Source organism: Heterocephalus glaber, unplaced genomic scaffold, assembly GCF_053883595.1.
Source record: "Heterocephalus glaber isolate CG9 unplaced genomic scaffold, H.glaber_assembly_v1.0 deba00001428, whole genome shotgun sequence".
Taxonomy (NCBI): domain Eukaryota; kingdom Metazoa; phylum Chordata; class Mammalia; order Rodentia; family Bathyergidae; genus Heterocephalus; species Heterocephalus glaber.
The window spans coordinates 5,124,630-5,189,223 of record NW_028258293.1 but is presented as its reverse complement, the minus strand read 5'-3'; the positions used below and the strand labels follow the sequence as shown (position 1 = coordinate 5,189,223).

Genomic DNA, 64,594 nt, shown 5'->3' with positions numbered 1-64,594 from the left:
TCGTGGTTTCTTTGAGCTGTATCTGCTGGGGAAGTGGAGAGAACACCATCCAAGCTTAGAGGCGCGCCTTGCGACAGTGGGCGCTTTGCCTGCACCTCGTCTAAGTGGGATTTGGGGCCTCTGTCAAGGTCCTAGTATGTGCCAAGCATGGACGGGGTAGATGATGTCCTTATATTCCTCGTCCTTTTGTGGTAAGAAAAAAATCATACAAATATGCTGTGATATGCATTTTATAAGTAAAGAAAAATGTTTGTGGGATCATGGGGGCGCTTTTAGGAATTGGGACGGGAATAAAGATAGCAAGGGAGAGGTGACAGATGAAGTTGGATGCTTTATCCATGCTGAGAAAATTGCATATGCTTTTAGACAAATAGGGATTTTGTCAGCTCATGATGCCAAATATGGTAGAAATATGGAGAAGTGAATATGGACAGTTGTTATAGACAGCTCAGCTAAATAGAAATATTGTAGGCAGTCAGACAGGGCTGGGCCCTTGAACACATGATGCTGTGGCTGGAGGTGCCCCCTGCGCGTCTGAAGATTAAAGTCACATTGGCCAGATTTGCATGCTTCCCCAAGGGATGAACAGAAGCTGGAAGGGCGGGGGATTCAGCTCAGTGGTTCCAGCGCCTGCCTCGCAAGGGAAAGGTCCTGAGTTTGATCCCCAGTACCAAAAAAAAAAAAGCTGGAGATCTTTGGCACCACCCTTTCGGCTTTCCCATATAGATAGACCATTATCTCATCAACCAAGGTTAATGACATCATCCATATGCCCTCCTTACTATTGGGACAAGACTACCTAAGTGACTGTACTTGTAATTTTATTGGTTCATTATAGTTTTTACCCACATTGTACCCACCCCCCGGTACCTGGGATCGAATTCAGGACCTTGCACTTGCCAGGCAGGCAAGGCACCGCTGAGCTAAATCCCTGGGGACTTTACTCTATAAAACATCCTTTGAGGGGCTGGGGATTTAGCTCAGTGGTGCCGCCGCCTGCCTCGCAAGCACAAGGACCTGAGTTTGATTCCCGGTACCAAAAAACAAAAAACAAAAACACGTCCTTTGAGAAGTGGGCCCATTGGCAACCCATTCAAGGCCCCTCCTGTCTCTCAGGAGCTACTTTTGTTCCATATTCCTATTCCCCAATAATCTTTCCTACTCTTAACCGCCACTGCAATGGCTAAAATGGCACACAGACCTTGTTACTGACCAAAGAGTGATACAGAATCTTTGATGAAATCTAGATCTGCCAAATTTGGCCTAGGACAATTAGCTACTGTAGAAACAATAGCAACCAGAGATGATTCAGAAGGCAGAAGCTTTCATGAAGTAAGGCACTCTAGTTGAGGGTGTAGCTCAGTGGTAGAGCGCTTGCCTAGCGTGTGCTCAGCCTTGGGTTCAATCCTCAGCACCAGAGAAGGAAAAAGGACATGCCTAAGAAATACTTAACGGAGCATTTTATTAAAATTTGTGTAACACAATGGAAATGGAAGGAAACTGGAGCAATCCAACAGTAACAAAACTGATGAAAGAAAACTGACAGTCGTTTTTCATTTTATGCATTGCTCAGCATGGACCAACCTGGTTAAAACCTTTCATCTGAACATCTATCTATAGGGTCATCGTCAACATCAAAAGGACCTGGGCTGCTTTGAGGCTTCACCCGGAGAGGAGCTTGTAGCAGGGTTTGTTGGTGCATGCCTTGATCTCAGCACACTGAGGCTGAGGCAGGAGGATTGTAAACTTGAACCCATTCGGGGCAACTTGAGACCCTGTCTCAAAATTTAAAATAAATTGCCAGGGATTTAGCTCAGGGCAAAAGCCCTGGGAGTTTGATTCCCAGTACTGAAAATAAAAAAGTTTGTGAAGCACATACACCTAAGTGAGGTGCAGCAGAAAAACACAGGTTGTAGCATAAACAGGCTTGGATTTGAGTCAGTGCTTTTATTTGATAAATTTCCCTAAAGAAGCTGTTTGATCTTGTCAAGCTTCCCTCCTCTGTAAAAATTGGAAAATAATCTGCCTCAGCCATGTTACCTCATTAATCCTCAATGCTTCCAGCTCCGGAACTGATAGTGGGGGTAAACTGAGTCACATTAAATCCCAAAACTTGCCTACTTTAACCTCTTGGATCTATAATGTCCAACTTCCTTTCCTCAAGATATTTTAGTAGACAACCTATACCTACGCCCTGTCTTTGATGTTTCCTGCTCACCGTGACCAACAATGGCATCGCCTGCATCGACACTGGAGCCCGCAGGCCGAGGCAGGCACCTGGTGCTGGCATTGGTCTCATTGGTGCCTTCTCAACATCAGGGTGGGCAGAACTATACATAAATGTACAAATGAGCTCACAAGAGCGTCTCTCCCCTTTTGTTTGTTTTTGGACATAGGGTCTCACCATGTAGTTCAGATCACCATGTAGTTGAACTTACTTCGCAGCCCAGGCTGGGCTCGAACTCATGGTGAGTGAGTTTGCCTCAGCCTCCAGAAGTCTGGCATCACACCACTGTGCCGGGCAACTCTCCCTTAGGTTTTAGAGAATTGACTTAGTAATATGTTTTCTCACTGCTCATTAACCTTCACTCCCATGATCTATTCAGGATAATTTTTGCTAGCTCTGTAGCCTTTGGTAAGAGTGACTTTTACTTTAAAATCCACTCTGAAAGGCTGAGGCAGGAGGACAAGGTGGGACAAGCCTGGGGGACTTAGTGGGACCCTGTCTTAAAATTTTTAAAAACATTTTGAAAAAGATCCAAGGGTGCAGTTGAGTGCAAAGGCACTGGGTTCAGTCCCAAGTACTTTGAGAAGAGAGGAAGGAAGGGCCATATCGACCCGACTTTGTTAAAATAAAAATGAGAAGGCTGCTGCTGTCAGTCCTGTGGTGACACATTACCCAGCTTTGAGAAGCGCTTCCCTGGACAAGCTGAAGCTCAGCTGCAGCAGCGGGAGCTCTTGGCTTGCGCTGGGAATGATCCAAGCAGAAGCTTGGAGGTGACGATGGGACAGGATTTCCTATGTGCTGTGGAGAGCTGTCCAGGCGGGCTCGGCGGGGTGAGGGGTGATTCTATATTCTGTGGCAGAAACTGCAAACATGAATGAAGTCTGAAATCCACGCTGTGTCCAGAATTAAGAGGAACTGGTTTTGGTAGAGATTTTCTTTGTAGGATTAGGGATTCTCTTCATTCATGAAACTCTGTGCTTTCTCATTTGTAGAATGAGGACTCAAGGACTGAGAACACAGCAACGGGCAGCTGGCCTGGTTTAGAATCATGCAGGGGGGCAGGGGCTGTCTGCTTTTGACACAAAGTCTCACTATGCAGCCCAGGCTGGCCTAGAACCCACAGCCCTCCTGCCTCAGCCTCCCTAGTACCAGGATTGGATCACAGGTGTGTGCCGCCATGCCGGGCTCATGCAAGTTTTAACCATTTGGTTTTAAAGAAAGATCTAATCTATGGTATTCTCTTCAATTTCACAATCTGTTTTCTGTGATATGGTCCAGACTTAGGATAAAACTTCTAAAATTTCAACACAGTGTTTAAATATTTATAGATGAGTATCAAAATAGCATTTTCTAGGCCGGGGATTTAGCTCAGTGGTTCTGCCGCCTGCCTCGCAAGTGCAAGGTCCCGAGTTCAATCCCTGGTACAAAAAAAAAAAAAGCATTTCCTAATGGTCATTTCCAACATTTCTTCTAATATTCTTTACAACTTTAAGTTGACTACATATTACTAAGTAAATTCACTGATATACCTAGCTCTAATTTAAGGCAAAATAGATTGCTTTCTAAAAACTTTAATAATTCAAAACACTGAGTACAATAGTGTACATGATACCATATGTGTAGCACAGTTTACCACACATTTTATGCATCTACTGTTCTATTTTTTTAGATGAATGAAATCAAAAGTTTCCAGTAACTTGAAATGTTAGGGAAAACAACTTTTAATTATGATTTTCTTACCAAGTTACGATTTAATATTTATCATATGTGTAAATATACAAACATGATAGCAGTTTTTAAAACTTGTAAATAGTTGTCCTTACAAAATTACACACCGTAAAGAAACCCCTCCCACATTTTATACAAACTACATGATTTTGATATACAAAGATTCTGTTTTAATTACACTGACAATGTACAACCAAGACTATTTACACTGCAAAAAAGTATATCAACCATGATTTATCATCCTGCTGTGGCAGCCACTCTAGGAGGTAGCTTTCATGAAATGAAATGAACAGAGACCACATTTCCCAACTTGTGTTCTAAAAATAATTTACAGAAGATAAAAATTCATTCTATGCACAGTATGTACAGTTTAATTATGAAACTGCAATCTAGCATCAATGCTTTAGCACATCCAGGGTAACCGACGTGGCAGTGGGTTTGCCGGGACCTAGCACACTGCTTGAAGACACACTGAGGAATTACAACTTTAAGACTCCACGTACTTGCAGCCAAAGCCCGTAAGTGAGAATCAAGTAAAACTCTTCATTTTAAAGGCATAGGACTAAACTTTTTCCCTTCTATCCATCCCATGACATATCTGTCTAACCAGAGCTCAGCATCTGATATTGGGGATGCTTTGTTTTTTGTGTGTGTGTTTTGAGACAGTGTCTCGCTACGTAGCCCAGGCTGGCCTTGACCTCAGAGCGATCCTCCTGCCTCAGCCTCCTGAATAATGGGATTACAGGTGTGCACCACCACGCGCAGCAGCATCTGCGTATTAAACAGGCTTTTTTGGAAATTAAAGGAAGGGGGAAATGTGTGGAAGATTCCATGTAACAGCCCAGGTCCAGGAGAGCCAGCTCACTAAGAAATAAATGCTTTGGAACATAATCACTCCTAGTTTCTTCCAACTGCATACACAAAATTACTTACCTCAGTTGACGTTCTGTGTAATTCAAACTCTAAACAGATGCCATACCAACAAAACCGGACAAGACCCAGACAGCCACTGGCACTAGGAAGTATTCATGAATGGGAACAGTGCCCCGCCACCAGACCTGTCCAGCACTATTAAAAAGCCCCACTTTAGGGGCCGAGGATTTAGCTCAGTTGTTCCGGCGCCTGCCTTCCAAGTACAAGGTCCTGAGTTCGATGCCTGGTACCAAAAAAAGGTGGGGGGGACCCCACTTTCAGTTTCTTCAAATCTGCGAGCTCACATCCATCACAAGCTGCTTTTTCCTCACAGGAAATTACGGTGATCCAAGTAGAGTGACCAAAAACAAATGTTCTGCCGTTACAGAATAAAACCTAACAGCTGTTAATATTGTTTTAAAAACATCCTCGGGTCTAAATCTGATTGATCCCAAGATGTAAATGGACCACAGTGAGAAGCCCCTGCTGGATCGGCTGTCCTGAGACTGATGGAGACACTTCACGAAGAATTAGCAAGACTTTTCTTCAGTTACATAAAATCATATTGTAAAGTAGTTTTTAGGCTGGGTGCGGCGACACACGCTGTCATCCCAGAGGCTGAGGCAGGGGGATATTAGGACATCAAGGCCAGTGTGGGCTGCGTCGAGAGTTCACGGCCAGCCCAGACTACACAGCGCGACCCTGACTCACCCACCACACCCCAAAACCATAGCTTTCAAAAATGTTAACAGCTGCTCTTCACCGTGTGCTGCATTCCGAAATGCTGTCCATGTGGTCCGCAGCGATCGGGAAAACGCACTGTCACGTCGCGCCTGCCGTGGAAAGTCCTTTTTGGGTTTCGTTTGTTTCCAACGGCCCCACCTCGCTTGGCCGCTGCATTTTCGCCAGCTGGCAGTCGGGCAGCTGCTCTTGCAAGTGTCTGCTTGGAGAAGCGGCACTGCCACAGCCCTCCCTCCTTCTGCGTGACCTGCTGGGCCCTGACCGGCCTGGGCCGTCACTCCCTGGCCCGGGGGAGGTGGTAGGCGTCGCGCACCAGCGGGAAGCCCCGGCTCTGGTAGAAGCAGGCGCGCCCGCAGGCCTGCACCTGCTCCGAGCTGTCGGAGACGAAGGAGTCCTCCTCGTCCGCGCAGTCCGAGTGCACCGACTGCGAGCCGCACTCGAACCAGTGGCCGTCGGGCCTGCGGCACGGGGCCGCGGCCAGCACCGGGCAGCTGTGCGCTTTGGCCAGGGCTCCGCAGGCCGGCGGCCGGGCCAGCAGGAAGGACTCGCAGCAGTCGCACACGGCCAGCCGGGGCTGCAGGTGGGAGCAGGCGCCGCAGTCGGGGTACAGGGCCCGGGCCCCGCGCCCGCCCTGGCCGCCTGTGGCCCCGCGCCCGCCCTGGCCACCCCTCGCCACTCGTCCCCGCAGCAGGGCCCAGTCCTCCCGGAAGCGGGGGTTGAAGAAGATGTGCAGGACCGGGTTGAGGCAGGCCGGCAGCGGGAAGAAGATGAGGGTGACGGACTTGGTGATCTCGGGGCTGACGGAGATGGCGGTGAGCAGCGGCGCGAAGGAGAAGAAGGCCACGGGGCAGAAGAGCACGCAGTTGGTGAAGATGAGCCAGGCCACGTGCCTGACGGCGCCCGCCCGCGCGCCCGCGGCCAGGGCCCCCTTCTCCAGCGAGCAGTAGAGGCGGGTGTAGACCACCGCCATGAGCAGGAAGGCCAGCGAGTTGAGCAGCACCAGCGTCACGGTGAGGCCCAGCGCGGGCGCCTCCCCGCTGGGGAACGGCAAGCACAGCGGCGAGGCCGAGAAGTCCGCGCCGCGGGCCAGGGGCACGCAGCCCGCCACGGCCGCACCCAGGAAGGCCCCGCCCGCCGCCACGCGGAAGCGGCCCCGCCTGCCGCCCTTCCGGGTCCCCCGCAGCGCGTCCGCGGAGCAGCTCCTCTCCACGGCCGCCACGGTCAGCAGAAAGACGGCGCTTTCCGAGGAGAAGACGCCCAGGAAGCCGGCCACACGGCAGCCGCTGCCCGTCTCCCACCACACGCCGAAGTCCGAGAAGCGGCCCCAGGACACGGCGTCCAGCAGCGTGAGCACGCCGGTGTAGACGCCCATGAGCAGGTTGGACACGGCCAGCAGGCCCAGCAGCAGCTTGGACGGCGGCAGGGACGCGCCCGACGCAAAGGTCGCCGCGACGACCAGCAGGTTGGCGAGCAGGGCCACCAGGAAGATGAACCACACGGTGAGGCGGATCATCCAGCTGCCCAGCAGGAACTCGCAGGGCTTGAACGCGCCTGGGGCGAGCGAGAGGGACAGGTGAGGAGCACTGACAAAGCCGCACCTCCACGGTGACACCCACGGGAACGACCTCTGCGCCCGCCCAGGCCGTTCTCACCGCACCCACAAGGCGGCCCCCATCCCCCAGCACAGCCTGGACGCTCCCCGCCGGCAGCACCCCGCTGACCTGCGCCGCACGCTCCTGCTCTGCTTTGCTTTTTGGATTTTGGAGACAGGATCTTGCCCTGTAGCCCAGACTGGCCTTGAGCTCACAGCGAGCTTCCTGACTCAGCTTCCTGGCCGCCGGAAGACACAGGCCTGCGCCACCAGGGCCGGCTGACCCCCCAGGGCTCTGGGTTCCACCCTGATGCCAGGCTCATCCTGCGGCAGCCTGCTCACAGGGAACCTACTGCAGCCCACCGTTTAACCCCCACGGTTCATCTTCACTCAATTGAGCCCGCGTCTCCGGCACAGAGGGCGGGACGCGACGCCCACAGCACACTGTAGTCAGCTCGGCGACTTTCCCGGACTACCAGGCCAGGGAAGGGAATCAGAAAGCAAGGGAGAGGCTGCGCTGGAAACAACAAAGTGTCAAAAGTCACTGAAAGTCACTATGGGCCACTGGCATCCATGAGTCTGCGGGTTAAAAGGCCGCGCAGCCGGGCGTGTGATGGTGCCCGCCTGTCATCCCAGCACTGGGGAGGCCGAGGCAGGAGGATCACTGTGCGTTCGAGGCCGGCCTGGGCTACACAGCGAGACCTTGTCTCAAAAAACCAAGAAACAAAGCAAAAACAAAAAGGGAGCCTTCAGAAGGAGCCTCTCCCTCGCTGGGGAGCATAGACTGGGACCCAGGGTCTGGCCCACAGTCCCGCACGGTCACGCAAAGCCCCGCCCCTTGGCCCACAGAAAGCCCCGCCCGCGGTACCTGTGGCCGGCACGCAGTGGATGATGACCTGGCCGTGCTCCCGCTCAGTGCTGCCCGTGAGGTTCCCCGCATCGGCATCTGCACAGACAGGAGCCCAGGAGCCGCGTCAGCCAGACCACGGGAGACAGCCAGCTCCCTCCCGCCCAGGGCCCAGAGTGCAGCTCGGCAGCCCCGCGCGAGAGGCCAGGGGGCACCAGAAGGCCACCCAGCGTACCGCACCGCGCAGCGGCACTTGCCTGGCTCCTTGCTCCCGCCGTGGGCCTGCAGGTCGCCGGCCGCGTGGAGACTCGCGTAGGACTCGCAGCCCCAGAACGCGCAACACTGGTAGGCATAGGGCACCGACAGGGACCTGCGGAGAAGCGGAGGCGGCTGAAGGACGGGCAGGCAGGCGGGGCCTGCTTTGTACAAAGAAGCGCTGCACTCTTGGAAGCCTGGTGCCCAGGCTCTTCCAGCTTCGACCTCCCAGGTAGGTACGAGCTCGGGAAAGCTCCGAAGAGGAGCACAAAGACACTACAGTAACTCCCTTCCCTTCTTAAAATCTGGATGCCACCCCAGCCCTGTCCAAAATTTCCTGACAACACCGCAATTTAAAGGAAAAGCTGTCAGGCTCAGTTTGTCACCAGGAACTGGCAGCTTCATTTAGCATGGATCTCCTAGGTTCCCGGTGACTGCCATTAAAGGAAGTGGTTTTGTTCATATCAACTCATTTGTTCTTTTCCTGTAACAGTATTCTCAAGGTTTCCTCCACCACAGTTAGTGAAGTCTATAATCTCAAATCTCTAGGAAGTATTACAACTTTACAGCACTGTATCTTTTTTTTTTTTTTTTTTCCAAACAGGGTCTTGCTCTGCAGTTCAGGCTGTCCTTGAGTTCACTATGCAGCCCAGGCTGGCCTCAAACTCGTGACGATCCTCCTGCCTCAGCCTCCCACGTGCTGGGATTACAGGCATGCACCACCACACCTGGGTTAGCACTGCATCAGTTTTCTGTAGGTTCACATGTATGTGGCTTCAGGCGTCTTGTTGCTATTGACAAGTTCACTATTTAATAAATTTCTGATGATCAGTTATATGATTTCTTTGACAGCATCAAGAACTTCAGTTCACATTCTCAACAACTGCCGAGCATTGCTCATGTTCTATTTTTCACCAAATTTGCAAGAACAGAAGGAGAAAATATTCTTAAATTATAACCTACCAGAAAAATCTGGCACTAGGCAAAAAAAACACCCCAGGACACACTGTAATTTTAGAGGCTACCATAATTTTAACAAACAAACAAAAAAAGTCAAATAAGCAGAAACACACCTGAGATTCACAAAGTCTTTTGCGGCCAAGGCTCCCTTCAGTTCGAAGTTGCCCACCAGTTTCAGCTGGTTGAGCCCATTCAGGCCTTCCGTGGGGAAGGAAGTCAATGCGTTGAAACTCACATCTCTGAAATGCGAAGGAGACATCAGGTTAACTCCCAAGACAAACCATAAAGACATCTGTACACACAGTGACCTGCATGAGATCCCCAAGACGAAGGTCAGGGTGGGAACACGACAGATAGAGTCTTGCGAGCTGTGAAGCTGTTACCACAGCAATCGCTTTAGCATTTATGCAGGACATTGACTTGTGTGTGTGGAGCCCGAATGGCAGCGCCATTTACTGAGTCTGTACACTTACAGATTGGTGATTGCCCCAAGCTTGGCAAAAGCACTGCTGTGGACTTCGTGGATCCGGTTTCTACTCAGATCCCTGCAATTATAAGAGTAGCATGTTATCTTCCTACACAAACGCTCAACATACAGTCGGCCACAGAGGCTGCGACTCAGAGCCTGAGGCAGGAATGCAGTATCCCGCTAACGAGCGTCTCTGACTCCCCCACTGCTGCACTTGTTCAGCGCCCACCTCTCCCTTACAACAGTCTCTTTCTCAGAATCTGCTCCCCAGCAGCACTTGGAGCTGGTGTCTCCTTGGGAACAGTTGTGAATTTTCTCCACTTTATCTTTTTGGTACCCATTCAAAAATACAAGTGATACGATGTGACCTTGGTCCTCTGAGCCAGAAAGGACAAGAGCAGCTCAGGAAAAAGCAGAAAATAAAAACAGGTCTCCTGCTATTTGCCTTCTCAAGGGTTAGTGATAAGCCCCAGGGAGAGAAACAATCAATAAGCAAACAAGTGAATTCCGGGAGCCCAGATACCATCCTCCCCCAGGCAGGCAGGGAAAGGAGAGCCCGGCCGGCTGCGGCCCACGTGCGGTCGGGTGGGGCCCAGCACGTGACCGGAAGTCCTCAGCAACTGCAAGACACAGCCCGAAGGGAACGGAAAGGCTGGGCTGACCCTGCTGTAACTCCTCTCCTGGGTGATGGGGCCTGACACACTTGGCAGCAAATCACAGAAAAGACCAGGTTCTGGTTGTGACCCGTGACGTAGAAGGGAGGGTGGGGAGAAGCCGCCCGTTCCGGGGAAGCCTAACCTAAACGCCTCTCCGTAGTGCTAACCCTAACCACAACCCTAAAGCCTTAACCGTAACCCTGACCACAGCTCCTAACCATCACCATCACTAACCCTAACCCCGAACCAAGAAAGCCCGGGAGCTCCCTGCCAGCTCAGCATTTGCTGCACCGTGCCCGCTCCACTTCTCCTCTCCCCCTTCCTCTCCACCCAGAGCTCTGCGCCAGGCGGGTGCCCCACAGGGAGCCGCACCCCCCGCTGTAGGTTTTCCACAGGGAATCCACTGGAAAAGCAGGTCCAACGTACGGAATTTTCCTCGACTGCAAGTTTCACGCCTTTCTTCTACTGAAGAAGCCCATTCACGCAGCATCCCGTGCTTTCTGCACTAGAGCAGCTGCCTATGAAGGCAGCGAGGGATGCGTCCTGTGGGTCCCCTCTGTCCCCCAGACTCCCTGGGGTGCCTGGCGCATGCACGCCCTCGGAAATGGACCCCAGCACTGGTCAGCAGCCTCCACTGCCCACACTGTCACCAGGACGAGAGCAGGGCAGCCCCAGCCAGGCCCGCTCTGCTGGATGCGGCCGAACTGCTGGCCACTAAAGGCCTCGGAAGCACTGGAGCCCCTAGCCGGGCACAGCGACCCTCCGCTCACTGCCGGAGCGTCAGTGCCTGGCCTTGGGGAGGGCACCGAGAGCAGGTTCTGTGTGAGAACCACGTGGCGAGGATGGAGCCGCAGTGTCTGCATGGCACGCACACCCTGAGGACAGCTGCTGAGCTGAGCATCACCGGGATGTGCATCTGCAGTCTGACGCGGGTTTTGTTCTTAATAATCCCAGGCAACTTACAGAATCTGCAGGGACACCAGGCCTTGGAAGGTACCTTCTTTTATCTGGGAGATTTGATTGCGCTGCAGTGAGCTGAAAAAGAAGAGAGGGGAAGGGAGAGTGAGGGGATGGAGAGAGGGGGAATCACTGTCCTCTGTGTCAAGTTTTTCCTAGGTGTGAAAACCCGCTTGCAGAAAGCATCTCCACTTCCTCCTCTGTCCGGAAGCAGCTCCCCAGGTCACCCGGGCAGTGACTCCACGACCTAAGTTCCTCACGGAGCCTCCGTGGTGGGAGGGAAGAAGAGGACAGGCAGAGAAGGGGCCCGAGACCGCACGACCCTAACTAGCACGCCGGATGCTGAGGCAGGAGGATCCCCACGGGTTCCAGGCCAGCCTGGAATACATAGTGAGACCCTGTCTCAAAACGTTTTTAGAAGGGGAGAATTCATGCAGCGCTGTCATCTCCCAGGTGACTGCTCCCAGCGCTGCCCCGCGGAGGGACACGGGACAGCAGTGCCCATGTCTGGTCCCTCAACAGCCAGGACCGCTTTTCTGCTCTGCTTTACTCTGCAGCCTCCCGACGGCAGCTACAGAAGGCCCGACAGACGGACGGACGGAGGCCCAGATAGACGCCGGCTGCGTGGGCGCACCCGCAGGATTGACCCTTTGCTTACAGGAAGCCTCATTTATAAGAACGCCCCCTTTCTTAACTCGAAAGCCACCTATCAAAACAGAAAACGCCAGTGCACTAACACACCTCAGCAAGAAGAGTGGGCCAAAGACCAACTTACATTTCCTCCAGGGCGCGGCAACCATTAAAATTGGGAAGGTCTTTTATATTGTTGTAAGACAAGTCCCTGAAAACGTCGAAAATTAACATATTAATGTCACGTTACCAGAAAACTATTTCATTTTATTTTATCTTATTTTATTTTCTCGAGACAGGGTTTGCCAATCAGGTCAGGCTGGCCTCGAACTCACTATGTAGCCCAGGCTGGCCTCGAACTCAAGATGATCCTCCCGCCTCAGCCTCTCCGGGGCTGGAATGACGGGTATGTGCCACCACAGCTGGCTTACTTACATCTTTTAAAACATGCATGTAAAATAAGATACCACAATAATTAATACTTGAGCTCACTGGAGTTTGCCCTCCAAAGTGGTTCCCCTGCTTAGGTCTGAGACTTGCTACACCACTTAATGACTTCCTTAGTTAATCAGTCACTCCTGCAACTGCTATCTCCTTCCACTGGATAATGATTAACACCTTAGTCCCCTAACTGTTTTGGTAACACTTTTCATTATTTACTTCAAACACCTAGGCCAGCTTAAAGGTCTTTAAACAGCAACATTCTATCTTTAGTTCATGCCTGGTTCAAGAATGCTTTAGGCTGGGCCTGGTGGTGCACACCTGTCATTCCAGCACTCAGGAGGCCGAGGCAGGAGGATCACCATGAGTTCAAGGCCAGCCTGGGCTACACAGCGAGACCCTGTCTCAAAACACAGAATCGAGGGCCGGGGGGATTTAGTTCAGTGGTGTCAGTGCCTGCCTGGCAAGCACAAGGTCCTGAGTTCGATCCCCGGTACCAAAAAGAAAAAAAAAGGAAAGAAAAAGCAAGCAAGTTAGCTTTAGGCTCTGCTTTGGTTATGGAAGAGGAGGGAGTCCAGGCAGAGAACCTGGTCAGGATGACCCTGTTGGCTGAAGTCATGGGACGTATAACAAACTGGACGCACACCCGACTGGGGAGGGCTGAAATGCCTGCTCACTCACAGAGGGAGCACCCACAGGGACAAGGAAGCCCGCGTGGGCCCCGGGCCTCGTGTGCGCAGGGAGAGGCCGGCGGCCACTTACAGCGTCCTCAGCGCCCGCTGCTCCTGGCACAGGCTGTGCGGGATGCTGCTGATCTTCGTGCCGGTCAGCGTCCTGCAGGAGGGACGCGCTCAGCGGGGCGGAGGAAGGGTCGCCCTGCCCCGGCTGCCTGTCCTGCGTGCCCGCGCTCATGCTGCTCGGCCTCGCACTGGGGAGCGGGACACTCGGGACGAAGCGGGGCGGTGCCCTCCGTGCTCACCGCCCACCGGCTGCCCAGGCCTCCGCAGCTTCGCCTCTCCCCCCGGCACAGGCACAGGTGAAACCCTGAGCACTCCCAGGGCGCCCCGAGCTCCGAACCCTACACCCTGGCTGCCAGCCTGAGGCAGCCGCCTAGGCCCTTCCCGGGAGGGAGCCAGACGTCACCGCTGTGATCCGCGCACAGCACGTTCACAGCTACACCTCGGAAACGGCCTCCGCGTCCACCAACAAGCATAAGGGACACGCGGTGATTACCCGGCTCCGCCGCCCTGCAGAGGGGACGCGGGTCCGGCCTTCTGCTCCCAGCGACCTCCCCTCCTTCTACACAGGCCGCAGCGCACTGCCCAACCCAAGCCCACACTGGCTCCGAGGGACGAGGCCCAGTGTCCCCGCCCGCACCGCCCCACACTCACAGGCTCTCCAGGCGCACGGTGCCCTTCAGGTTGGGGAAGCTCCGCACCATGGTGGCGCCGCGGATGACTCTGGGAAATTGCAGAGGCAGAGTCATTGCTAGAAACAATGTTTCCTTTGCTCTTTTTATTCTGTGTTATTTTGTTTTTCCTTTGTTTGCTTGTTTTTACTTTTTTTTTGAGACAAAGTCTCACTATGTAGCCCAGGCTGGCCTCGACCTCCTGGTGATCCTCCTGCCTCAGCCTCCCGAGTGCTTCGATCACAGGTCACACCACCATCCCAGCTGCCGTTTCATCTTTTAAACAGGTTGAAGCTACAGCAGCTTCAACCAGAGGGCTAACAACCACAGCTCGCTTCGGCTCTGAACCCACAGGAGAGCGAGACGTGCGTGAGAGCCAGCCAGGAGCTCACAGACCGCAAGACACGTTTCAGTCGGCCCGGCCGGGTAGGGTGTGGCGGGAAAGGGCTTCCGCTCCCAGAAGCTGACCCTAAATTCCTGTTTCCACCAAGGACTGCGTAGGCGTCTGAGCGCTTTTCGGCCTGCCGAGTACTCACAAGGAGTGCAGATCCGACAGATTCCGGAATGCTGCGGTCCCCACGAAAGACAGAGGGTTGTCGTACAAATGTCTGCAAACATGGGGCAGGTCAGGGCCGCTGGCGCGCCCACCCGTCCGCCCGTGGGCCGGTCCCTCCCTCCGCCCAGTGCCGGGACTCACACAGTCCGCAGCAGGGGGTTCCCACTGAACGCGCCGTCGGGGATGAAGGAGATAGAGTTGCCGTGGAAGCCGCTGCGGAGACAGGGCAGGGAGGGGATGAGGCGCGGGGTCACCGTGCCCAGCCCCACGGGCCCTGCGCTTGCACCCACGGACCCCGCAGCTCAGCCCGGGCACGGAGGCCTGGACTCCGCGGGGCTGGAGTAGCCCGAGCTCCTCTGCCCTCTCGGGCTGCCCCTGTCTCCGGGCCACGTGTGTCACACAGCCAGCGCTCAGCCACCACAGCCCCGCCCCCGCCTCCTCCACAGCCCGGGCTGGCCCCGACTGCTGGCATGCGTCCTGCCTCAGCCTCCTGGTGCGCGCTCCGCCCTCGGCACTCTCTACCTGGGAGTAGTCTGTCTGTGCTCCAGGGCCCAGGAGGCAGAGGCTGGCATCTGATCTACAGCCGCCCTGAGATCCAGCCAGCCTGTGGGGCCGGCCGTGTGTGCAGGAGCCCATGCGGGCACCGGGCCAGGCCCCAGCCTGGCCACCACCAGGATACTCAAGGCCAAAGAGGTCTGAGGGGCACTACTCACAGCTCTTTGAGGCTAGGAAGGGCTTTAATGGCCTCGGGAAATTCCTCCAAGTTATTATAGTTCAGGTCCCTGGAAGAGATGGGGAGGAGAGGTGAAAACACAGAACAGTGGTGGGAACTGCCAGGCAGGTCGCTGTAGAAGCAGGGAAGAGTGCACGTCTCCCACAGTCACTTTCTCATCAGCACACTGTCACGGAAAACCCGAAGGCTTTCACAGAACCACACCTTCCTGAGGCTGCCGAATAGAAACAAAAGCATGCTTCTTCTTCTTTTTTTTTTTTGGTACCGGGATTGAACTCGGGACCTTGCACTTGCAAGACAGGTGCCAGAACCACTGAGCTAAATCCCCAGCCCTATGCTTCTTTTGTTACACACATTTCAAGGCAGAGCACCCTGAGACTCGCATTGCTGAAAGAGGAAGCAAATCATCTAAATAGTATTTCATAGGAAGACTACATAGCAAGCCCTGTCTCCGAAAACCAGAAGGGGAGAGAAAAGAAACCAGAGGAGGACAAATGTGCAGGCGGGTGGTGGTGGTGGGGGGTCCTCTAAACTCCAGTTCTGTAAGTGTTGTAATGTCAATTTCTCTTCATATAAACAGCCAGAGCCAGTTAACATCAAAAGCCCGGTTCCTTTGCTGGCTATTTTGTTTCTCTTTCCTACACAGAAGAAAAACCAGCAAATAAAAATTAAGGCCAGGAGAAGAGATTTAACAGTGATACAGCTGAATAGCGGGCCTGGCCTGGCCTCCCAAGCTTTCACTGCTTTTCTGTAGGAAATACTATGTATCTCTGAACAAGGCACTAAATGCAACTAATACAAAGTAACCACAGAAATAAACATCTGGAGACTTTCCCCTGCAGCTGCAGTCAGGGATCTAAGCACTTAGCATGGAAACAAAATACAAAATGTGAAGCTGCCACATGTTAGCAGGGGACCGCACAGGTAGCATTCAGGCAGCAAACTCATTCAAACAAACAAGGCATCCAGAAGGCCCCGTGCCTGTTATCCTGGCACTCCGGATGCTGAGGCAGGAGGATCACCGGAGGTCAGGGCCAGCCTGGGCTACACAGTGAGACCCTGTCTCAACAACAGGACCACCCAGAATTCCACTGCAAGGCTTCAGGACGGCCACCCATCTAACAAAGTGAGTCTCTAGGAAGGTTGACGCCTGTGCTGGCCGCCCAGCTTGTGATCAGTATTCGGGGTGGGGAGCATCCACGAGCATCACAGGGACAGGACAAGCAATTTCCGGGAGGTCTGAGTCTGCACCAGCAGCTGGTTATCGGACGCTGCGCGCGTGAGTAAGGAGCCTCGCCCCGAGGACAGCAGCTTCCCTCCAGAGGCAGGGTCACGGGCGGCTGCCCAGGATGTGGACTGCACAACACTCACAAGGTCTCCAGGTTGTCCAGGCCGTGGAAACAGTGCCGACTCAGGTTTCTGATCCTGTTGTTGTGCAGATGCCTGCGGGAAGAGAAGCAGCAAAGTGGCTTTCACCCCTCACAGCCACCATTGCCACTGCTGTCAACGTCGCTGTGGGGCCAGGCAGGGTGGGAAGTGATGCACACCAGCCTCCGGTTTGTTTGATACCAGGGATCGAACTCAGGACCTTGTGCTTTTGAGGCAGGTGCAGTGCCACTGAGCTAAGTCCTGGCCCCTTTGGTTTGTTTGTTTGTTTGTTTGTTTGTTTTCTTGGTACCAGAGATCGAACTTGGGTCCTTGCACTTGCAAGGCAGGTGGCAGAACCACTGAGCTAAATCCCCGCCCCCCCTTGGTTTCTTTTTTGAGACAGGATCTCACCATGTAGCCCAGGCTGGCCTCCCTCTGCCTCAGCCTCCTGAGTGCTGGGATGACAGGCAGGTGCCACCATGCCCGGCTGAAGATCGCTCAGATCCACACAACAGTTAATTTGCTTGGAATTTATAGGAAGCAAAACACTGAAAAAAGCAGGCGTGGTGGCTCACAACTGTGATCTCAGCACTCGGGAGGCTGAGGCAGGAGAATCGCCATGCTGCACAGCGGGACCCTGTCTCCAAGGCCCCAGGAGGATGCAGCAAGGGGGCGGCACTTACAGCACGACCAGGCTGGACAGGTTGGTGAAGGCGAAGTCGGGGATGCCAGAGATCCTGTTCAGCGCCAGGGTGAGCGCCTGCAGTGTGGGCAGGTTGCTGAGCGGCCGCACCGGCACCTCCGCCAGGCTGTTGTCGTCCAGCCACAAGTGCCGCAGCTGCACCAGGCCCTCGAAGCTGTCCTCAGGCACCGCCGCGATGTGGTTGGCATCCAGTCGCCTGCGGGGAGAGTGCGCTCAGGACGGCCCCGGGCTTGGACCAAGAGGGGCGGGAGAACCAGGAGGCTGAGGCGGGAGGATCCCCAGAGCTGGGGCCAGCCTGGGCTCTGCATCGAGCCCCCTCCCTAGAACGACAGCACCAGCACCAGGGGCACCTTGTGCAGGTTCCCTTGGAGCCAATGAACCCCTGGAAGTCGGACGTGGCCCCAGAACAGCCCGGGCCACTCTGGCTCTCGGTTGCCCTGGGGAACCGGGTGTGAAGTCACTACTCCTGTTCAAGGCCACCACACCCGGGGATGACCCCGGAAGACTGAGGACCAAAAGCACTGGCAGGAATTCCAGAGATCAATGGCCTAGAGCAGTTTCAGCTCCCAATTCTTAGCCTGCTCCATCCTATTCCCCTCCAGCCAAGCTGCAGGCTCCTACCCCAACTGCCTGGCCCCAACCACAATGTCCACCTGGGCGATTAGCAGCGATTAACAGTCCCTGTCCTGGGGCCTGAAAGGAGGCACTTTCTGATGGGGCCTCGATAACTGCAGGAAGGCCAAAAGGGAGAGCTTGGCTAACTGAGCTGCCTCAGCAATCCATCTAGAGATATTTTTTGTTTAATTTTGTTTTGTTTTTAAGACAACATCTCAGGATGTAGCCCAGGCTATCCTTGAACTCACCACAATCCTCCTGCCTCAGCTTCTTGAGTGCTGGGACGACAGCCTTCTGCTGGCATGACGTTCTTAGACTTGTATTCTTTAGGTGTCTGGAATTTACCTCCAAAAGAGGTCGTCCTCATCTGTGTAACAGCTGGCAGAGTGCCAGCAACAGCCCTAATGAACTCACAGGACAAGCCACTCAGGAGGCTGAGGCAGGAGGATTGCCAGGCTGAACTACATAGTGAGACCCTGTCCCCAAAAATAAAACAAAATGCTATTAAGAGGGAAAGTTGTCCACACTTTCGTACCCTAAATCGTGTACAATCTTTGTACACTGTTTTCACACTCTTCGGGATTTTGCGGGCCCACCGTGGGATGGCCAGGGCATCCTGGGGTGGGGAGAGCCCCTTCCAGATCCAGGACAGAGCTGCACGAGGGCGCAGGGAGCGGACAGCCGGGCCGCCCCAGGAGGAAGCCCCTCTGCCTGGGTCGGCCACACCCAGCCTCGGCAGCGGGCGAGGAGAGGACAGACTTTCTGGGCTCCCTCGGGTCATCCACGACTGAGGCCGCGCACAGGGAGACAGATGACTGCTAGCTTTGTCTTTTGTTTTTTGAGACACTTGTCTTTTGTCTCGACATGTAGCCCAGACTGGCCTGGAACTCTTAGCAATCCTCCTGCTCCAGCCTCCCGGGTAGGGTGCTGGGATGACAGGCATGCGCCACCACGCCCGGCTAACAACTATTACTTTCAAGCGCAGCTTTACTGTGAAGAGCTTGGCAGCGCAGTAACTGCATGCCCTTCTTAGTCTTGAGAATGTGCTCCCACTCCTGTTCTCCCAAGCTGAGCTCACCTCTGAGACGCACATTATTCTTAACTTCTTATCTTAAATAAAATTACAATAACAAAACAATACCACATGCTGATAATTACTGCTGAAAGTCTGTTATCCAGCGGGCATGGTGGGTGGCTCAAGCCTGGCACCCCAGCACTGGGGAGGCTGAGGCAGGAGGACCACCATGAGGTTCCAGACCAGGGTGCCTGGACACATACTGAGTTCAAGGTCTGGACTCCTTAGCAAGACCCTGTCTCCGAAAACCAAAAATAAATCAAAAGAGAAAGGCTGTGGTCTCCATATACAATAAACACTGTGTAATCAAAAGGTCTCTTTTTCTCTCTTCCTCTAACTTACAATAAGGGAAACAGCACACTTATAACCATACCTTTGAAAAGAGTCTACGTGAAACTACCTAACCCTACCTCATTAGCTGTGGTGACCAACGGCTCCTTACATTCCAGAATGTACCATCTGTGTAAACTGAGCTACCTTCTCTTTCTTAAATTTTATTTTTTTTCTGGGATTTTGTATATTAAACCCACCTACCATGTTCCCTTGGAGCTACCTCCCTAGTTCTTTTAAAAAATATTTTAATTAAAAAAATTTTAATTTTGAGGCAGGGTCTTATTGCTAAGTTGCCCAGGCTGGGCTTGAACTAGTGATTGTCCTGCCTCAGCCTCCAGAGTGCTGGGATTACATGTGGGTGCCCACCAGCCCTCAGCTTCTACCCTAAACTTCTAGTTGGACCAGAAATTCAGGGGCCCGATATCCTGGCTACTCCTTGTTTATGACAGCTGTGATGTAAAGTTTAACTTTTACAATATGTATTTTACGAGAACACATTTTAATTTTCACATTCACTTCCTATTTAACGACTGGAATTTCTCAAAAGAACTCCAGCATAACTGGAACCATGAAACAGGTTTGTCCAGTTTGGAAGCTGCACCATCCTTCCTAGCTGTGGGTTGGGAGGGTTGTTTAAAATCCCCCAAGGTCATGGGCTCCGCAGGCAAGCGAGGGCACTCGGGGCTTGTGCGGAAAGCCAGGTCTTTGTACGTAAAAAATCAAGAAAGACCAGCAGGCCATTTAAGAAGCTTTCGAAATCAGTGGCTGCACATGGTAACAGCCAAGAGTTAAAACCTTGTGCGTGCCACATACAATCAAACTTTCTTCAAAAAAGAAAACTTGAGGGGCCCAGCCTAGAGGCACCTGCCTGCCATTGTGACACTCGGGAGGCCAAGACAGGAGGACCCCTGTGAGTTCCAGGTCAGCTGGGGCTACATAGTGAGTTCAAGGCCGGCCTGAACTACACAGTGAGACCCTGTCTCGGGGGGCGGGGGAAGGGGCAGCACACCATGTCCGATGAGGGGCTACAATCACTCTTCACACTGTCGTTACCAGGCACGAGGTACCACAGGTTCTTTACAACTTAACCCTGGGCCGCCCCCGCATGGTCCCTGGACACCTGCAGGCAGCTCCCTCCCAGCACCTCCTCTCCCCACAGGCGCCCTCCACATGCCTCCCTCGTGGCCAGGGCGGGGCTACTCCGGCTACTCACAGGGACTGCAGGGCACTCAGGCCCCGGATGGCCTCACTGGGCACCGTCCGCAGCTGGTTGTTTTGCAGGGTGCTGCAAGGCAATGTTTGCTCAGTAAGTAATGAGCAAGCTTGGCTTTGTTTTTCTCAGAAGACTTTGCAGCCCTTTATTTTCCCCAAAGTATTTCTGATGCCAAAAAGAAAAGGTGGGAGTAGCAGTGGAAAGCACCCAAGATACGAGCTGCAAAGAAGCCGGCTGCACTGGCTGCAAAAGCAGAGAGGAAACTTCAGCTGCAGCCCCAGGCCGCCGCCTCACATGCCTGCTTCGGGGCTTGGGGGTTTTAGGCACCCTGGTTCATGCCCTCACCCAGCGAACTGCTTTTTGTTTTATGTGTTGTTTTTTTTGAAACAAGGTCTCACTACGTGTTTCAGGCCAGTCCTGAACTCATTATGTAGCCTAGGGTGACTCTGAACTCACGGTGATCCTCCCGCCTCAGCCTCCCACATGGTGGGATGACAGGCGTGGCCCCAGCCCGGCTCTCCTTCACAGTGCTGACCCATTCTCACTGGGACACAGCGGAGCCAGCGACCTGGCCACATATCCGGAAGACAGCAGCAGTGGTTTGGTGCAGGACTGGGGTGGGACAGAGCCCTCCCCACACGGGGTCAGGCCTCTCAGGACAGCGGGTCAAACACTGCATTTCTGCCCCAAGCCTTCGCCTTCCTGCTGACAAAACACCTGCCGACTCAGAGCAGAGCAGTCTGCGTCTGTCTCGGAGACCTTGCCCTGCCCGCCAGGTGCTGGCAAAAGCGCTGTGGGAGGGGAGGTTGGGCCAGCTGCTCCTCCCGTGACCGACTCTGACCCGCTGGACTGGGGAGTAGGAATTCCTTTCCTGGCTCCTCCTTGGCCATAAAAGCCCAGGGTCTCTGCCCCTGCCGCCTGGGGCTCCCGGAAGCCGCCAGGCCTACACCTCACCTGCAGCTGTCACCCGAGGTCACAGGCATCCCTTTCACAGCTTGAACTTTTGTCATCCGGGCCCAAATCAGCCGGGCCTCCCCCACCGCCCAGGCACTCCTTAAATCTTTTAATCCCAAACTGAAAGAAACCGGGCTCACCCGGCTCGGAGCACATCGGGTGCAGAAGGGGATACAGGCCCAGCTGCGCGACACGAAAATTGCATTACTTACAGGACTTTGAGCTCTTTCAGCCCGGACAAGGCCTTCGGGTCGATAAAAGAAAGTTCGTTGCCAGCCAATTGTCTGGGGAGGAGCAGAGAGAACAGAAGTTCAGTCCTTGCATTCCGCACCGGCCATCCCGTCAGTCGCCCCTTGCTGCGACATCTCCCAGGGACATCGGCCAAGCGACACAGGCTCTCTGCAGCCCACCTCATCCTGGCGCAGGCCCAGCTGTATCTGTTCCGCAGGGACCTGAGCCAGTTGCCTGCCACCTCCACAAAGCAAGGAGCGCGAGCTCCCCTGCACAAACTCAGGGTCCTTGGGAGAAGAACTGTAAATGAAGGCCCCTCTATACACTCTGTCTTTTGGGACAGCGTCTCACTATGTAGCCCAGGCTGGCCTCGAACTCGAAGTGATGCTCCTGCCTCAGCCTCCCGAGTGCTGGGATGCCAGGTGTGTGCCAGGAGGCCCTGCATTTATGTTTATAGAGGAAGTGCCTTCCTAAGGACGTCGTGAAATGGCAGGTTTAAGTGCAGGAAGAGTGGAGGAAGGAAACGATGTGAATTCTTGGGGTCTATCGGGGGTGGGGGGAAGTCGGGGTGTGCAGCTCACACAGAGCCCCAGCTGCCTTCCAGACTCCAGCCACAGAGAAACAGGGAGAAGAGATAAACAGAGACATGAGGGGGAAGCAGGAAGTGGGGCCCTGGCAGCCCAGTGTGTGCACAGCAAGCAGCTGGGGTCCAGGCCAAACCCAGGGCTCCCCGGGCCTCGGTTCCCCCAGAGGGGCTTCCAACCTTGAGTCCAGAACTGCAGCTTTTAAAAACTGCTCTCTCCCTTCAGGTGTTGGGACCATGGGGTTCTGAAGCCCTTCTCTAAAATTCCCTCCCTAAAAGGGCTGTGCCGGCCTGTGATCCCAGCACTCAGGAGGCTGAGGCAGGAGGATCCACAGCTGAAGCCCAGCCTGAGCACCCCAGGGACTCAGGGAGACCACATGGCAAATAGATGTTTGAAGGCCCTGGGTTCCATCCTCAGTACCAAAATCAATAAACCAATAAAAAATAAAATTCTGTATTTAAACTTTGCACTGGAGAGGCTGAAGCAGGAGGATCACCAGGAGTTCAAGGCCAGCCTGAGCTACATAGTGAGAGCGTCTCAGAAAAACCCCAAAAGCAAAACAAATGAAAGGATGCAAAGAGGCCCTGCGTCCCCGCACGGGATGCCCCGCCCCATTGGGTCCCCGCTGCTGCACAGCGGCAGCGCCTGTGCCACCCGCCAGGCTCTGCGGCTGCTCCCTCTCCCAAGCACGGCACCTCGGTTCCTCATTCGCCTCTCCCTGCCCTCCATCTCTGGCCCCCTCCGGTTTGCGGAAGATCATCCTCCTACTTCCATCGTCTACCTTTTATTTTGCTCTTTCATTTATTTATACATTTGGTTTCTCATATAAAAGATGTGATATTTAAGTTCGTGTATTTGATTTCTTTCCCTTAATGTTACGAACTCGAGGTGCATCCAGTTTATCCTTCTTTATGGCAGTGTAATACTCCACAGTGTACAAACACCACACTGTCTTTAACCGCTCATCTGCTGACGGACATAGAGGCCGCTTCCCAGATTCCGCTATGATGAGCTGTGCTGCTGTCAACACGGGTGTGCACGGGTCACCCGTCACCGTGACACATGTCTTTAACTCCTTCAGGAAGACACCTAGGAGTGGGATTTCCGGTTCCGGTTGCCTGAGGGGTCTCCACGCAGATCTCCCCGGGCTGCGCACTCTCACCCTCCGCGTTGTGGGAGTGGGAGGAGCCCTCCCTTCGTCCCTGGGCCGCTGCTTTCCTCCCCCGGGAAGCGCGCACCTCGAGGGCCGCGGCTCCGTGCTGGGGCCCCGTGCAGGTCCCTCGTCTCCTGCGAGTCCTGCCCATGCCTGGGTCCTAATGAGCTTCCTCCCCGGAGTCGCTGCCCCGTCCGGCGGGACCGGGTCTCCTCCAGGGCCCCCCCGCCCCCCAGCAGTCTCTGCAGAAGACCCCAGACCCAGCCGGCTCCACCCGGCCCCAGCTGGCTCCACCGCACGGCCTCTCTCGGAGGTGACTTCTCCCCCGCGAGTCACAGCCGTCAGCGCCCTTGGACGCCCGGAACCTTGCAGTCAGGCGCTGCTCAAGATACCCACTAGCAGAGCGGCGACGGCCTCTTCTTCTTTTAGAGACAAGGCCTCGCCGTGCAGTCCAGGCTGGCCTGGAACTTGCAAGGATCCTCCCGCCTCAGCCTCCCCACACCCCACTGTTTATTTATTTGTTTATTTATTTCGACCTGGAACCCAGGCCTCCTGCCCACCAGGCAAGACCTCTGTCCCCATTAAAACTGGGAGTGAACATTAATACATGGTCATCAAATGATGCTCGTGATAGAGAAAATACCGAAGGCAGAAATGAAATGCAGCGAGCACCTAATTCTTCGCCCACACGGGACAGTCGGCACACTGCTTTTTCCGAATGCTCTTTGAAGAGCGACATCAACACTGGCTGGCGTTTGCACAGCGCTGGGGGTGGCTGTGCTGCGCGCTGTCTTCCAGGGGGAGGATTATTCCCCTCACTTCACTGACCAAAAACAGAGAGAAGGAGCAGAGCAAAGCCGAGTAATTCGACCCTGCTCACAAACTGCAAAGTGGCGAACAATCTCCGCAGCTAGGCGGTGTGGGAAGGGGATTAACTCCTGCTCTGGCTCCTTCAACCCGAGCCACCCTCCAGCCCCGGCAGGCAGGGCGGGGACACACCGAGGGTCGGCCGTGTCTGGCCCAGGGGAAGGGCAGGGGGAGAGGACAGCATGTGGGCCTCAGGACGCATCTGCAGCAGGAGTGGGACCTCACTACGGAGCCCAGGCTGGCCTCAAACTTCTGAGGATCCTCCTGCCTCAGCCTCCTGAGTGTGGGATTACAGGCTACACCACCTCGCCCTGAGGTCACCTCATCCCTCCGGGTGGATGGAGCCAGCAACTGGCATCTACAGGCCTCTATTATCTTGCTCAAACCTCATGTTATTTTTTGGACAGGTTCCTAAAATAGAACACTCCCTCTCTGATTCCTTTATAAGCCAAAAGTGAGTATTTTGATCACGGACCTGAAAAAGCAGGCAGGAAGCACAGCACGATGGAGGTCAAAACAAGCAGAAGAAATATCCCACCCTGCAAGCTGTTTAACTAAAGTCCAGCGGCTTCCAGGTGCTATGAGGGGACCCCGGGCACTGCATCACCTGGGAGTGAGAGGGGCCTCGAGGCCTTGGCTCGAAGCTGCAGCCCTGATTACGCTGCCTCAGAAACAGCCCCCAAAGCGCGGTTCCTTCTGCTTGAAGCCCAACACGAGGGGCTGCGGGCTGCGGGCTGGGCTGGGCCAGGCTGGCTCTGCAACTCCAGAGCAAACTTACAGCTCCTCCAGGAACGGGGAGTTCTTGAATGCGTCTTCCGGCAGCTGGGTGATGTTGTTCATGCTGATGTCCCTGCAGAACACAGGGGAAGAACATCCTTACCTAAGCAGCAGCAGACTTCACGCTTTGCTTCTCCTTCTGGGTTTTCAGAGATAGAGTCTCTCGAGATGGAGCCCAGCCTGGCCTGGAACTCGCTGCAATCCTCCTGCCTCAGCCTCCCGAGGGCTTGGATCACAGGTGTACAGTACCAGGCTGGAGTCTTAATCACTGAGTCTAGCAGAAAAGCCACGGAGGCCTGCAGGTGGGGCTGCAGGTGTCACCGGGGGGACAGCAGTGTGGGAGTGGCCTGTGGTCACCCCGACGCCATGCGGACAGCGCGCTCACAGGACACAGCAGTGGCATCCCATCCCCGTCCCTCAGATCCTATTCCCGGGCCTGGGCCCTCAGTGGCCCCCAGACACGGCTGGGGAGCTCCCAGGCCCGACTTTCCCCGACAGCGAGGGGTGGTCCCTGGCCCCCCAGCACTTGGGAAGCAGAGGCGGGAGGATCCCGTGCATTTGAGGCCAGCTGGGGCTCCATAGTGACCCTGTCTCTCTCACACACACACACACACACACACACACACACACACACGGAAAAGGCTGCGGGTACTAATGCTGAGGCATCCACAGAGTATAGTTACTAAAGGAAGTTTTGGGAAGACAGGAAACTCTGGAGACCTTGGGCCGACTGCGGAGGTTGGAAGCTGGGGTCTTTTCCAGGCGCATTTGTTTCCTGACAGTTAAACCCGAAACCAGAGGACAGCGCACCTGTGACATCTCCACCCGGCAGGGCCCGGGGCAGAGGTACAGCCTGGGGAGAGGACACTGGGTGGCTGCAGCTCCCTCTCCACTTTCCAGTCCAGGGCTCTGGTGGGTGGGTGGGGCAGGCCCGCAGTCCCTGCACTGGGAGGCTGAACCAGGAGGATCACAAGTTCAGAGCCCAGCCTGGGCCATTTAATGACTCAGCGAGCCCCGGACTCAGAAAGAAGGGGTGGGCTGGGTGGAGGCCTGGGGTCGGTCCCTGAATAAAAAGTAAATAAAGTCCACAGTGCACAACTGTCTCACGGAAACGGCAAGTCTGCCTGCGGTTAAACCCTCAGCTTTTTTCCCCATAAATTCCCTAGCGCTGAGGTCGCTGCAGGCGGGGACAGCATCACGTTCGTGTTCCAACAGGACACCTTTAAACCTCTGCAGGCGCCTGAGCAGCCCAACCTGTCTGTCCACAGCCGGCCGGGCGCACCCTGTGCCGGCCTCCCTCCACAGCCATTGCATTCCTGCTGCGCTGGGGCGGAACTGGGAGAAGCAGGATTCCCTCTGTGGTGTTTGGGTCTTGTTTGTTTGTCTTAGTGAGACTGGATCTCACTATGTAGCCCAGGCTGGCCTTGAACTCCTGGCGATCCTCCTGCCTCAGCCACCCGAGTGCTGGGATGACAAGTGTGCACCACCATGCTTGGCTTCATCATGCATTTAAAGAGCTGTTTCCAAAGCACCCATGGTCAGAGAATGTGTAAGGCACCACTTCAGGGTCAAACACAGGCTGATGGTCACTGTCACACAGGAGGCTGAGGCAGGAGCATCGCCGAGTTTGAGGCCTGGGCTACAGAATGAGTTCAAGGCCAGCATGAACTACACCGCGAGACCCAGACTCAAAAACAACCCACGTTAAGACAGATAAGAGCAAATCGCCTTGGAGAGGACTTAGCGAGCCCTCATGAACTCACTGTGTGCACAAGGCCCGGCTGAGTCACCATCCTGACCACGCGCACGGCCAGCCAGTGCCAGGCCGCCCCACACCAATGGACACACGCAAAATGCTAACTTTCCTGCCATCAGAAATGAAGAACACTTACTTCATCTCTGGATCATTTTCATGGGCTAAAACCTCTATTTTGACAGCTTTTAGCATTTTTCCATGAAAGACTTTCCAAGCTGAATGGGCACTGTTCTGCAGAGAACCCCAGCCGAAAGACATTCGGTCTGCAATCCCAGCTCCGAGGAGCCTGAGGCAGGAACATGGCAGGGGTGAGGCCGACCTGGGATACACAGTGAGGCCTTGTATCAAAACAAAAATAAAGGCGCAAAAGGACTGGGGGGTGGCTGAGTGTACAGCGTCGGGGGTTCGACCCTCAGAACCAAGAAAGGAAGGGAGGGAGGGGAGGAAAATGTGATGAAGATGGAAAGAAAATATTTGCAAAACACAGGCCAGATCCTGGAGTGGACAGAAAGCTGCTTCACACTCCTCACTAAGCACATGCACGAAATGCCGAACAACCACAGGGCAGGTGGCTGAGAACACCAGGGCAGGGCAGAGTGTGGCGACCCAAACCACACAGCCACAGAGCAAGCACTTTGGAGAACAAGTGGGCAGCTTCCTATCAGGTGAAACGCACACTAAGGAGCAGAGCACATGACCCAGCAGCCAAAGTCTAAATAATCTATTTAAATGAGAAACAATTGAATGTCTTCCCACTGGTGCCTTCAGGAAGACGTTCCGGTATATCTATCTCATGGAGTACCATGCAGCCATGAAAAAGGCAGCCAGGCTACTGCAGAAATGTCATGTAGCCATGAACAGAACAGACAGGCTACTGATAATGTGAAAGTGCATGGACAAAGTCCAAATACCTCACGAGGAGTCAAGGAAGCTAGATGCAAAGGTGCAGCTCCCGAGAGCGTTAAGGCAGGGCCGGGGCCGTCTAACGAGACAGAAGTGGGATGGAATCACACACAACTGCAGGGGTTTTTTAAAGCTTGGATTCCATATTAAAAGTACAAACTTCAGGTGTAATTCAAGCCTTACTACCTGCGGCATCTTTTTAAAACACCAGTGTCCATGATAACACAAGCTCCTCCCGCCCCTGGGTCCCCTCTGAGAGCCCTGCCTGAACCAAACACAGAAACAAGATGTCCTCGGCCCTAGGGCAAGCTACACTGCTTTCTGCTTTGTTTTGGTTTTTTTTGTTTGTTTGAGACAGGATCTAGTTATGTCACCCAGGCTGGCCTCGAATTGTGGCGATCCTCCTGCCTCAGCCTCCTGAGTGCTGGGATGACAGGCAAGTGCCACCACGCTCTTTAAACAGACTCACCCTCAAGCGCATGATCCCTCCAGTGAGAAACTATAAAATGTTCTAACCTGGCAGCAGTGTTTATTAAACGGCAGAGAGAAATGAAGCTTCGGGCACTGACTGCTCCCCCTTCTGTGGGCGACCCAGCACCCAGCACCCGCGGCCGTGGCAAAGCAGGGTAACCCGGTGCTTCATCCCCTGCCCCCCGAGCTGTGCCTGCCTCGGAGGGAGAGAGGGAGCCGACATCCCCAAGGCCCGGGGTCCATGGCTCAGTGCCTGGAAGACGCGGCTGCAGCCCCGGTCCCTGAACACCTGAGCCACGTGGTGCCCAACTTCGGCTCCCAACCAACTACAGGCTTCGAATCCTCCTCATGAACAGGGGCGGCTTTCCCCTCCAACTGTACTAGGAAAGGCAGAACTGTCGCCCTGTGGCCAGTGTGGCACAGGCAGGGACCGGCTGATCTGGGCGGGGGAGCTGAGACAGGGTCTCACCGTGTAGCCCAGGCTGGCCTCGAACTTTCCTGGATCCTCCCGCCTCAGCCTCCCGAGCCCTGGGGTGACAGCGCCAGCCACAGCACCTGACGGCCCTGTCTTTGTCTTTGTCGCAGGTCTGCACTGCTGTCCATGAAACAGACTGAGAAGTGGGACTCCTGACTCCTCCACCACTCGGCGGCGGAATCCCAGCTGTCCTCCCAGCTCTGCCCGCGGGCCCAGCGGAGGTGAAACTCTCCAGGACTTCGTACTTCAGCGACGCAGCTCTCTCCATGGAGCAGCAGCGGGGTGAGAGAAAGCCTGGGTCCCGAGGTTACTTAAAAGATGTTCTAGCAGGACGTGGTGGCCCACGCCTGTCACCCCAGCACTCAGGAGGCTGAGGGAGGATGGCCACAAATTCGAGGCCAGCCTGGAGCATGTCGTCTGTTCAAGGCCAGCCCGAACTATTGAGCGAGACCCTGCCTCAAAAATCCAAAAGAATGAAAAAGTAAAATGAATAAGATAAAAAATTTAAAAAATAAAGGGCTATGAAATGTCCTCTCCCCTCCGAGGGACGGGTGCAGTGCACTGGGACAGCACAGTGCTCCGCCTGCAGCTCCGGGGAGAGGGACGACGCCCCTCGCAGTGGACCGGGGAAGGTACAGGTGGGGGGCAGCCTCGAGGGTGCCTGGGTTCTCCGCTTCCGGCTCTCGAGTCCACTCCGGGTCTCAGGAGTTCGAGGCCAGCCTGGGTACCCAGCAAGGCCCCGCTCAGACACCAAACCAAAGCAAACCCAACCCAGAGAAGCATCTGCTCCCCGCAATTTGCTTAGACGGGCGGGCAGCTGGGACCACAGCTGGCCGGGGGCCAAGGGCGATCCCGGGCCTGGTGCTCCCGGCTGGTGCGCGCTCAGCGGCAGTATTAGCAGCACGCCCTGACCCGGCGGGGGGCGCACGCCTGTCACCCCAGCTCGCCGGAGGCTGAGGCGAGAGGATCTCTGAGAGTTCAAGGCCAGCCTGCGCTACACGGCCAGACCCCGTCTCAGAAAACAAAGAGCACCCCATCCCTCAGACAGCAAGCAAGGCCAAGGGCAGATGCCCTCCCCGTGCCCCCAAAACCGAACAGCGACCTCGGCCCAGACCCTGGCTTAGAGTCTGGCAGAGCGCGAGTCTCTCGTAAACACAAGCTGCCCGATGTAAAAATAGCTTGAGAGGAACGATGCAAAATGGGCTTTCAGGAAAACTAATTTTCCTTCCTCAAAATTTCAAAAATACAGGCTTTGTCCTATAAATAGCAACTCCCAGAACCGCGGACCGAAAACAGTGGCCAGGGTTGCAGCGGGGCCCGGAGCGGCCCAGGCCGTCCTCAACCCCGCCCCCTTCCCCGCCCCCGCTGCGGCTCCTCCGACTCCGCGGCGCCCGGCCTGCGGTGACGTCACCGACCCAGGGATGGGGCAGAACCCGGGCCGGCCGCCCGCCCAGGGCTCGCTGTGACCCGGGGCCGCTCAGAATCGCGCGCCGAGTCGGGGAGACGGCACCCCGAAAACACCCCGCCCAGCGGAGCGCAGCTCTCCGGGCCACTGCAGCCTCACCCTGAACTCCGGAGCTGTTACCGGGAAAATACTGCGCCGCGCCGGGAGGCTGAGGCAGGAGGGTCGCCACGGGTGTGGCAGCCTGGGCCGGCCCTCCCGGTCCCCACTGGCCATCCTGCCCTCCAGCCTCCCGGGCTGCTGGACCCCCAGCGACCCCTCTGCTTCCCTCCTGAGATCGCCTGCTCGCTCGCAGCACCCACGGCCCTGCTGCCGGCAGAGGGACCGGCACCCTGAGGTGCTGCGCAGAAAAGCAGTCCGGGGCCCAGGTCCTGAGACAGACGCCTTCGGGTGCTGATGCGACCAGGCCACTCCAACCCACGCAAACGGGGCCACCGCCCCGCCTGTCAGAGCGCCTCCTTTTTTGGTTTTCATTGGCTTTTTGAGACAAGGTCTCGATATGTGATCCAGGCTGGCCTGGAACTCACAGAGATCCTCCTGCCTCAGCCTCCTGAGTGCTGGGCTACCAGGCCTGCCTCTCATTTGTCTTAACCTTGGCTTTTCTCAACCTAAGTACAATCAGGTTCTGTGGACTCAAAGCCTGCAGGGCCCCCATTGTGAACCGAAGGCCAATTTTACCGCAAAGTCCAGCACAGGAGCCCGGGTGGGCACCACAGAGCTGGCGGGTGGGAGGAGTGGCTGTAGTCCCCAGGAACAGCGAGGTAGTGACAGGCCTGCCACCTGTCACCCCAGCACTCAGGAGGCTGAGGCAGGAGGATCGCCTGAACGACATAATGAGACCCTGTCTCAAAAGGAAGAAAAATGAAAAGCTTCCAGATCACTCACTTACCCAGGAGATCTGTCCTGTAAGGCTGGGAGCTACCTTGGTTTGATTGGAAGTGAAGGATGTGTTTCGTATATTTGTTCCTGTCTTCTCCACCATGTACAGGCCTGATGGAAAATGTGGTGCTCAAATCTTTAAAATTAATACAGTGAAAGATGCATTGCCACGAATGCCCCTCAGGACAGGGTCACTGGCTTCAAACTCATCCCATGGTCTCGCCACTTTCTGCGCCAGCTACAGAGCCCCCTTTCCACAGTGTCTTTCTGAGGTGCCATCGTAAATACGGTGATGGCCGCTGCCAGGTGCCCCCCACAGAAAGCCAGGCTGGTGAGAACCCCACGCCAGCCCTCAGCTGCCCCGGCCTCCAGCCACGACCCTGTGACTCCTGGCTCCTCCCCGGGGTGAATGAGTACGCAGTGCCTGGGGACGCCCGTCAAGGCAGCCAGGACGGCTGGGCGAGAGCCACGCGGGCAGGCAGCGTCCAGAGCTGCGCCCAAGGAGAGGGAAGGAGACCTGGAGAGCAGGCGGGGACAGAGGTGCGAAATCAGGTTTTGGGGAACAGCAGGGTGGCCGCAGAGCAGGGCCAAGTCTTAGGGGCGCTGGGGACACTGGCAGCTGGCCACGTGCCTGCTGGGCTTGGTGGCTTCATCCGGGCCCCTGTATGCCGGTTCTGCGCTGTCCCCGATACTGAGGCAGCTCCACATTGCTACAGCCACCATGCTGAGGCCTGCTCTGCGTCTTGGTCATTTCTTCCTTACAGAGAGCCGACACACACCACTGCTGAGCCAGGGTGGTTCTGTTTTGTTTTTAAATAAATTGCTATTTTGAAAAGAAATCATAATCCTCCGAGCATGATGGGCAAACCTGTGACACGCTACGTCCTGGTGTGGTCAGAAGTTTAAAGCTGCCTACAAGCGATCACCGAGAGCAATCTAGCACCATAAAAGGCACTTTGTGCAAGGTGCTCATCAGGGGGAGCCGGGTGTGGGGGCTCACACCTTTGTGATCCCAGCACTCGGGGAGGCTGAGGCAGGACGATCCAAGTAAGTGTGAGGCCAGCCTGGGCTACAGGGCGAGACCCTGTCTCAAAAACCAAAACATAATAAAGTAGCGGAGCACCCTTGCTGAGACCCTAGGAAACAGTATTTTAATACGCACACTCCCCTGCCACTGCCCTGTCCGCAGTTTCATCCCTCGGATGGGCACCTCCCAGCCGACAGTGAAGTCCGTGCAAATAATCCCCACCCACCTCGAGCTTTGTCTGCTAGAGGTGTCTCCCTAGAGGTCTTTGCAGTTTGTGAGAGCTTTATGCGCACCTTGCGTGGGGGAAGGATTCTGGTTTGGACTTCTCCTGCCTCGGAGAATGTGTATTTTTACTGGCATACCTTTGCATTGCACAATAATTATAAGCATCTAGGGGAACCCGTACATACATGGGGCATTTTAATCATTATTATTGTTATTTGAGACAAGATCTTGCTATGTAGTCCCAGCATTCGGGAGGCTGAGGCAGGAGGATCCCTGTGAGTTCCAGGCCAGGCTGGACTACACAGTGATATCTTGTCTCCAGACAGACACCTGTACTTCACTTAAGACAACAGAGAAGACTTAGAAATGTTCAAATGACTTTAAGGCCAGCCTGTCTCAAACAAACAAAAACAAAGACACACGCAACACAAAGCCAGTTACTTGGCGAGTGTAATGCGCTATGAGGGCTTTAAGAAAATTAAAACACGGAAAGGCCGCAGCAGGTGACAGCCGCGCGCCGGGCAGGGCCGAGGTGCCACAGCGGAGCCAGGCCCGGGGCAGGGAGCGGCTGTCCCACCCCGCCAGCTGCGCCAGGCAGAGCGGCCCAATAATTGGCTTCTTTCACCTCTGTTAGTCACAGACAAAAGTGTCCTTCAGGCCCCAATGGACAAATGCTCTGCGGCCGCCGGTCGGGCCGCCCCTTCCCGAGCCCCTAATTAAGCCCAGCACAAAGGGCCCCGGCGGGCGTCCTCAATGCCGCATTACACGCCTGTTTTCTTGTATTTAAAGGGAAAAAATGGCAGGATTTTCTGCCTCGCATTAAACAGAACACACAATTTCCATCTATTTGCAACTGAAATACTGTTAAAATTTTCCAGCGTGCGTATTATCGGGGGACAGAGCGGCTGCGTCCGGGCTGGGAGCGGAGGTGCGGATGAATGCAGGTCAGGCGCAAGGAGGTGAAGCGACGGCAGCATGGAACCTGGGTTCCGGCCGGGAAACGCGGGTGCGAGGCGGCCCGGGCCTGCAGGGCCCCAGCCCCACAGCCGCCACACCCGCCCAGCGTGGTGGTCAGGGCCGGGCTCTGGCACGGGCGGCTTGGCTTTGAATCCCGGTCACAATCAACCAGCTAGGCCCCGGTGTGGTGGCGCACACCTGCCATGCCAGCACTCTGGAGGCTGAGGCACAAGGAGCGCTGTGAGTTCGAGGCCAACCCGGACTACACAGCAAGATCCTGTCTCAACACAACAAACAGAAAGAATCTGGGTCATGAACAAATGTGCAGCAAACTCGCTGCACTGCACAATGCTCTTCTGAGAGACTTGCTCGCCAAACGCGGCACCCTTGATTGAACGCAGCAGTCTGGGAGCCTTGACTCAGTGCAGTCAGGACTAAATTGAAACTTGTTATTGAATTAAAAGAAATCATCTCGCGCTTTTGTTGTTGTTTAGCTGAGAAGAACATCATGGAAACAACATGATCTGGCCACATATTTGTTCCTTGTCTGAATTGAATTCCTTTGTCAAAAACGCTGATCTCATGAGACTGAATCAAAGCTACAAATGTGTGACTGCATCTGCAAGCGTCAGACGGACCCACGGCACCTCCTCCTCTTGCAGGGGACTCACAGCAATGAGTCCCTCAGAGGGACGCAACTGTCCTGCCAGCGCTCGGGAGGCTGAGGCAGGAGGATGGCTGTGAGTTCCAGCCCACCCTGGCGACAAAGTGAGACCTTGTCCCCAAACTCCAGTGATACTAACAGTGTGCAAGACGAGAAATGGGTCCTGCAACCACAGTGCTAGAGCTGTACAAAGCAATATCCAACAGGCGCTGCACACGGTCCAGGGACTACCTGTGAGAACGCCTTGGCAGACGAGTACTTCCAGCACTTCCCTCCTGGCAGGAAGTGCACGCTTTTGCCTGCACAAGCGTCCACTTGGAAGATCACACACCAGAGCCTCCCAGAATCCCGCTGTTGTGAAACTTAAAAAATGCTCCCAGAAAAAGTGTGCCCCATCTCCCTCCCTTGAGCCTGGGCTGTAAATTCGATGACAACTGCATTTTAAAAATGAAGCAAAATAAAACAAACAGCTCTGCCAGCCCTGCTAGGAAGCGCCCGTTTTGCCCCCAGATCGGCTCTTCTGTCCCCTGAAGGTGTCCAGGGCAGCGCAGAGCGGCCGGGATCCCCAGGCCTGCCTGGCCCAAGCACGCGTGTGCTTTGTGTGCAGCCCAGGCAGGCCTTGAACTCTTGGCGATCCTCCTGCCTCAGCCTCACGAGTGCTGGGACTCCAGGCGTGCAGCACCACGCCCGGCTGAACTATCTTTTAAGACTTAAACCAAAGTCGGCTTCGCCTTTCACTTAAAACCAAGGCTGGGCTGGGTTTTAAAATCACACCGCCAGAGAACTGTGGAGTCACCGCTGCCAGCTGTGCCTGGCCTGGGACCGGGGCAGCCGAGGTCTGAGCTGGGCACAGAGTGGGCTCCCTGGAAGCGACACTCTCCGCCTCCCCGAAGCCCGGTGCCTCTGCAGAGGTGACACGCGGCTGACGTGCTGTGGGAGGCCCAGCCGCTCCCGTGCAGGCCGGAAGCCCCTCACACGCTCTCCCTGCAGCAGACTCGGTGACGCACGCCTGTCACCTGACACCCGGGAGGCTGAGGCAGGAGGGTCGCCGAGGAGACCCTGTCTCAGAAACCCAGCAAGAAAAACCTGGTGACCCTTAGGGAGCAAACGGATGCTACGCCTCATGGCTGAAGTCCAACACTTAACCTGTGGTTGTGGCAACCCCGAGCCTCAGTTTACCCACCCTGCGTGGGGGTGGGGCCGAGACCAAGGCCTCTCAGGACCCACAGCAGACCTAGTGGGCTCACTGCCATGGCTCTGTCTGCCTCTGAGACGGGGTTTGGCTACACAGCCCAGGCTGGCCTCAAACTGGCAGCGATCCTCCTGCCTCAGCCTCCTGAGTGCTGAGATTCTAGGCCTGCAGCACCAGGCCCGGCTTGGTTACTGTTTCGATCGTTTGAAATAATTCAGAAGTCACCAAAACAATCCAGTGGGTTCCTGAGTGCCCTTCACTGGCTCCTCCCACCCGTCCTGCCTCCCGCAGCTGAGCTGAGAAGGCCAGGCCTGCTCAAGGGCGCTCACAGCAGTCACCAGTGTGATTTGTCCCCACCAGGACGACCACCGTGAGGAATGACTGCCCTTTGGCAAGGGAATTCCCTCCTGCTGAACAACAGCAACAAGGAGCCAGGCAGGGGACACACGCCTGCAGGCCCCGCACGGGAGGCTGAGGCAGGACAATCCCTTGGAGGAAGGCCAGCCTGGGCTACAGAGCCGGCCTTGTCTCAAGACACCATAAAGAAGTAAAACAAATCAAGCCAGGGTCACCTCAGCTGGCGGTGCCAAGGCCAAACTCGGAGCCCTGGAGCGAACCCAGGGAGGCGGCGGGCTTCGACCGGCCACCCAGGCCTCGCCCAGGCCTCGAACTCGCTGCCTCAGAAACCTCGGAGACGGTGGTTTCTGATGAGGCGCCACCGCGAGCAGCGCCACGGACCCCGCCGAGCGCCTGGTCAGGCCATTCATCCACAGCCAGGGAGACACCAATGCGTGACCGGGAAACACCGCAGAGGTCTTCTTGAAAGTGACGGTGGAGCACGCGCCAGTGTATCCGAGCCACTCGGCTGTCTAAACAGGCCGGGCATGGCCGATCTGCTTTAGGCCGCTTTCACAGCAGCTCAGAGGCAAAACCTAGGACAGCATCTACAGTTTCTGAAACAGTTTTGCAGTGCTCAACACAAAGGCCAGGACTGGGGTGCAGCCTGGAGGTAGCGCACATGTTGAGTGTGCAAGAGGCCCTGGGTTCGAGCCAGGGCATCCGAAAAAGAAATCAGAAAGCCAGAGAACTTCGTGGGAAGATGACAGATTTTAAAGGAGAGATTTTAAGATGGATGTGGGGATGCAGGCCTGTCATCCCGGCTCTCTGGGAGGCTGAGGTAGGAGGATCGCAAGTTCTAGACAAGCCTGGGGGACTTAGCAACATAACGAGACCCTGTTTCAAAAATTTAAATTAAGAAATAAAAAAAGCTCCATGCCTCCCCCAAAAGAGATTTTAGTTCTATGATCATTTAAGACAACAAGGCTTTCTTCACCCATGAAACGGAGCCCTGCTTGCTGAGTGTGCTGCACTGGGAAAGCTCTCTGGGGTCTGAACAGTCCGACACACTCACGCGCAACGTGCAGATGTGCAGAAGTGAGAACACCAGTAATCCCGGCCCTGGGGAGCCTGAGGCAGGAGGAACTCAGTTCAAACCCAACCAGGCAACTTATCCCTTAGCGCATTCGAGTCTGAAATTAAAAATCCAAAGGGCTGGGGATGTAGCTCCATGACAAGCCCCGGGTTCCATCCCAGTACAAAAAAAACAAACCAAAACTTGTTTTAGAGACTAAAGTCACTGGCCCCGAACCTGGGGGTTTCAGGCGCTCTTGTGAACACTGTGCTGAACACTAGCCAGCCAGTCTACACTTCGAGTCCACCGCAGGCCTCAACTCCCCAGGCAGAGGCGCGGCCGGGTGGCCCCTGGGCTGGACACTGAGGTCCTGGAGAGCAGTGATGCCGGTCAGGAGCAGTTCTCCAGGCTGCAGTGCACGATTTTCAGAGTTAAAGGCACAGTCAGCAGGGTTTAACCGTTACACCAACAAATACTGAGCTTTTAGGGTGCACGAACATACGTAAACACTTATTTGTAGTTTTCTGAGGTAGGGTCCAACTGGCCTCAGACTCACAGCGATCCTCCCGCCTCAGCCTCCCGAGCACTGAGACCACTGGGGTGCCGCTTTCTTTCTGTGCAGATGAAATCGGGGTGTAGAGTCAGAGTCCATGGATCTCTGAGTGAATCCCACTGTGCTTCAGTCTGCAGCACGGAGCAGGACACCGGGCCAGACAGAAGTGCGGACAGCACAGCGGGGCTGGAGCCGGGCTCCCAGGGCCTTCGCTGTCCCGGCTGCTGAGCAGTCTGAGCAGAAGCGAGCACCCTGTGGCCGCCAACCAACCCTCCCGGGGATGAAGCCAACACCAAGCCAGCTCCATCGCCTGTGGGACAGGTACAGCAGCCGCACCACCGGCCCGGGCTGTTCTGGGGGACGCGAGGGCCCCGCCGAAATGGGCAGGTGCTCGTGGGGTCCAGGATTCCCGCAGGGCGTGGGGGCGCATGCCTGGTGGCTGAGGCGGGAGGATCGCTGTGAGGTCGAGGCCAGCCTGGGCTACACAGTGATTCCTCGTCTCAAAACGCCAAATGATAAAAAAAGAAAAAAAGGAAGAAAATTAAAAATCAAACTAAACAGGAAGAAAACTCATCCCAGTAGTTGTGATTCCTTGTTCCAGATGAGCGAACGCCTAACTACTCCCAGAAGGGCTGAGGGCTGGAGCCGCCCCGCCCCCCGCCCCGCGCCCCGAGCCAAGCCGGCTGCCTCCTGGGGTTCAGAGAGAGAGCGGGGTGCTCAGGGCACAGCACTGAGGGGCTCCGAGGTGCCCAGAAAGACCCGCCAGAGTGGCTCAAGTCCAGAGACCAGGACTCAGCACCAAAGGCTGTCAGAAGCCCAGCACTGAGCCGGGTGTGGGGGCCCAGGCCTGTCATCCCTGCACTCAGGAGGCGGAGGCAGGAGGATCACTTCGAGTTCAGGGCCAGCCTGGGCTACACAGCGCGACCCTGACTCAACAAAACAAAACAAAACAAAACAAAACAAAACAAAACAAAACAAAACTGCAAAAGGAGGAGAGAAAGCAGCAGATTCTCTACACACGCTGGAGGGCCGGGCTGCACACTGGCGGTTTGGGCCTGAGCCTCGGTTTCGAGGGTTGAGCACCCCGGAGGCAGCTCGCTGTGCCCCCTCCCAAGCGCCCCATCTTCCCAACAGGAACAGGGCACAGCCAGTGACAGGCAGCCTCTCCTCTGGGACGCGCACGAGCACACACACACACACACACACACACACACACACTCTCTCTCTCTCTCTCTCTCTCTCTCTCTCTCTCTCTCTCGCAGTGACACCCGCAGTCTCCCGGCAGCTGCACCGACCCTCGGACACCATGTCAGACCACACTTGTCGGGTCCTGTCCACAGTGGCCCCCTGGCCCCCATGCTCAGGAGGCTGAAGCAGGAGGATCAAGTCAGACGGACACAGAATGAGACCTTGTCTCCCCAAAGCAAAACAAACAAGGGACAGTGACCCTGACGGCCACGGGACCCTGGACTCTGGTGAACAAACGCCGGCAGGGCAGCACCTCGGCAGGAGGCGGACGCTGGGCCAGCGAGTGGGGCCGGGTGGGAGGCCGTGGGCGGCGCCTGGGCCTCCCCAGACCTGGACTCCAGGCCGGCTGGGCCCGCCCCGCCCCGGACGGCACCACAGCAAGGGCAGGTGTCCGCCCGGCCCGGCCTGGCCCAGCACACGAAACCCTGGGCCCTGGGCCGGGGCCGGGGCCGGGGCCGGGGCCGGGGGAGGGGAGGGGAGGGGAGGGGGTCGGCCTCGCAGCCAGGCCGCCTCAGGGCCCCTGTGCGACCGGCCGGGGCAGCGCAGGCCCGGACCCCCTCTCGGAAGGGAGTCCCGGACCCGGCCCGAGCCCCGGAGCAGGGGCGGCAGCGCGGGGGCGGGGGAGACTCACGCGGAGGGCGGGCGCCCTGCACCCCGCTCGCCCCCGGCGCCTCTGCGTCCCCAGCGCAGCCGCTTGAGCCCCGAGTCAGCGCCACTGCGACTCCGGCCCGGGGCACGGGGCACCGGCTCCTCCACAGGGCGCACTTAATCCTGGCGCTCGGGAGGCCCAGGCAGGAGACCCCCAAGGTCCAGCCCAGCCTGATGGTGTGGCGAGGCCTTGAGAAAGCGCTGGGGACGCAGCTCGGTGCACGGGCCCTGGGGTCCAGCCGGGAACCGCGCACACGCACAGACACACACACACACAGACACACACGGGGACACACGGACGGACACGGACACGGGGACACACGGCCACAGACACACACACACACACACAGAGACACACGGGGACACACGGACACAGAGACACAGACACACACAGACACACAGGACACACGGGCACACACAGAGAGACACAGACACACACACACAGACACACAGGGACACACGGACACACACAGAGAGACAGACACACACACACACACAGGGACACACGGACACACACAGAGAGACACAGACACACACACACAGACACACAGGACACACGGGCACACACAGAGAGACACAGACACACACACACAGACACACAGGGACACACGGACACACACAGAGAGACAGACACACACACACACACAGGGACACACGGACACACACAGAGAGACAGACACACACACACAGGGACACACGGACACACACAGACACAGACACACACACAGACACACAGACACACTCTCTCCTCCCTCTCCTCTCAACGAAAAGCTCCCAGGGTGAAGTCCAGAGCGGAGGGAGGGATCCGGCCACACCAGCGGCCGAGACCTGGCCGAACAAAGCGGGGCCGGGAGACCGGGCCGCGTCGTCCGCTCCGCCGCACGGGCCTGGAGTCCGCCGGCTCCTGAGGCCCGGGCCACCCACCGAGGGCGCGGGCCCTGCGCAGGCCGATCTGGGCCGGGCGGAGGCCCTGAGGGCCGCCCCGGCTGGCGCTGCGCTTCGAGTGGGTCCCCGGCAGGGCCCGAGCCAGGCCTCCGCACCGAGCGGCGCCCGACAGGCTCCTGCCTCAGCCTCCCGGCTGGGGCTGCAGTCCCGCCGCGGGAGGCTGCGGGGCGGAGAGGGTCCCAGCTCGGGCTCCCCGGGCGGCCGGGCCTCGGGGGGTCGGGCCTGAGGGCAGGTGTCCCGTCCCGGCCGCCTGGGCCGCGCGTCCAGATCCCCCTCGCGCGGGCCCCGCGGCCGGCGGTGGGGAAGGCGCGTCTGCACCCGAGGGGCCTGGAGGGCCGGGCCGGACGGTGGCGCTCCCGGAGGCCGAGACAGGAGGGTCGCGGGCCCCCGCGGAGAGCCACGGAAGCGCGGCGCAGGACCTGGCCCGGCCGGGTGGAAGCCCGCGGGGGGATTGGGCCGCCCGCTCCCCCGGACCCGCGCCCTTGTACTCACAGCGCCCGCGTGGACGCGCCCAGTCCCGCGGGCACGGCCGCCAGCGCGCGCCCCGCGCAGTCCACACGCCGGTCGCCGTCGCCGTGGCAGCCGCAGGGCGCGGGGCACAGGGGCGCGCGGGCCCCAGCGATGCCGAGCAGCGCCAGCGCCAGGGCGCACAGCAGGCAGCGCGGGCCGCGCATAGCGGTGCTCTCAGCGGTCCGCCGGCGCCCCGCGGGGAGGCCCGGCCATGCCGTCCCCAGCGTCCGCCGCCCCTGCCGGCCTGGCCGCGCCGCGCGCCGCGGCTATGCAAATCGCCCCGCCGCATGCAAATCGCGGCCCGCTCCGACGGAGCCATTGGTCCACTCTGGTCTCGAGCTCATTACTATGCAGCCAGCGCCGCCGCCATTGGCCGAGAGTGGGGCAGGGCGTGGTTCTGCGCGTGAGTGACAGGGGGGCGGCGGCCTAGGTGGTCGCGGGTGGCGAGGCGGGCGGGCGCGCGGCGTGGCCAGGGCCAGGGCCGGGGCCGGGGCCGGGGCCGGGGCCGCCAGGCCTGAAGCCCGAGGCCCGCGCCCCCGCCCGGCTGTCCCGCCCGCCGCGGGCCGGATCTGCTGGGGCGCCGGGCCTCCCTCCAGGAAGGCGGGCCCGAGGGGAGGTGCCAGGACTCCCAAGAGCAGGCGGCGGGCGCCCCCTGCGGACCCCACTGCGCCCCGCGCTTTGCATCCTGCTTTGTGTGCGCAGGGAGTCCAGCGCCTCTTAGCCGTCGGTGCCGGCACACTTGAAAACTCCAAGACCCAGGTGTCCACGGACAGAGGAATGCACAGGAAAATGCAGGATTCGCACGCCGCGGAGTACTACTCTGCCACGAAGAAGGATAAGCGCGAATCGTCTGCAGGAGAATGGATGCAGCTTGAGTCCATAGTGTGAACTGAAGCAAGTCAGACACACCGGGTTCAGTGTAGCGCGGTTTCTCTCACAGTGTAAACAGAGAGCTAAAAAATGATAGATGACAGGGACTAGGGATGGGTCTTCTGCAAAAGGGCAGGGGCCGAGAGATGAGGGTCAGAGCTGAGCCCCCCGAGTCGTCACCGTTACTGCTGTGCAATGGACTCAAAGGGGCGAATGAAAATTTTTAAAAATCAAGGGGAATAGAAAAACTGCTAAACCCCAGCGATGCTGCCGGGCCAAGGGGCCGACGGTGGGTCCGAGAGGGAGGCCGCCTGGGCGCCTGGTCGGTCAGCAGCGTCGCCTCCTCGGGGGTGACTCTGCCGGGCGGGTCTCGGCGAACCTCAGAGCCGGCCGGCCCTGCCAGGAAACAACGGCTGAGAGCAGAGGTGTGGGGGGGACTGAGGCCCAGCCCCAGGGGCCGGGGCCGCGGCTGGTGTGCCGCACACTTGTGCAAACCGCTTTTGACACACTCAGCACGGAATGGGGCGGGCGCACCCGGGCCGCGCGGCAGTGCCACCATCACCCGGGCGCCCTCACCTCGGTGCGCCCCAGAGCGGCGGGCTTTCCCGGAGAGCATTTCAGGCCCTGCTGAGCTCAGGGGAAGAGCTGGGCCCTTTCGCCGCAGGCAGGAACGGCTGGAAAACTCCAAAGTAGCAACAGCGGCCCTTCGGTGCCCCCGTGTGGAGAAACGTAAAAGCGAGGCGGCGACCCGCTACCCAGGCAGCGCTGTTCACGGGAGGGGCGCGTGTGTGCGCGCGAGTGCGTTTATGCTTCCCTGCTTAGCTTCAAAAGAAAAATATTCACATTATTAAAAAATCACACTTGAGGCTTTTAAATTGTTTTGCCAATATTTGCAACAAAGGTGATTTTTAGAGTATTTCATGCTGGGCATGATGGCATCCACCTGGAATCCTAGCACTCACTCGGGAGTCTGACGCAGGAGGATCTCTTTGCGTTTGAGGTCAATCTGGTCTGCATAGTGAGTTCAAAGCCGGCCTGGAATAAAAAGTGAGACCCTGTCCCAAAATAAATAAAATGAACTTTAAAATGTGAATTCTGTTTGCAGCTGGGCCACCGACAAAGTTGCATGCTCGTGTTTTGACCTGGGGGCTGAGACAAGACTTTCTAGCTTTTACTTCCACCTCGATGGTTACCCGGAATCACTCACATTCAGCTCCAGGGTTTGGGATGGGCCTGGCTGGAGGTGGTCGCTGTGGCTGTGACCAGGAAGTGCATTCCTGTCCCTGCTCCGCCCTCTCTCTCTGCCGAAAGCAGTGCCCTGCCGGCCTTGGGGCAGCCGACCCGGACTGCACTCACGGAAACCGTGAGCCCAGGTAGCCCCTCTCCGGGCTGGGTGCTTTGTCCCAGCGAGGGAAAGTGACCCGGATGCACCGCCTCTGTGCGAGGCGAAGCGCGGATAGGCCCGCACACTGGAAGGAGGCCAGGCCTTGGCAGCTGGCACGGGAGTGGCCCTGCCCCCAGGGACGTGGTGGCCAGAGAAGCCTGGGCGGGCCGGGCCCCCTGGCTTTGAGGACGCTGTCTCCTCCCAGGTCAGTGCGGCCACCGGCCTGGATCTGCGCTGTCCATGCCCGTGACAGCGCCAGGTGTGCGCACTGGGGACCATACCCCGCGGACAAGGCAGGGGGTGCGTCACGACACAGCCCTAGCTGCGATGAGCCGCACCCTCCTTCGCCTGCCTCTCCCGATGGACCGAGGGCCCCTTCCCGAAAGAACTCTGCCTTGTTTCTTTCTGTTCTGGTTTAACGTTTGTCTCACTGTGTAACCCACACTGGCTTCTAACTCATAGCGATCCTCCTGCCTCAGCCTCCCGAGTGCTGGGATGACGGGTGTGCGCCACCATGTCCAGCTACTATTTTTTAAAGCTTTGTGGGGTTTTTGCTGTGGATATAATTCACTTGTGTTGCTTTCGCTTTCTGTGGCTGGCCCACGTGCAGCCCTGGGTCGAGGCCAGGCACGGAATTTTAATAAAAGGGTGATTCGGGAGAACTGCCTCGGCCCCGATTTGCCGCGCCCGGCGACTGTGGGCGACCCTGGGCAGCCCTGGGCGTCACCTGGGCCAGGGCGCCTCCGCCACCGAACCGTGGGGTGGATGCAAGACCCCAGGAAGAGAAGCCCGTGCCCTCGTCAGCGTGGCCGAGGGTCGGGTCGCAGGTCCCACGGGGAGGGGGGACCCCGCCTGCGCACCACTGCGCGTCCCTGCTGCTCTTCGGCTTCGAGGACACAGGCGGCCGCACAGGGCCGGGTCTCCTCATTCTCCCAACTCGGGGTGCGAGATTCATTCTCGCCTTCCTCGGCTGTGAGTGTGGGGTTCAGGTGCTCACCCCGAGGCACTGCACATACCCACTGTCCTCTCCTGTCCTTTCGGGGTCTCAGCATATGCTGGGGGGTGGCATGTGGGCTCCAGAAATTCTCCTGCTGCAGCCTCTGGGGCCACAGGTGAGCTCCACCACAGTGGCTGTCCCAAGGAAGGGATACAGTGGAAAGGGGGCTCTGTGGGGCGAATCTCCAGGACCTCGCGTGGACGCTGCCTGCCCCTGAAGTGTGTCAGACATTGAACCCCCACACCCTTACTTACGTGAACACCGGAATCCACAATGGTGACAGCTATGGGAACGAAGGTGCACAGCACATTCAGAGTCTGAACCCTAACAAACGCTTTTCTTTGGAGAGGGAGTTGTGCTAGGTTGCCCTCAAACCTGTGATCCTCCTGCCTCAGCCTCCCCAGTAGTTGGGATTACAGGCCCGGGCCGACTGTCTGGCTACCCACCAAACGCTCCCAGCCATCCCCTGGGGGCCTGGCGTCCCCATGCTGTGCCGGGCGCAGACCCAGGCCTGGGGAGTGGCAGGCCCCCGCCCCCAGCTTTAACCTCCAAGTGACTCCCCAGGGCTGGGCCCCCTCCGCCTCCAGCACTGGTTCTGACCGACCAGAGGACCCCTGTGCTGATCCCCAAGTGTCTTCATCCTGGAGGTGTCTCATCCCTGCACCCCCAAACCCCGCCGCATTCCGGACCCTGAGCTGCCCTGAGCCACTTGGGCTCCGTCCTTGCCGATTCTGGGAAAGGCCAGCAAGGCCCTCCTGAGGTGGACGCCAGGGCAGCGGGCCGAGGCCTGTAGGTCCAGCGCTCTGCTCGCTCTACTCGGTGTCTGAGACCCAGGGACGGACGGGAGCCTCACCGTGGGCCTTTTTAACCGGCGTCCCAGTTCCTTTGCACACAGCCTCCAGCATTTGTGGCTGTAGCAAAATTGTTTTTCAAATCCAAAGAACAAGGACATAACTCATACACACTTACTTTAAATAAGCCTTTGAATGAGAGAGCGGCTGCCATGGCAGTCCCGGACTGAGAAAGTGTCGCTGGACAGCCACCTTGGATGCACGGCGTCCAACAGAGAGGTGAAAACACACCGTGTGCCAGCTACGCTCAAGGGTGCGTCCAGGTTCAAAGTCCAGTTCTGGAAGAGAATGAGGAGCTAGTGCTGCCCCAGGGCCTCCGCCACTGTGCTCGCCTGGGAAGCGACTGCACGAGGCAGGTCTGGACAATAAAGAAGAAAAGCAGACTGCTGGCCGAGTAAACCACAGACTTCAAGTTAACAAAATTCACATACATTTATTCAGGAAATACAACTACCCAAGTCCTTAATATTTCAGCATCATTCCACATTATAAAATATTCACAACAGGGATTCTCAAAGTTACACCGCGTCGTGCTCAGGTTCTTTCCAGATCGGCCGTGTCTTGTAGGAAATGCTAAAATGCCAATCTGAAATGTAAACAGAGTACTTGAGCCAAACCACTTAAGTACTGGAGCAAAAATCCCTAAAAAATTTAGAACAGGACAGCAGTAATTTGTTCAAAAACACACCTGAATCGTCACATCGTGAGAACAAGGCCACTGTCGCCCGGCGCCATGGTGAAAGACCAAGTGGCTGTGGTAAGACAGCGTGGTGTTAGCAAACACAAAGTACCCGTCTGCCTGGCTCAACCTGCTTTCTCAGAAAATAAACTTACTTTTGTAAATTTTAAAGGCAAAGGGGACAGAACGGTGAAATATCTACTATTCATATTTAAGCTACTGGTAGATATATTTTTTTTGGTACTGGGGACTGAACTCAGGACCTTGAGCTTGTGAGGCAGGCGCTGGAACCACTGAGCTAAATCCCCAGCCCTAGTTTGTTTTTTTTTTAAAGGTGTACTTATTTTCCAAATAAGGAACACCAGGTACCCTTTCTTCAAGAAACTTCTGACAAATATAACCAATGATTAAGTAGCTGCAAAGTGAATGATTCTATTCTGATTCTTGCGAACAGAGTCCAGTGTAAGCTAGCGGTTGTCAGCCCTGGGTCCATGAGAACCTTGTGGAATGATTTTTAACACAGAGGGGCCTAATTTAGCCGTGAGGGAGGAGACCACTCACGGGTCAGGGCACTGTAACAGGCAGCCAGGCTCATAACAGTCAGCTGCTCCTGAAATACGAGGAAAACACTCAGGAAGCTGGGGAGGACTGCTGGCTTATCATTGACAAACCAGACACCTACTGTGTGCTATGCGTCTGGTTTCATTTAGGGAGCATGCATTCGAGATGAGAACCCCCTCTTTGCTTCCCCTCACCGCCGACGGCCACCATGCAGCGCTGCCCTGACTGCGCTTTCCCGGGGCCAAGACTTCCGTTCTGAGACGCACCACGGGACCAGGCAGGGGCTGCTGCTCACGCTCGGCAGGACCCAGTGAAACTGCTGCGCCCGGCTCCTCTCAGCCGGTCTCAGTGTGAGAATTATAAACAGGTGCCAAACCACAGAGCACAGACTGCAGGCTACTGCAGGAAAAAATATTCACTCAACTTACTAAGTTTTCACACCAAAAAGATTGAACTTGGCTGGAAGTTCTGAAACAGCTGAGACATTGAACCAGGAAGCTCGAGTTTATATTGAAATGTTGCTACTCCCTTAAAAGAGCGACTGTAGCTGTAAGAAAGACTTCTTTGGGGCTAAACCGCCCCGGAATGCAAGAACACAAGCATAACAATAATATTACAGTTTGTATATGCACCAATACCTCTTTAATATATAAAGCTCTACAACAAATACCTCTAGTAACTTTACAATTAAATTAAGTCCATAATTCTACTATACTACTTTGGTCTCAACATTTGAAAAGCATATCAATTAATTTTGAAGATATACAATTGAACAACATGATCCTATTAACAAGCACATTTCGCGTGGACTAAAGACACATTCAACCATGCAATCCAGTGTTCAGTACCTAAAGGATAAATAACAACGCTTTTATTCTGGAAAACCACTGAAAACTGGAATCATCTTTTAAGACTCAGTGCTCATATACATGCAGAAAAAGGTATACATTTCTATCTTCCTGTAGGAATGTTACAGAATGCCCACTTTGTTAACACAGGATGGAAATTACGTCAAATCCTTTTTCCTTTTCAATCTATGTCTTTTTAGCGTCTGCCATCTACATGCGTTTTACAGTACAGGGTTCCAGGTGGTTGTGATGGGAAATGAACTCAACTTTCACATCCGCTCGTAGGCACCCTGTCGCGGCCATTCCCGAGCAGCTGCTTCCAGCGAAACAGAGGCCCCCAGTGGACGAAGGCCTGCAGGTATCTTCCTCCAGGCTGCGACCTTTACGCCCTCGCCCTCCACACATCTCAATCCTGTCCTCTTTCCTGCTAAAATCCATTCTTTCTGAGCTGGTGAGCATGCAGAAGGGGAGGCAGGAGGCGTCGCTGTTTCTTCTGACTCTGCTGTTTCCCACCACAAACTAACCGGCTCCTGTTTGGGCTTGAAGGAGCCGAGTGCGAGAAGATCTAAAGGAAAACAACCAGCTCAGGAAACAGGTGCACAAGATGAATCTGCCACCGACTCGCATTTTTAATTTACGACCTAAGGTTGAATATCAATAGGGGCATCATCAGGGATGCTAGCAATCGAATCTCATCCTCTTGCCTCGCTGCTCGATTAGGAAAGAATACGGATTTTAGCAATGAATGCTTCAGTGTTTAAAAACTTACTCTTATAAATCACTATAAATGAACGTCCATTACACGTTATGTTTAAATAAAAGTAAAAAACCTCCACTATGCTGAGTTCTGCTCTTCCGTGTGTTTATATATTATGTGTGTATTCAAAGTACAAAATGCAGTAGTGTCGTTAACGTTGACGGTGTAATGAACCACTATCCATGAGACTATCAGGTGTAATTTCTTGGAAAACTGTAAAGAAATTTCACAGGTTAAAAAAAACAAAGCAAAAAAAAGAAAAAAAAATTGGAGAACTGTTAATAAGTAGCCAAATGAGAACTTTTTTCTTAAAAAAAGATTAAGAATGTAAAAGTACATCTTAATATTAAAAAAGCATTTTTAAAAATCTATAACAACTTTATGACAAAAATCTGTACTTGAAAAAGGCCTGTAAAAACAGCAGGACAGAATCGCCCTCGTCACCTCTGACTTTTCGTGTCAGCGAACAGTGTGTGCATCCCAGGAACCGCACTGATGTGAAGACAGGCGTCTGCAGGCGGCCGTGCTAGGTCTGCTGCCTGCGCTTGGCCGAGCGCATCTTCTCGAAGCGTGACTCCATCTCCTCCAGCACCTTGGGCGTGTAGCGCACCACCAGCTTCACCTTGCCCTGCGCGGCCTTCAGCAGCTCCACGGCCTTCTCATGGTGCTCACCCTCCACGCTCTGCGGGACACGCGCTGTCGGCTTCCGACCCAGCTGCAGGGCTACTCCTGCCCTCAGCAGTGCACTCCCGCGGTCACGGCTGCCCGGGAACTGAGACCCCCCAGAGCAGGCACCGACCCACGCTGCTCTGCCCAGGGACAAGCAGCGGAGAGCGAAGCTCACAGAGGGCCCAGGGTGCTGACAGTTCACCTCAGGGGTGCAACCCCACCTTAAGGCTTTAAAAACACCCTTGGGCTGGGGATGGGGCCCAGACACAGTGCACAGAGCTCGTGGGGTACACAAGGCCCTGGGTTCAATTCCCAAAACCTTAGGGCACTAAGCAGCAGCGCTGGGGACTCTGGCCGCCTTGCACTGTCCCCACTCGCAGTGGGGTCACCCTTCCGGTGACTCAAGTGCACCCCCACATGGCCACAATGCGTTACTACAAAGAAAGACTCACCACTCCATTCACAGAAAGGAGCTGGTCTCCGCGCTTGAGGCCCCCGTGTCTGTCTGCAATCCCGCCGGGAATTATCCGAGATATGTAGATGGGAGAGTTCTGCTCCTTGCCCCCCATGATATTGAAGCCGAGGCCCTCTTCCGTCTTCGGCAGCTCCACCACGCGGGGATGAGAATGTCCCTCGCTGGCTGCAAACGCAGCCACAGTGGCCTGAAAGAAAGCATCGTATGTTGACCCTCACCCTGCTTCCCTGGGTTCTTTTGTCTTTTTAAAAATACTTTTTTCATTTCTGATATAAAAACCAAATCTGACAAACTACACCCACACGTTTAAGTGTTTGTATTGAGCAAAAAATCCAGTATTTGGTTTGGTGAAACATTAACTAGCAATAAAAATTTATTTGCCAATAACTAACTCGAGTACGACTCACCCTCTGTGAACACCAAGGTCTTCCAAACCATCGGGACCCAGCTTGGTGTGGAGGAAGTGTGCAAACGTGCCCACCCCACCCGGGAGGCCGCTGGCTGACATCACCCCACAGCGCAGAGGGAAGGGGGTTCTGAACAGCAAGCGGAAGCACCCAGCCCTGTTGCCTATTCTCTGTGCGTCTGAGGCTGGGAGCCAACCTGGGGGCCTCCTCGTCAGCCACAAAATCAGCACATTAGACGGGCAATATGTACGTGTAAGTATGATACTTACAACGTGGTACTGGGAGAAGACACTTTCCACTCCTTATCTACACTGCATGAGGAAATACAGACAGCCAATGAAAATGTCCTATTCTGACAAGTGTAGTAGAGTTTGAACGATATCATATGCTGGGTCTCAGAATACACTTATTACGCATCTACTAACTGCACATTTCCACCTCTCATCTATGAGGAACTCTTGCTTTACCTTTGCGGTTGCATTGGCCCTCACTTCAGGACTGCTGCTGATGTCCACTGTCTCATAGACGTGCTCGTACACCTGCAAACCAGAGCGGCCATCATGCCTCAGGTCTTGGAACACAATGCGCCTAGGTTCTCGCCATGGTAGTGAACGTATTGAAATTTTAAGCAAAGTTATGCATCTTGGTAAAACCTTTTCTTTTGCCTCTTGCTATTAGTATTTGCTTTGTAAAAATTACTGATGTTTAATAAAATTTTAATTTAAAAAGCCAAATATTTTTCTATTGAAAATTCCAAAACATGAGAGGAACAAGACCTAATGCTTTCCTGCAGTTTGTTTTCTTAGGAGATTTTGAAGGCAAAGGTCAGCACCTGCCCTTGGCCAACCCTGACCCCACCCTGCTGATGCCGGCCGAGCCTGGCTCACCTCCCGCACGGCCGTGCAGAACTCGCTCTGGAGGACTCTCTGCAGCGCCTGCAGCTTCTGTGGTGGCACCTCCCCACTCCGCTGCAGCTTCTCCAGCAGCTCGATCGCTCTGCAGATATCTAGAGACAAGACACACAGGGGGTCCTCACTCCCAACAACGAGTGCGGTGCAGAAAATAGAGGGGGAGCCTCAGGATGCAAGTGTGTGTGCATGGGGAGCAGCAGTGTAAAATCAGAGCACACTACATTTTAGAGATTAGAAAACAATCCCGGGATTACAGAAGCACAGACTTTGAAAAGCAATCTGAGAGCTGCACACAAACTGAATGTAAGATACCAAATGTCCCAGGAAAGCAGGAAAGGACCGGGTCTCAAGTGTCACACACAGGAGCAACCTACGGCTCCAGAAAAGCTGGCTGTATTCTGAGCAGCTATCAGTCAATAAAAATTTCATGAATTCCGAAGGAAGCAGAAGCCCGGATCCTGCAAGAGCCCACATTGGGAGGAGATCACCATCCACGTCCGGAAGGAAATGTGGTACACACCCAGGTAGGGACTGTCAGCCACAGACCCAGGCAGTGGCGGACAGTACAAAGGAATGGTCTGTTTTAGCTTAGGGTCGCTAACACAGTGTTTTAATTCACACACGCTCAATGAAATACAAGTTAGAGACTGAAAACAATCAGCTTTGTCAATCTGGTCTCAGTACCAGCCAGGAGTCCTGGGCCAGCGGCTTCACCTTCCTGCATCTGTTTCTTTCACTGTAGAATGGGAAGAGCTACTTTCCTCAGAAGAGGGGCTCAGGGTGGAGCCAAGTGCCACACAGAAAGGGGCCTGGCAAGCTAAGTGTTAGGTCATGCCAGCACCCACGAACCCTAAACAAGTACCGGGGCTGTACACATTCACACCAACATATTAAGCAGCTGTCATTAGGAAGCGTGATGATGCGTTCTAGGAATGAAGACCCGTACAAGATTCAGCCATGATGCCACAGCATTCATGAGTTTTGCTGTTGTGTTCTCCTTAATTGTTTTGCACCACAGGATGCTTAATACACCTGCTATTCTATCCCTTGACTTCCAACCCGAGTGGAAGACGTTCCTACATGTTACACTAAAGTCACAAAAAAAGCACACAGTTTTTCAGTTTTGGGTACTAAAAGCTTAAACCAATATTAATCAAATGTAATGGAAACAGACCTCTTCCATTCCAATTTCCCATGAGCAGAATGGCTGGCAAATGGGACTGCGGGTCGGTCAGTTATTTTTAGGTCACAATATGAAAGCCAAATAAAAATATGTGACCAACAGACCCAGGGGCTGGGGTGTAGCTCAGTGGTAGAGCACTTGCCTAGCATGCTCAAGGCCCTGGATTTGATCCCCAACATCTCTAAATAAATAAATAAATATGAAATTCAATCAAGATGAAAAAAGTAAAATACTCTTTATCAAATCTAAACTGTACCCAATATGTGCTCAAACTGTGCGCCAATGAATTATATTCTGATGATTTAAGATCTCATTTCATGTACACTTATTCTGTACTGTAGGACTGCTGGGAGTGTTTAAGAGTCTGTTGGAAGACTTGATGCAATCTGACCTTCTTATCCTGCTGAATGGCCATTACTAGTACCTGTAACATAATCACAAAGCCAAGACTGTCAAAGCTAAATGCCCGAGGGTGAAGTTCCACACTCCGTGTTCCATTTAAACTACAAATGACTGTCAACACAAGGAGGAAAGGATTGTTTGTATCCTACAGCTCTGGTTGCAAATAAAAAACACCTACCCCTGTTCACACTCATCACCACTGTGCCGAGAAGATGTCTCAGTCTTAAGCTAACTGTGCAAGTCTCCCCAGGTAGCTTCTCTTCTGCCATAAAATGATGCTTTCATCAATGTCTTGGTCGTCTGGAGAGAAACAACCTCATTTCTAAAAAAAGGCCAGAAGGAGCACAGCTAACAACCCCAAGTGCACATCCGCCCGTGGGAAGGCACGAGGAGAGAGGTTACTCTATGTACAATGATTCTAAAAATGTAGTTCCTTCTTAAAAACATTAATATTCAGACTGTAACTGCACATGTTACCATGTGCAAAATAACTTCATTCTCTATGCTAAGCTGTGCTTCCCAGTAGTGCTGAAAACGTTTACTTGGTACCTGCTGACTAACCAATGACTGCTAATGCTGGTGTCAGAAGTATGCTTGAATTGTTTGCAAGGAAGGGTCTGGGGAGAACGGGGTGGAACAAGGACCCTGGGAGGGGCACGTCCAGGTGTTTGCACAGGCTCCTTGCTATCTACACAGGTTTCATTTTCCTGAACCATTCGGCTCCGGGAAGCAGCCAACCACAGTCTGCAACTGTAGACAGAAATGTCACTGCGCCCGCAAGTGTTCCACCATCCGCCACTACCCCACTTAGTTACGTAACCCCGTTGTAGGCTCGGGCCGGCGTGATTGTCTGTAAGGCACCCTCTCCGTTCCCAGTAGGGGCACCGAGGCTGGGGCACAGCCCAACCCACGCAGGCGGGTGGCGGGAGGGGAGAGCCCCGCAGGGGTGTTCGGCGGCCTGAGGGAGGGGAGCCGCCGCGAACCCAAGCTTCCCCAGGTCGGGTGCAATGACAGGGTGACGACATCTGCTCCTCGGGCTCGCGGGTGCCCCAGGAAGAGCAGAGGTCGCGCCTGACAGCACCACCCGGGACCGTCCCTCGGCGCGATCGCAGGCAGGTTCGGCTCCTCGCGGAAGCCCAGCATCAGGTGTCCTCCCCGCGCCGACCCGGCGAGGACGGCGGCCGGCTCGGCGCGGACAGGCCGGCTCGGGGCCGGTGGCCGCCCCTCCTCTGCCCTCCTCCCCGCCGACGACCCGGCCCTTTCCCGCTCCGGTCCAGACACCGGGCGAACTCACCCCTCTCCAGCCGTACAGGTTCTCCCAGCGCCGCCATCTTCTCCTTCCGCGACAGAGGCACACCGGAAATGACGACAGAGCGGCCGCGGCAGTGGGGCGGAGTCTGGCAAGGACCGGAAGAGCGCGGGCCGTAGTATCGCGATATCTGGGGGAAGTGCTACTGATGTCAGGTTCCGGTTCCGGTCCCGGCGTCTGAGGTTGAAAAGGTTATTTTCCTGGACTCTTAGTCAACGCCTGGGCCTGTGCTCCAGAGCCCATCGCGTGGGATGCTTTGCTCGCCGCAGAAGAGTCAGGCAGCCTGGGTCTAGTCCAAGCTTGATCTTTGGCATCTTTATGAACCTAGACTCCTTACTGAACCGCCCGTGGCCTCAGTTTCCCCATCTGTACAGCGAGAAGACCAGTCTCTGAGTGTCGCGAGCAGGTACCGCGGGTAAAGAGGACTCAGACTCGGATGGCAGTTCACACACTTATATTATTATAATTCACTTCTATGCAATTATCACACGATATTAAATAAGACAAAATTAAGTCTGCCAATTACCACGTCCCTGTACCTGTACTGCGCAAGTCCTTATGGGAGCGCGACGTTTCTTCCCGCAGGGTCAGAGGGTCCGATCCGTAGACGAAGGGCGTCGATTCGGCGCTAGGCTGTCCGTCTCTCTGCTGGCCTCGTCCTCTGGTCTCGTCTGGTCGGCGGCGATGCTCCTTCCAGCGGGATCAGGTGCATGTGTCCCGGTCGGTAGTCAGATCAACAGACTGACTAGTAGACTGGTCGGTGGGACGGATCGTCGACTTGCTTGAGGTCTTCAGCTCCTTTTATACTATTCTAACTGGGCGTTTGTGGTATTGGTTCAGACTTATCACACTGTCCATTTGGGACCACGCCCTGTCCAGTTCGGGGTGCATCCTTATCAATTCCACACCGCTTAAGGTTCTACTTCTATATCTTATGGTTACTATGGTTACATATCACTCACAGCACTCTTAAAGTCATAGCACACTTTAGGGTTACAGCACACTTATGGTTACAGCACACTTAGGGTTATACAATTCCATCTTATTTTAAGGTGTTCTCCACACTGAGGTCCTTTAAATTATTATTATTATTGTGAGTGATGGGGATTGAACTCCGGCCCTCCACACTGAGCTACATCCTCCTTGTTTATTTTTTAAATTCTGGGACAAGGTCTCTCCAAGTTGTCCCAGCTAGATTCCAACTTGTGATCCCCCTGCCCCAGCCTAGTAGAGTGCCCGGTCCTTTTAAGTTCTTAAAGTCTAGGATTAGGGGAGAGCTAAGTATGGGAATGACATACTGCAAATACTCTTTGTAGATCTCTTCCCCATATCTGGAGTAGGTGTGGAAAGTGCAGAGAGCATGAAACATAACCAGGTGGGGAGAGGAGACAGTGCTTTGGTGCTCAAACTTGCTATCCTCTTGCCTCAGCCTCGAAGTGTGCTGGGATTACAGTTGTGTGCCACCAACCCATGCTTGAGTGGTGACTGAACCCGGGAGCCGTCTTAACACCGAACAACAGCCCCGGTCCTTTATCTTTTTTATTTGGGGATGGGCTTGTGCTGGAGGGACTTGAACTTGTGACCTTGCTCCGTCAGCTCTGCTTAGTGCGGGAGAGAAGGCCCTTTTTAATCTCTGATTCTCCAAATGTTTTGCATACTCACCTGAACTCATTTTCCAGGTCTGATGAAAGACTGCTTTCTCCGTGTTGTTTCCCTTTGTCTTCTGGTGCTCCTAATGGCCTGCAGTAGTACACAGGACACTGTTAGCGTTTGTTCTGTCACATCTGTGATCAGTAGATGGTCGTTAAATGTCTGCCAGGCGCTGTGCTAGAAATACCATGTGGAGCAAGGCGAGTGCAGACATTGTCCTTATTTCTTCAAGTGTTTCCCTTTCAGGTCTTGCTCCTCTCCTTTTGGTCATTTTTCCCAAGCTTTTTTTCGTACATACCTTCTTGTGGATAATACCTATTGCTATGCCTTTATGTTCACTAATTGGCTTTTTCAGTATCCGATACTCTCTCATACTCCCATGAAGTTCACCTCAGACCTTGGAATTTTATCTCTACTAGTTTTGTTTAGAGGTGTGTGTGTGTGTGTGTGTGTGTGTGTGTGTGTGTGTGTTTTACATTTTCCATGTCACAGCATCCTCAGTCTTTCCTATAGCTACTTAAACATAAGAATAAAATGTAGTAATTTTAATGTCCTTGTGTACTAGTTTTATCACATACTATTTCTGGCATTTTTTCTATGATTTTCTCTCCATTATGGCTCTCAGTTTCCTGCTTCTTGCATCCCTGCTGATTTTTTTCATCAGCCATTAAAAAAATTTCTCATTTGCAAACAATTTTGTCATTTTGAGGCTTGATTTTGATCTTTGTTAGGTGGAACCAATCCATCCTTTTGTGTAGGACTAAATGAACCCCAGTACTATGACAGTCCAGTACCCCTTTAAGTTCTTTACCCAGTGCCTCCAGTAAACTATGTGGCTTTTCCACTCTGTTAGGAATAGGAACTATTTTTATAAATTGGGATTATGGATTTTTATTTTCCTCTTTTTGAATATTCCTGGTTACTTAACACATAGTCCTGAAATTTCAGAGTTCCAGGGATAAATAGAAGATCCTAAAGGTCTCCAGAGGGAATGACAGGGTACATTCTGAGGACTGGGGATCAGAACTCAATGTGCTTGCTCAGCAGCACTGGAAGCTAGGAGACAGCTATTACGTTTGTAGGAAAAATGATTTCCAGAGTAGAATTTTATACCCAACTGTATAAGCTTCTTATGGCTGCCAAACTGTGGCTTTAGAAGGTACCAGGTATTTATTGTCTCTCATTTCTGAAAGCTAGAAATCAGAAATCGGCACCAAGCCCCCTCTGAAACTGTTGGGGAATTCTTCCTAGTTGCCTCTGGGATTTCTGCTGGTTTCTTGGCAATCTTTGTGCCCCTTCACTTTGTGCTGTGCTATTCCATTCTTTGCTTTGCTTCACGATCTTCTCCTATGTATCTATTTTCACCTGCACATCTCACTGTAAGGGCATCAGTCATGTTGGACTAGGGCTCACCGTACTGCATGTGACTTCATCTCAACTGATTCCATCAGCAGTGGCCCTGTTTCCAGATCAGTTCACATTCTGAGGTACAGGGGCTTAAGATGCAACATAAAGGACACAGCTCAACCCATAACACTTAAGTTTGCTCTTTCTGGTGAAGCTGGGGCATCCGCCTCTGCCCTTGGACCTTGGTGCTCCTGGTTCTCCCGCTCCGGACTCACCGCCGGCTCCACCGGGCCTTGGACCTTTGCATTGGTTCTGGGGTCACGACACCACCCTTCCTGGGTTCCCAGCTTGAGACAGCAGACCAGCAGGTTCTCAGCCTTCAGGATCCCCAGACCGGGTCCCACGTAATAAAGCCAGTATGTGTGTACACGCACGCACACACACAGTTATTTTGGTTCTTTCTCTGGAGAAGCCTGATACGACAGTCATTCTGAAACCATCTTAACTTTGTCTACGTTGGATTCTCTGTTTCCTACAAACCTACCTCTGTCGCTAAGTTCCTAATTTTGATAAAACACGTTTTCTAGGAGCTCTTGGAAAAGTATATATGGAATGTTACTTCATATGTATTATTTTGTAGATTTGTTTTTCTTTTGTTTTCTTCTTTGGTCCTGGGAATCAAAACCAGGGCTTCATACATGCCAGCAAATGCTCTCCCACTGATTGATTTGTATCTCCAGCTCCAAAATATTTTTTATTATGCTTTTACTCCTGATTGATAGTTTGGTTAGTGTTATGGGTCATCCCAGCATCCGGGTGGCTGAGGCAGGAGGATGGTGAGTTTGAGGCCAACCTGGGTTATAGAGCAGAACTCTGGTCAGGTGTGGTAGCACATGCCTGTATCCTAGCACTTGGGAGGCTGAAGCAGGAGGATCACTAGGAGTTCGAGCGAGGCCAGTCTGGGCTACATAGTGAGTTCAAGACCACCCTTAACTACATAGTGAGACCCTGTCTCAAACAAACAAAAAAAACAGAACTCTGTCTCAAAGCAAAACAAAACAATAACACAGAGCTCTTGGATGAAGGGTAACAGTTATAGTAGATTTTAAAATGGATCTTAAATGATTTGAGGCATGTTGAAGGAACAGAGATTTTAGGAAGTGCTTCCAAGAGGGTAAATGTGATTCAGGTTCACTTACAACCCATTTGTCCACAACATAAAAAACAGATAAAATACTGAGCTATTGTGTAGGAAAAGATCCCAAATGTTCCTCTGAAATTGGCAAATACCACTTAGCTAGAAGAGGCCTGAGTCCAACCCCTGCTCTGTGGCAGGAGAGGCTGGCTGTGGGGCTGTGGCTCCCAGGAGGCGCGTCTGAGCCGGAAGGAGCCCAGCCTCGTTTTTCTGCTCCTGCAGGGGTACACTCCCCCCCGCCCTGCCCATCAGGCGCTGCTTTCCTGTGGAAGTGCACCTCTTCCTTGGAAGGAAGTGTTCTGTCTTCCTGTGACTTCTGGCCCTAGGGTTGAAAGGGACTTAAAAATCAGAACAGGAAGTCTGGGCCCAGACACATCCCAGTGAAAGCTGCATTATGCAGAGTTGGGTTTTGGGTGACAAATAAGAGTCCTAAGAGGCTATCAGTCTGAGAGCCTTCTTAACCCAAGACACTGCGAGCACAATGTATAAGACAGCATCAGGAAAGAGGAAGAGGGGTGGTGGGGTAATCTGGGGGTCAGAGGCTGTCTTGGGTCACTAGGGAAATGGGAAGTAAGGCCAGGAAGCAAGATCGCCTGAGTAGAATGCTGGTGCATGGCCCAGAACCACACATGAGTCGGCCCTGCGGTATAAAACTGGAAGCAGGTACTGAATCAGAGCAGTGACCGTGGCATGGAGCGCCTCTCTTCTGCTAAGGGATCTGCTGAGGGTTTTGACAGTGCAGTTAAAGCCTCAGTCTTCCTTCTTTCCCACAGTTTTTGCAATACGTGTCAGTTGTATTCCTTGGGAAAGTAAAACCGGGACCACTGGCCTCCTTTATTTGATGTCAAGGGTACGATCCTATGTAAAATAACCCCATTTTCAAATAAATTAAACAGTACAGAAAAGCAATGGGTCTGATCAATGCCGAGGGGAAATCTCTCCACGAACGCCTTCGGGAGGGAAATTGCAGCTCAGATCTCAGGGGAGCCCCGAGCCCCGCTCAGCATCCCAGAGAGTGCAGGGAGCCTGCCCCCAGCCGCGGTGTGCTTCGGATCACGCGAGGTGGCAGAGCTGACCTCTGTAAGGTCAGTCGTCACATCATTGCACAGGGAAGGCACAGATTGGTGAGGTTTTCTGGCATCTTCCGGACGCACCCTTGCCCTAAATGAATCTGCTTGCCAGGGTCTTGTCGCTTAAGTTAGCCATCCAAACTCTTGGTCCTGCCAGCGTGGGCAGCCGAACCAGTGTTCCCAGCATCTCCTGTGGGATCCCAGCATGCCTGTCCCTCCCTTCCCTCCCAGGATGGGTCTGCTCATGTCCTGGGGCACTGGGACTGGCCAGGCCCTCAGCTTTCCCGTCGCAGTGTGTTTCCAGCCCTCCACACACTTCAGTTTCTTGTGCACACACTCGCAGATTGGCAGAGCCACCTGCCAGAGACAAGAACCTTTTAAGTTGTTGTCAAACGTCATAAAATATGTTCCGTGATTAATTCTCTGGGCACAGATTGGTTTCTGCACAGGGCCCCCGATTTGGGATATGTCACAGTGACTAAATGGCAGCGGCATGCTGAATGAATTTGGAATTTGTTTTGTGGAGTGTGGGAACAGGCACACAGATGGGCTTCCATCCAGGGGTGTTGCTTGGAATTCTTGTTATAGCAATGATGTCACTCATCACGTGGAGCCGGCGACATTCCTGCCAAGGATGGAAAATCAAGGTGGCGAGGAAAGCACACAGGCGAAGGGGCTTGGAGAGCACAGACACAGTCGCCGTCAGCTGACTCGGCCAACAGGATGCAGCGTCCCTTGGGGCTGGCAGAACGGAGCAGGGAAGGGGACTTGTAGCCCTAAAAGTCCCCTCTTCTCAGAAAAGATAAAAACAAACTCACCCTTGGATTGTAGATTAGGCTGTGAAAGAAATCTTTGAGCAGCAAGAAAAAGTCTTTCTGCAATATCTAAGCAAAGCCAAGCCAAGGTGTTTGCTTTGTCTACTCAGAAGTTTAGCTGGGAGGTGGAAGAAACAAACAAAAACCTGTACACCAGCAGAGCGACAGCATATTGCTCACCAGTGTGCACTGCAGAGCCCCATTCCGGATGCAACTAAAGCAGCACCAAGGGGAAATTCATAGCTAGCAATCTGATGTTAAAAAAGAACTTCTCAAGCCAGCAGTGGAACTCTGTGTCGTAAGATACTTGAAAAAGAAGAATGAACTAACCCTAAGGAAAGAAACAACCACAGAGCAGAAAATAAAGTATCAACAATTGCATAGAAATAAAAACAATTGAGATCCATGAGACCAAAATTAGGTTTCTTGAAAAGATCAAGATAATGACAAACCTTTAGCTAAACTGACCAGGAAGCGGGGGGCGGGGGGGGGGTGGATAGCTAAAATCAGGAATGAAAGAAGTAGCACTCATATGAGCCTTACAGGAGTAAAAAAGGAGTATAAAGGAACGCTGTGAAAATCTCTCGTGTGTGTGTGTGTGTGTGTGTGTGTGTGTGTGTAACTATTACACCATCTACGTCATCTGATTGTTGACATATACAGTTGTCTGTACACCTGACCAGGGCTCACCATGTAAAGTTTGATCCCAAAACACTCTATTATAAAAACTATGAAATTTTTTGTGACATGCATTCTCAGTTGAGAACTACTGGCCTAGCACCCAGGAGGCATGAAAAATTATTGTTGAATAGCAGTCAAGGATTTATGCATCAGGTAGGGTCGAGCACACCTGCACACGAACATGAAAGTCCAAAAGAATAATGCACTGGGAGTGGGAAAGAGAAACCCAGAGGTAGGGAATTTAGCACGAGTGTGACAATCCTGCAGGGCCATCAGGGACACTGGTTCCTGTCACACTGTGTCACTGTGATAGGAGATGGCTTCCACAGTCAAGTTCACTGATGTGCTGAGATGGCTGCTGTGGTACCAGCCATCACGTTTGAGTTACATGCCAGCAAAAAAGGAAAAGAAACTGCAGAAGGGTAAAATTGTCATTCCTATTAAATCACCATGTTTTCCACACCCCTTTCAGAAGTTCCACCTAATATTTGGACTTTTAGCTCCTTTGCTAGAACTTAGTTCTGTGACTGTATCTCCAGAGGAACTAGGACATCAAGTATTTTATTTATTTGCTTAATTTTGTTTCTTTGGTGTTGGAATTGAATCCAGGGCCTCGAGTGTGCTGGGAAAGCACTCTACCGCTGGGCTGTACCTGTCGCTCCTCAAAATCTTTTCTTTTGAATGGTAAAGCATCCAGCTGTGAAACCTCAACTTTGTCCCCAAGGGACAGGGTAGAAGCCCAGGGGGACAAGCTCTCAGCTGCACCAGGCAGGGTCTTGGCTTTAAATCTTACACTCAACTTCACCTCCTCCTTCTTCCCTCCCATTGGAGTGGGGTGGGAGAGACACCAGACGTGTTCCTCCCCTTGGGGAGCCTGGAAGGAGTCTGAGCAGAGACCTCTACAAACTGGACAGACTGGCCTCCCCTGCCCAGTGGATGGACGCGCTGTGTTTCACAGTCGGAAGCATTAGTTTATAATTTAAACCTAGATGCACATTTAGTCTTTGAAAGAACCCAGGCTATATGAACCTCCGGTCTTCTTCTAGTTCAGCAAACTCCTCTTTGTCCTTCAAGATCCACTTCAAATGTTCCACTCTGTGTTGCACTTGATACAGATCACGAATATTGAATTGTGTGTACTGAAGTGTTTACTTTCCCCAGCCAGAGAAGAAATCCCTTAGGGATAAGAAGGCATTGAGTTTATCCCTGACCCTCTGCAGGTAGCAGGGGGTCCTGTGTATTAGTGACCACCGGTGGGATGGAACCTGGGCCAGGATCGCATGGAGCAGAGAGGGCTGTGGCCTGCACGGCCGCCATGTGACTGTGGTTAAGTCTCCATTTTCCCTCATCATGATTTTAGCTCTTAAACTTCATCTCCTTGCCTTTTTCCTCCGATAGACGATACGCTATCAGGAAGGAAGAACCAGGATATGGCACTGAGCTTTGCATAGATCGGCTGAAATCAGCTTTAAAATGCTTTGTAGAGCACGCCCGTGTTATTAACTTAACATTGACCTGCTTATTAAGGCTCCACTATTAGGGAGCCACTGTAGAGTCATTAGAGGATTTCTGCAGCCCTTGGCCTTGGTTAACCTGACCTGAACTTCCCCTCCTTAACAGCAAGTAAAATTTTATTTTTCTAATCAGTAGCAAGTACCTAGCCTTGAGCTGATTTTGTAGAGATTGTTTTTGTTTTTTGAGAAAGGGCCTCGCTATATAGTCCAGGCTGGCCTGAAACACACAGAGATCCCCCTGCCTCAGCCTCCCGAGGTGTAATTCTGAATTTTCTACTTAGCCACATTAAGTAAAGCAGGACAAGCAAGATTAATTTTAATAATATACTTTATTTGAAGTGATACATCAAAGCCTTTGACATCCGCGTGCATGTAATCAATAGAAAATGATTGATAACCACTCCCTGGACAGCATGACTCTGGAAGTTGGAGCTCGAGTTCAGCTTAATTCCTGGGTGACTCCGAAGCCACTGGGGAGCTTTGAGGAGGGAGACGGGCACCACTCTGAGCGGCAGCTCTGGTTGCGTTGTGGAGAACAGTCCAGCGGGAAGGAAGAGAAACATGGAGAACAGCTAGGAGGCTGAGGTAGCCGAGAGACCAGAGGGACATCACGTGGAGACAGAGACCTGGCTTTATGTAAATGTACGCATAGGTGTTCTCGGATTAAATAAGCACACACGTGTGTGCCGATGTCCACCTGTCCATCCATCCACCTGTCCGTCCGTCCACCAGTTTACTTTGGTGGTGCTAAGGATCGGATTCAAAGTGCCTGCACCCACCCGGACAGAAGGAGAAGTGGAATTTCCGGCTGGATTTTACAGGAAGAAAGGAGTCCGGGATGATTCCTGGGTTTCTGATCCGAGCTGTCGGGAGAGCCGGAAGACCGGGGAGGCAGAAGACAGAGCAGTGTTAGGCGAAGGCAAGTGCCCAGCTCAATGTCGGATCGGCTGCGTCTGGGTTTTTCTAGGAGACAAGCAAAAGGAAAAGCGGTGGTTCAGACCGCGGTGTGGCCTGCCGCAAACACTCGCCTGGCCCGGAGGACTCGCTCTCCAGGGACATTTGTCACCCACGTGGCTCTGAAGGACATTTGAACGCAGTCTCGAATGAAGAAATGGGGCTGGCGAGGCAAAAACCGGAAGGCAGCCAGACGGCTGCGCCAGGCAGGCCGCGTGGGGACACAGCGCCTCGCTGGCCGGCCGGGCCGGGCTCCTATTCAGCCCCAGAGGCTGGAAGCAGAAGGGGGCTCGGCTGCTACGCGGTAACGGGGGGGGGGGGGGTAGGAGCCGCTCGGCGGCCTCACGCCACCCAGTTCTCCCGTCGCGCAGGCCCCCTCCTCTTCCTCCACAGCTGCTCTTGGTTTCAGGAGGCAGAAAACCCGTGCTCCTGAGCTCCCAGGCTGCAGCAGTCCCGCTGTCACGAGGTCCCGCCGGCAGCAGGGCCGCGTCACCAAGCGAATGCAGAGCGCTCCTGCTCGGGCTCAAGCAGAAGTACACACGTGTGTTTAAATTTCCACTTTCACTCGCGCATGTGTGCAGGGCACAATGACCACAACCACGGGCGGTCTGGGCTGGATACTGCCTTCACGGCTCGGTCCCTCCCTGCACGCTCTGTAGACCTGGGAGCGAGTGTGTCCAGTAGCTGAGACTCCGTGCAGGTTCTCGGAGCAGGGCCAGGGCTGGTTCCCCGGAGTCTGGGGCCCCTGGGGAGCGGCCAGGGCGGAGGCAGGCAGCGGAGGTGGAGGCGCTGAAAGATCCAGGCGGAGGGACGGGTGAGGCAGCCAGTGACGGGCTGGGCCTCCTCCGGCGGGCCCGGCTCCGCGCCTGGGGTGCTGCCAGCCCTCCAAGTGGGAAGGCGACACCATGTGACCACCAGGCTCCCGATCCCGTCGTCGTCAGAAGCCTTCATTAAGGAGCCATGTCGTTTGCCCTCGCAAAGCCGGGGCCCAGGAATCTGCCACCCAAGTCCCAACGCACGCGGCCAGCTGAGAGGGAGGAACAGATGTCGGGCCTCGGCTTCGCTGGCAGAGGGCTAAGGGCCGGGCCCGACCTGGGCTCTGCTCTCTGCCCCGGACTTGGGTTTGGTTCTGCCCCAAGGAAGACTGTGGGCCTGGCCGTGACATCTGGCACCAGGAAAACGTCTCAGGTGTCTGCCTGATTTTCGGTGCCCAGAGCCTTGCTCGGCTCCTCCAGGCCTCGGGAACCACTTGAAATCCATTCAGCACCTCTGGATGGAGATCTACACCCCTCGCCCCTGACCCACTGGGTCGATGGGCCCCTGGGCACCCCGGCAGGGCCAACAGGGCTGGTCACACCGTTGGCACTGCTCACCACACGCGAGGCCCCATCAGAGCCGTGGCCACTGACACCAGTCCGTGCTCTGGTGTTATTTTATATCTGGACTGTGTGTCATTAAAATATAGTAGGGCTCTTTTGCTTCCTCATTAGGGCCTGGCGGGTGGGCGGCCTCCACTGGCTACTTACCGTGCTTTTTCTGGGGGAGGGGGGAAGAGGGAGAGATTTCCCTTCATCTACCAGCGGCTGCTCCTGCCTCACGCCCGTCCCCGGCTCCCATCACACAGGTTGTTGATTTTGACTTTGGGTTGCTGGCGTGGTTTTCCCCTCCCTTTTCTGCTGCTCCACACAAGCTGTGGGTGCTTCGAGCCAGCACTCCCTCGGGCTGGGGTAGGGAAGCCAGCGCATTTAAGTCATCTTATTTTAAGCTTTGGGTAATCTGCTTTGATATTCACCAAAATAACCCAAGTTGGTGGCAGATTCTTCTTTGTTCTGGCATCTGACGTGTTCTGGAGGCCTGAATGGTGCCAGAATGAATCACATCGCTTGCATTCCTGTAGCGAGCTGGGAAACAGCCCAGACTCCGGCCCAGCAGCCCAGGGAAGGTGGCCCATGGCCAGGCCATGTCACTGTACCTGCTCCTCGCCTGCCCAGTATTGCATCTATGGAGTTCTCGTCCCCAGGGGAGAGGGGCCCCCTCCTGCCATCTGTCCTGCAAGCACAGGCTCTTCTTCTGCTCCATGACCCAGGGCCCCTGGAACCAGCTGCGCTGCATTTCCAAAAGGGAGGCCTGGAGCTCCTGGGGAGTTGGGGACCAGCTCACACCACAAGAAAATGGCAGAGAATGAGTCAACAGTCGTCCACCTTCTTGGGGAGCAGCTCACCCCGCCACTATACAAATATAGTATTCGTATATATATATATTCTTTCCTTCGGATCTGGGTTGACTTCAGCTGCTAGCTGAAATGAAGCACAAAATGTCCTGTGCAATCAAACATTTCCCCCCAAATGGGCACCATGAGAAATTCTGATTTCCTTTTGCTTTTCCATAAAGGGTGCGCCACTGTGTGGTGGTATCCATCCTAAATGGGTGACAAGAGGAGTTACAAGTAGCTGCTTTCCTGTCAGAAGGAAGTTTGAGGGTGCGGACTGGGGCCTTTTCATGTGTTTCTTTTTTACTTATTAATTTTACTGGTACATTTTAGGTGTACATTAGGGTGACGTTCACCATTGGAAATGTGCGCCTTTACGAATCCACCTTGGTTCTTCTGTTTTTCCCCATTCCGCTTCTTGACTTTGCGGTTTTGTCCCTTCGGGGAGCAGAGATAAACTGGGGCCGAGATGAGTGCAACCCTCTGAAGCCACAGAGCTGCCTGACTTGTGATGCCTGCTGACCGCCTCCTTTTCCATTTAAAGTA

General features: G+C 54.5%; 2 protein-coding genes and 1 long non-coding RNA gene across 13 annotated transcripts; 1 reads left to right on the top strand and 2 right to left on the bottom strand.

Moving 5' to 3' along the window:
• Positions 1 to 3,924: 3,924 nt before the first annotated feature.
• Positions 3,925 to 40,572, bottom strand: Lgr4 (leucine rich repeat containing G protein-coupled receptor 4). 2 transcript variants are annotated; one of them, XM_013074607.3, is made up of 18 exons: positions 40,293 to 40,572; positions 24,986 to 25,057; positions 21,585 to 21,656; positions 20,419 to 20,490; positions 17,163 to 17,378; positions 16,483 to 16,554; positions 15,092 to 15,160; positions 14,520 to 14,591; positions 14,359 to 14,430; positions 13,806 to 13,874; positions 13,177 to 13,248; positions 12,119 to 12,184; positions 11,350 to 11,421; positions 9,735 to 9,806; positions 9,375 to 9,500; positions 8,304 to 8,416; positions 8,068 to 8,145; positions 3,925 to 7,159 (listed from the first exon to the last, which is right to left on the bottom strand). In XM_013074607.3, the coding sequence occupies exons 1-18, from the start codon at positions 40,472 to 40,474 to the stop codon at positions 5,883 to 5,885; spliced, it is 2,844 nt and encodes a 947-aa protein (XP_012930061.1). In that variant the 5' UTR covers positions 40,475 to 40,572; the 3' UTR covers positions 3,925 to 5,882. The 2 variants fall into 2 exon arrangements, with proteins under 2 accessions (XP_012930061.1, XP_087067638.1); XM_087211512.1 differs by lacking the exon at positions 40,293 to 40,572 and adding an exon at positions 38,839 to 39,035.
• Positions 11,415 to 12,938, top strand: LOC110350576 (uncharacterized). The gene is made up of 2 exons (XR_002397228.2): positions 11,415 to 11,796; positions 11,901 to 12,938. It is a non-coding gene; the product is annotated as an uncharacterized LOC110350576 (long non-coding RNA).
• Positions 40,573 to 44,825: 4,253 nt separating the features above from the next.
• Lin7c (lin-7 cell polarity scaffold C) lies at positions 44,826 to 52,758 on the bottom strand. 10 transcript variants are annotated; one of them, XR_002397229.2, is made up of 7 exons: positions 52,599 to 52,652; positions 51,483 to 51,626; positions 49,696 to 49,814; positions 49,276 to 49,347; positions 48,379 to 48,588; positions 47,702 to 47,939; positions 44,826 to 47,065 (listed from the first exon to the last, which is right to left on the bottom strand). XR_002397229.2 is itself a non-coding variant. In XM_021263953.2 (7 exons), the coding sequence occupies exons 2-7, from the start codon at positions 51,571 to 51,573 to the stop codon at positions 44,931 to 44,933; spliced, it is 624 nt and encodes a 207-aa protein (XP_021119612.1). In that variant the 5' UTR covers positions 51,574 to 51,626; positions 52,599 to 52,662; the 3' UTR covers positions 44,826 to 44,930. The 10 variants fall into 10 exon arrangements, 6 of the variants coding, with proteins under 6 accessions (XP_021119612.1, XP_087067640.1, XP_021119611.1 ...); XR_015451406.1 differs by having other exon boundaries at positions 44,826 to 44,998; positions 45,101 to 47,939; positions 52,599 to 52,651; XM_021263953.2 differs by lacking the exon at positions 47,702 to 47,939 and having other exon boundaries at positions 44,826 to 44,998; positions 45,101 to 45,164; positions 52,599 to 52,662.
• Between the last annotated feature and the right edge of the window lie 11,836 nt (positions 52,759 to 64,594).

What these genes read in the sequence shown, in the direction of transcription:
- Lin7c (XM_021263950.2), bottom strand. Translation starts at nt 51,573, where the DNA reads ATGGCAGAAGAGAAGCTACCTGGGGAGACTTGCACAGTTAGCTTAAGA. An exon ending in GGGCCAATGCAACCGCAAAG is followed by an intron (nt 48,589 to 49,275) that starts GTAAAGCAAGAG and finishes GCTTTCTTTCAG; the next exon opens with GCCACTGTGGCTGCGTTTGC. An exon ending in TCCTTTCTGTGAATGGAGTG is followed by an intron (nt 47,940 to 48,378) that starts GTGAGTCTTTCT and finishes CGTGTCCCGCAG; the next exon opens with AGCGTGGAGGGTGAGCACCA.
- Lgr4 (XM_013074607.3), bottom strand. Translation starts at nt 40,474, where the DNA reads ATGCGCGGCCCGCGCTGCCTGCTGTGCGCCCTGGCGCTGGCGCTGCTC. An exon ending in TGCCGCGCCCTGGAGGAAAT is followed by an intron (nt 11,422 to 12,118) that starts GTAAGTTGGTCT and finishes CTTCTTTTTCAG; the next exon opens with CTCACTGCAGCGCAATCAAA. An exon ending in AAAGACTTTGTGAATCTCAG is followed by an intron (nt 8,417 to 9,374) that starts GTGTGTTTCTGC and finishes GCTTCTCCGCAG; the next exon opens with GTCCCTGTCGGTGCCCTATG.